The sequence below is a fragment of the Harpia harpyja genome, chromosome 12 (genome assembly GCF_026419915.1).
Source record: "Harpia harpyja isolate bHarHar1 chromosome 12, bHarHar1 primary haplotype, whole genome shotgun sequence".
In the NCBI taxonomy this organism is placed as follows: domain Eukaryota; kingdom Metazoa; phylum Chordata; class Aves; order Accipitriformes; family Accipitridae; genus Harpia; species Harpia harpyja.
The window spans coordinates 438,784-509,927 of record NC_068951.1 but is presented as its reverse complement, the minus strand read 5'-3'; the positions used below and the strand labels follow the sequence as shown (position 1 = coordinate 509,927).

Here is a 71,144-nt window from a genome sequence, read left to right as displayed (position 1 = left end):
ACAGAAAATCCTTGCCAACAAATTCTTGGACAAATCACCAATAATGAATAACTGAAACGTCCTGGAAACTCTGGTGACTCAGTTCTGTAGTCCACACAATGAAACTGCTGTGGTTAAAGGCAAGGAAGAACATCTCCTGACATGAAATTCTGGTGCACAGGCTCCTGTCCTCATCAAAGCTGCTTAAAAAGATTTAAAAAAAAAAAAAAAGGCAAGATGTTTTTTCTATGACAATTTCAATAGGATTTTTCATCAGCTTTATTTGCAACTGATTTAAATGTAATGACCAGACTTCTTTGTAAGAGGCTAAATCAGGATTCAAGAGGTCTGGGACTAATTGCTATGTGATTTTTGAGGCAACACATGCAATTCGTCTACATAGAGGCCAACAGAGCAAGGGCAGCTCTCCTGCTCCAATCACCTCTAATGGCTGTAAATAAAACAGAGACTCTCTCCCCAAGTGTCACATGCTCCTTTTTATGAAAAAAATTGTTTCTGCAATGATTATGTATTGAGATACAGGGTGCTATCTTGAATGTTCTTGCCAGGTTAATAAAGTTTGAGAGGAGAAAGGAAATTTTTGATAGCACAGATGGAGGTATTAACTGCAAACTTTGCAAATTAAGTGTTTGAAAGGCACGTAGGGTGAAAAATGCAATAAATCTATCATTACTAGTTCTTCGCTATTATCAGATTACTCTGCCTGCAAAGAGCTAGTGAAGACTAAATAATGCTGATTTGCACTGATGTGTGCCTCAAGCTCTCCAAAGTGAATTCTAACTTATAACTCAATTAGCCAGTTAGAACTAACATGATTACAGATACACAATGCTGTCCTATTTTCCTGTTGCAACCTCCCTTTCTTCTGATTTAAGTTGGTTTAACAGCATCCTAATGTTTTATAATGTTCCAGCAAAAAATGTTTTTCCTGGATTCTCTAATCTAATCCTTTGTTGTCATTTTTTTCTGTGAGTTGTAATAAGCAACTGCACCCCGCTTGCTACAAGCCATCCCTGCCCTCTTATTACATATATCAGGTGTGGAATACATGGATAACCTAAATGAACGGTGTTTTATTTATTGCTGAATCATCCAATGGATGAGAATTAGTATCCATAATTTTCTCCTTGCTGGAAATCTTGTAAAAATCTTTGTGCATTTCTAACAGCTCTCTCCAACAGTGAGTATCGTATCCTAATTGTGCTTTGTCCAGGGCACAGTTTTGAACCCTCTGCCCAGTAATTTCCTAGGTTGCCTCCATTTCTCACACTGTCTGTAGGGAAAGACCATTCCTCACTTGTGTTTCTCCACCCTGCGCCTGGCTTTACACACCTTCAGCCCTTTCTCCCCTGCTTCTCTCCCACCTGGAAGAGCTGCAGTCCCTTCTGCTGCCTTCTGGGCAGAAGCTGCTCCGGGGCCCTGGTGATCATCCCCACCATCTCTGGCTGCACGCTTCCTCGCTGTCCTTCACCCCTTCCAAGCTGGAGGGACCGCTGTGCAGCACTCAGCTAACGGTACATAAGGATAGCTAATTTAGAGCTATCCGTATGTACCTATAACTAGAGTGATTTCCTTCCCAGTGCATATACAGGCATTGAATTTCATTTGACATTTTCCTGGTCAGCCATTTACTGAATAGCTGTAGAAAATCTGTCTGTCTTTAATAGTGAGCCCAGTCATCCTCAGGGTACTCCACCCCATGAGCTGGAAGGTAAGGATGAAGAGCATAACATACCCCCCTTAATCCAGGAGGAATTAGTTAGGGACCTGCTACGCCATCTGGACACTCACAAATCTATGGGACCTGATGGGATCCATCCAAGAGTACTGAGGGAACTGGCAGAGGTCCTTGCCAAGCCACTCTCTATCATCTATCAGCGATCCTGGTCAACAGGGGAGGTCCCAGAGGACTGGAGGCTTGCCAATGTGACTCCCATTTATAAGAAGGGTCGGAGGGAGGATCCGGGGAACTACAGGCCTGTCAGCCTGACCTCGGTACCGGGAAAGATTATGGAACGGTTTGTCTTGAGAGCATTCACACGGCAGCTCCAGGATAAGAGGGGGATCAGGCCCAGTCAGCATGGGTTTACGAAAGGCAGGTCCTGCTTGACCAACCTGATCTCCTTCTATGACCAGGTGACCCGCCTAGTGGATGAGGGGAAGGCTGTGGATGTTACCTACCTTGACTTCAGCAAGGCCTTTGACACTGTCTCTCATGGCATACTCCTTGAGAAGCTGGCGTCTCGTGGCCTGGATAAGTGCACTATTCACTGGGTGAAAAACTGGCTGGATGGCCGAGCCCAGAGGGTTGTGGTGAATGGGGTGAAATCCAGTTGGCGGCGGGTCACGAGTGGTGTTCCCCAGGGCTCGGTGTTGGGCCCTGTTCTGTTTAATATCTTTATTGATGATTTGGATGAGGGGATTGAGTGCACCCTCAGCAAGTTTGCAGACGACACCAAGTTGGGAGGCAGGGTCGATCTGCTTGAGTGTAGGGAGGCTCTACAGAGAGATCTGGACAGGCTGGATCGATGGGCCGAGGCCAATTGTATGAAGTTCAACAAGGCCAAGTGCCGGGTCCTGCACTTTGGTCACGGCAACCCCATGCAGCGCTACAGGCTTGGGGAAGAGCGGATGGAAAGCGGCCCGGCAGAGAAAGACCTGGGGGTGCTGGTTGACAGCCGGCTGAATATGAGCCAGCAGTGTGCCCAGGTGGCCAAGAAGGCCAACGGCATCCTGGCCTGTATCAGGAACAGTGTGGCCAGCAGGAACAGGGAGGTGGTTGTTCCCCTGTACTCGGCACTGGCGAGGCCGCACCTCGAGTCCTGTGTTCAGTTTTGGGCCCCTCACTACAGGAAAGACATTGAGCTGCTAGAGCGTGTCCAGAGGAGAGCAACCAAGTTGGTGAGGGGCCTGGAGCACAAGTCTTATGAGGAGCGGCTGAGGGATCTGGGGCTGTTCAGTCTAGAAAAGAGGAGGCTGAGGGGAGACCTTATCGCTCTCTACAACTACCTGAAAGGGGGTTGTAGTGAGGTGGGTGCTGGTCTCTTCTGTCAGGTGGCTGGAGATAGGACAAGAGGAAATGGCCTCAAGTTGAGGCAAGGGAGATTTAGGCTAGATATTAGGAAAAATTTTTTTACTGAGAGGGTTGTCAAACATTGGAATGGGCTGCCCAGGGAAGTGGTTGATTCACCATCCCTGGAGGTATTCAAAAAGCGAGTGGACAGGGTACTCCAGGGCATGGTTTAGGGGGCATGGTTAATGGTTGGACTCGATGATCTTGAAGGTCTTTTCCAACGAAAATGATTCTATGATTCTATGATTCTATTTATAGCTGGAAGAATACATTCACCATTTTATTGGTCCCTTTTCCAGGGAAAGGGTGACCAGGTAAAGAAGCAGGTCCTTCACAGATCTATTTGGTCTCACTTACCATTGCCCCATTATGAAAATTACTAATGCCAGTCTTTTCCAGTTGTTTAACAGGACAGTAATCATCAGGAAGACCTCTCATTCTGTAATAGAATATGACAGAATGAAGAAAGGATTATATTTTTCTAATAACTTTATCTGATTGTAATGGTTATAGCCATAGCTATTGGAGTAGCCATCAGTGCTTTTCATAAGACCATAACAGGTATAAATGATATTTCAAGTCACAAAAGGCATTTTTAAAAGGCTACAGCCCACATCACAGACCTTTCATATTCACAGAGATGATAAATGATCCTGTCAATCTGCCAACGTCAGTCACATTTGGGTCCCTACCAAGCATCCCAGTTGCTTTATGATTAAAGCATGATCTGGAACAGCACAGAAGACTGGATCACGTGGGATCCCTGACCACCATCTCCAGTTGCACCACTTATTGCTGCGCTACTCATGGGGCTCCCAGTGCCCACATCCTTCAGTTATTAATTCTGTCAGGAAATACAAACTGCCTGCATGGACTGGAAATTAAGCATTTGTCTACTTCCTCCAATGTCTTTAGCCTATGACCTTTTTCGTTGTTTTCTGGATCCCTTTGGAAGACGCAGACAACACAGTAAGTAGAACCCTAATCAACACAGCAATTTCCTTTGAAAGCAAAATCGGAGGCATTTTGAGAAGGTCTGATTGTCTCTACAAAACTGCTGAGAGAATTGCTTTCTTTTTTCTCAAATGCATCATTTAAAAAAAAAAAAAAATCCAGTAGGGATATTTATACTGGGCCAAATTCCCCAGAGGTCATGTTGATTTAATTGAACCTGCAGTAGGAATCAGCAATGTCCTTTGTGTTTTCAGCTCTGTTTCTGGATTCAACCGGATGTTATTTAAGCACTTCAGTGAAAAACTAAACAATGAGCATTGGTATTTCTTGACCTATACGCAAATTATCTCCACTCTCTGCTCAAAAATGCCAGGTGTTTTTATCTCGTCTACAATTATCTGCTTTATGAAATGTCATAGCAAAGCTATAAGAAAAACTGGGCTTTTTAATGTTTTACTTATTTTTTTAAAAGTCTTATTGCATTGTCTCGGGAAAGAAAAGGAAGAATGCTAAAATACTGAAAGCCAGATCTTCACCTGAGGCTAGTGAATTAAGCCCCACTGAAATCAGTTTGCACCAGTTGCATAGGTGGCCAAAAGCTTTCAAAATGTAATTCCTTGGTTTTTGCACACCCCTACCTTCCATGCTTTCTTTCTGATCATAAATGATTGTTTTAGATTGGCATTATACCACACTGTGCCACAGCCGCACAAGCAAGGCTGGCTTTACCCAGCCTGGTTTCCAAGCATCATAGCGGTTCTGCTCCTCATGTGGGAGCAGCACGAGCAACCAGTTCATGATGTGACAGGAGCACAAGTCGGGATTGGGCTGTAAAGCTTTCCCAGGCAGGGCTCACCTGTAGCCAAGGAAGATGGCATTTTTGTAGTGAAACCCCAAGAACTGCTAGAGGTTAAGAACTTACTGCAACACTTCAGAAGTTGACTCCCGAACTCCCAAACTCCAGTTGACTCCTGACTCCCAAATCTCTGGAAGACAAAAGTTTTTGGTGTAGGTACCACCCGGCTGCAGCAGTACATTCACTAACCAAAAGGTGCTCAGGATTTCAGCTCCCACCATCAGTAACGTCTTGAAGGCATTATACAACGACATAAAACTGCAGGCTGTCAAGGGCTGGCATAAAAAGAATGGTGATGATCACTTATTCATGTGAAAAATTTAAATGATAAAAAAATCAGCAACATGCCTAGAACCTGTGCAAGGTTTACACACCAGCCTTGTTAATTTCTGTTTATCATCTGCCAAAAAAGGAGACTAGTTTAAGAAAATACAAGCATAAAGCCCCTCATAAATTATTCCTAGCTTGAACTAAGATCTTTGAGCAATTTCTTAACATATTCCACACAGAACAAAATGAATACATGGAGGAAAGAAAGATTTCACTGGGTTTATAACTCTGTCCTCAAACTGGGAATAGCAAAAAAGTTGAGAGGGATGTCCAAGTCTGTTCAACACCTAAAAGAGAGGGAATGAAACAATGGTATTTGTCAGTGCAAGAGCCCAGCGTAACAGCACTCTGCCCATACTGCACCTGCTGAAACCTAACAGCAGATATCGAGATGTGTCTCAAAGAAGGGGAAACTGTCTTGCAGGGTAGACCTTAGACTCCAAATGACAGAGATCTGATTTACAGAAAACACAGAGCCTGCATGTATTTCATGTATTTCCAGTCCTTTTTTTTTTTTTTTTTGGGGGGGGGGCGCAGTGGTAGTGCTTGTTTTCCAGCTAATTTGAAGATTACAGTTTGCAGCTCAGCAGGGAGCCGCTTGGCAGAAGAAAATGAAGCGCAGACTGAAAAACAGCCAGACAGAGCCTCAGTGGTTTTTCTTTCAAGCACCGTCTGGAATGCATACATGGGTCAGCATTCTCAGAACATATATGATTTTTCTTTCCTTGCTCTGCTCATACAGGCTCTAACTGTGGTGAGGCAGAGAGGTTTTCCTTAGGGCATGAGAGACAAGCTTCGGGCTTCCTGCTGCTGACAGCAGTGTAACTGAGAATTAAGAGCTGATTTTGTCATATTTACCTCAAGGTATGCTCCGTGAAACAATTTTTAATGCAAGCAGGTGAAATTAAGATCTGATTAAGTCCGATTAAAAACAGTTTCCCCCCACAACGGTCTATGTCTGGGGCAATAACTCTAAAGGCTCAAAAGGAAGGTAAGTACCAAATCCAATTACTTCTCAGAGGCACAGCTGTGCAATGGAGTGCAACTCATGCTTGTAAAATAGCCACTTTCTGTGTTAAAGATAAGCCTGAACTCAGAGAAATCTGTGGAAACATAAGAACATTTAGTAGTTCTGTTTTCCTTACTGCATGACGTGGTAAAACCTTGTATCTCACAATATGCTGTTCTTTTATATTTCTTTATATTTATACATCCCTAAGCTCTGAACAGTCTCAGTATCTCCATTTTGCAGCTGGGGAAGCTTGGGGAATGAGCAGGAAAATGCTTTGCCCAAAGTAACCCATCAGATAGTGATGGAGAACACATTAGAAATCCAAACCATAAACGTGATACAGTCTTCGCACAGATGGAGAGAGGGATTTCTTATGTTTTCAGTTTTTCTGAACAGGAGCTATGAAAGAATAAAAGCACCCAACACCAAGCCACTATAGAGTTTCTTCCTTCTTTCTCTATTGCACATCTGAAATAAAACTCTCCTTGCTAGCCAGTAATGAGCTTTTCTACACTTCTTCACTGGCAAAGTAGAGACACTAATTTTCATTCCAATGGAAGCCAAAATTGCAGCCTGAAATACCACTACATACTGAATACATGGGCTGAACGGCAACACAATAAGACAAAGTAGCATACACCTTCAGGTGACATTATTTTGCTATCCCAGCAGGGACTTTATCCAGGGTGAGCCTTCTCAGACTCCTTTGCAGGGGAAAGAAGTCCATCCTCTGCCTTTCTGGGCAGCCAGGGCTTCCTGGAGACATTTTGCTGGCATGCTCCAGAAAGCAGCACTACCCCTGAGCCAGGTTGGGCTCTGGAGGCTGGGGTCCAGAGCATCAGTCAGTAGAAATGGGTAAGTTCAACGGTGCTGAGAAAGTTCTAAAGGATTTTAGAATTGTGCCTGGAGAATGTACAGAACTGCTCCCAGAGGAGGGAGAGCTCCTCGTGCCTCCAAAGTGGTGCTGTCAACAGCCTTGAAGTAATAACCAGATGGCACTGAGTCCCAAATAGTTTGGACTAGGAGCTCAGCACAGGATCCCCTGGCCTCACTGTCTCCCCACGAGCATCTCTGCTCCTTGCACACATCTGCTCCTGCATCCATGTCCAGGTGGGAGCACGGGTCCCTGCAGGTATCTCCTTCCCTCCCATGGTGGGGACTGCTGCACGGGGCCAGCACCAGCATCACCAGTGCAGGCCATAGCAGCTGAGCCACCGCAAGGGAGAGCACAGAAGCCAAATAATGGCACGCAAGTGCCATGGTCTTTCTGTGTTTTCTCAGCTTTTGACAAGATTGGAGAGGTCTGGCTCCTTTTCATTGCTCTCTCAGCAGAGTAATCTTCTGTTTCTGCTTCACAGCCCTTCTTGGTATTACCTGGCTGCTATTCTCCTCTTCCTCATTGCCCACCTTTTCTATCTACTGCAGATAGAAAGGAAAACGGCAACTTTTGACTGTGTTTTCTACTACTCAAGGAAATATTTTCAAGCAGCTGCTGAATTTTATTCACTATTTCCTTCCAGTCATCTCCTGAAAGTTCCAATTTGCCTTTCAGTAACTTCCCTTTCTGTGGGCTGCCCTACAGAGGTCTGAAGGTCTGCTCAGGACTTACCCTGCCCACTCCAGCCTGGCCCGAGGGCTCTCGGCTCGGACAGACCACACCAACCACTGAGGTATCTCCATCTCTGGGGTGGCCATTGCCACCTGCGGGAGGACAATGTGTTGGCAGTCAGGGCACGTGCAGCCTGCGATGCAGCTGACCCAGACCCCAGTGGCAACAAGACCATATTCACATTTTATTGGACTTGGACAACAAAAGAGGTGAGGGCTTGAGCAGCAGCAGATAACACACAACAGGACTGACCAGATCCTTCCTGCTGAAAACATGTCACCGATCCGGCCCTCAGCGTGTTGTCCTTGCCCTAGGTCAGTCGAAATGGCACCATTTCATATCATCTGTAATGGGGACGAATGGGTAACGTTGGCCTTCAGAGGAACACATGCATAACAGCAGTATTTTCATTTTGAGGGGTAAGAAAGTATCAAAATGTATAAAACAGAGCTTCTATTTGGGAAAGAAAACACTATCGATAAATAGAGGGAGAGAATTCACAAAGTCATTTTCCTCCCTCTGTATTCCCCAGTAGGTCTAATATCAGTACGCCTCAGCCCTCCCAAATGATTCATTTAACCTTCACCATTTAATCATAACAATAATATTTGTCCTCTTCTCACAGCACCTGATGATTGCTGTATTTATTACACTAGAGCTGTACATCCTCTGAAAGGAAACACTCAGACGCTAGTCAACCACAAGGCATATATTTTCTCCCTGGGTGCTAGCCAAGTGTTTGGAAATAACCTTTGTAATATACAGTAACCACTAGACTGTAATAGCTTTTGTTCATCCGCCAAGGAAGGTTATAAAGTTTTGCAGGGATTCGTTCTGAGCAGACTCCCCCCCCAGTTTTAAAGGACATTTCCAAAGTCCTTTTCGCCCATTCTTCCCTCCCTGGCGATCCTCTGAGCACCACTGGGTGCTCAGGACTCAGCTGTGTGCGAGAACTGCAGCTGGCAGGGGTCCGTCCTCCTGCGGGTAGCTCCTCAGACACCGGTGACGGTGGTCCAGCTGCTCGTGAGGTGGACCAGACCCCCACCGTTCCCCAGCCCAGGCAGCATGTCACTTGGGTCCTGGTAGTCAAGAAACTGAAAGTCGCTTTGGGGCCATAACTCCACTGGATTAGGTTCAGCATCTAACCCTAGAGTGGGATCAGCTTCCCACCAGACCCCCATGCCTATACTGACCACACTGCCAGAGCCGGGCTGGATTGCTTCAGGCACAGCCTGCGGACATGATCCTGCCATCAGCCAAACCCCACCCCAGCAGTCCCAGAGCAGCTGCCGTGGTCCCCTGTCCCGCTCAGCCCCATCTTTCCACCACACCTCCTGCTCTGAAATTAACAGCCGTTAGGCAACACCATACTTTTGAAAAATCCATTTGGCAAGTCTCTGCATACTGAAAGCCTTCAAAATACTGTAAGACCTGACTGCAAGAAAAGTGTCTTATCGTAGACAAGAGCAAGAGCTGAAGCCAGACCCTGTACCTGTCCAGCATCTCCCCAGCAGATCCGCAGGCTCCCATGAGGAGCCCAGGCACTTTGTGCCACGCTGGATCAACACCCCACAGCAGCTACTCAGTCGTTCCCACCTGGGGGATGTGGAGGCTCCATTTTTCACTTTTACATTCACATTCAAAGCCCTCCCAAAACAGCGCAAACAACCTGCGAGGCCGCTCACACCATTTGGCCTCGGCAAGACCTCTTCTCTAAGGGGCAGCAATAGGTGACGGGAGATGGCAACCAGCTGAAGCTGATGTCTGACACACCGCCCTCTGCAATTTCTGTGAATTGTAACCTCTCCAAAGATGACACGTTCCTAATAAAAATGTGGGCAAGGGGGTGACTCAGAGGACCAGACCATGAAGGTGCAAGCAGCTGTACCAGCAGAGGCCATGCACTTGCTAACGATGCTCAGGGCCTTGCTCCCTGTGACCGCCCTGGCCTGGGGGGGCTGCACTGGAGACCCCAGGTCCTCAGGCTGCCACCGTGCCAGGCAACACATGGCCATGGCAGATGCCCCACCAACACGGTGCAGCCGCAGTGCAGCTCGAGCACCAGAACGGGGACAGGGCAGTGTCAGCATCGGCCCCGCTCTGGGGGCTGCGGTGGTCCCCAGCTGCTTCTCTGCACAGGGGCCCCTGAAACACCCTGTTCAGTGTCCGCCACCCGCCCTGTTGTGACCCTGCACGAAATACGGATGTCCAGGCAACATACGGACACACACACACATGCCTGAAAATAGTCCAGATAGTGCTGCTGCAGCTCCTGGAAACCAGAGAATGAGTTAGCAGTACAAACCCAGGTAAATTCTCTTTTTCTGTGTGGCTTTGATGTACACCACAGAATCGAGCCCTAATACACAGCAGAAAATATCATAAATAGGCACCTATGTACAAAGCATCATTCGTATGATGAACAAAATTACAAGCTCTCAAATTCAACTGACATCAGCATCGATTTCAGGACATTTGCACCCTTGAAATCCTACCTTTACAATCATACCCATCTAGCTACTGCGCTCCCAGCAGCCAGCCTGTAGTTATAGAAGCTTCCAGTGAATCCCCACGCTGTCTGTGCCTGACACACGATTTGTGCCGATTCCTTCCTAAAGTTAAGATGCAGCACACCTTGTCATTACTGCCATTTACAAATTACCTGTTTCGAAACATCACCCTTCCATGAAAGCCAGGGCAGGATTTTTATTACACACTTTTTATTGCAAATTATGCCCTCATTAAAATTCATAAAGGATAAATTTAAAGGAGAAAGGCTCTACTTCTTCATTCATCTAAGTCACAGATTACAGCCTATTTGTCAGATTCTTCCTTTCTTAGCTCCCCAGTAGGTTGTAATTGCACAGAAATCCATGAAGGAGGATTTAAAGGCTTGTGACAGGATAGCATGTAGTGGACACTAACTCCTCCTGGTATGTTACAAAATAAGATCACATTTTCAGTTCAGGAAGATGAATTGTACATATTACATGCTGAATTTAGAAAAAAGTGTTCCCACACCAGCGCAGGTCATGGACAACTAGTACCCATTCTGCTAATGTAATCGCCCCCAATAATACAAATACTGAGCCAAATACTTGCCCCATGAAAGTCGATGGAACTTTATTGACTTGCTCTCAACAACACCCATTTGTATTAGTTCATGATCCAAACTATCAATATTAATTTTCTTCTACCCTGCAGACAGCTATGTGCCTCACAGACTGAGCTGGCTGCACAGCTTAGCAGGCTGTAATCATCAGCTGCTCAGTACCACCCGGAGAGGAACCTATCCTCATTGACACTTTAGCATGGTCCTGCTCAAAGTCTCTGTCCTGAGAGACCCCAAACCTCACAGCAAGATGCAGTACCCGAGCACGCAACCATTCCTTGTCCATATTAATGCCAGCAAGCATCGCCCCTCATTACCAGTGCTGTACTTCCACTGTGCTCCCACCACCAGGTACCACGTCCCAGGCTGTGGAGGCACTCATCTCCAGCTGAGGTCGCAACAGTCTTATATAGCTAGAGAGAAAAAAGAAAAAGAAAAACAAACCGGCGCCTGTAACACAGACATAGCCCCTTGTCCCCAGGGACATCAATACAACGGGATCTCTCTCCGCACAGTCCAGATGACTGAAATCTCTGCAACAATATTTGGCCAGAGAAGGAAAGCTTGGTGTGGTATTAGCAAGGTTATAGTTGGATGCTTTAACTATGGTATTAAACATACAATAGACTAAAATGAGTCAAGCTTAAAAATCCGTGTGTCTCCAAATTTCTTTTTCTGTTACCCATCTGCAATGCCCTATATGTTGCACCTTGGCAGACTTGAAAAGAATCATCTAATACCTTCCATACAGGAGAAGAGTTTATCTACAAAGTTTTTGCTTCAAGTAATTTCAGAGGAGAACCTCTTAAAAGTTGTTTTCATTTTCTCCTAACTGTATTCAAACAGTACCATCTGTTTATCTAATGCAGTCTTTTGAATGCATGCTCCAGTAAAGTGATAGATGTAATAGATTCATTAGGTCATTAATCATTGATGAATTGCTTTAAAAATAAATATTAATCTTTGTTTGGGAATTTTATTTTTCTGTTCTGATAGCGGTTTAAAAATCTGCCTAGATATTAATGTTCCAAATAATGTACGGTTTGCTTAAGTGAAAAAATAATCCATTAGATTCAAAAAGACAGTCTGATAAAATGTTTTCATTGTAAGATGTATATGTAATGTTTTAAACATTTAATTAAATATTTCTGTGCCAGTCCAAGAGATATCTTCCTTCTAGATACTTAGGACAGTTTAATGGCTAAAAACTGGAGTTTATTCAGCTATAACTGAGAAAATTAGTACCATTTCCTTGTAAGACCAACTCCCATCCAGTTACACTGACCTTTGTGTCTCTTCTGCTGCCATCCCAACTTAGTGGAAACCAGCAGCTTCACTGACTTCAGCAAGGCCTTACCACGGCTGAACATCTGCACCCCAGATAAACACAAGCATCAAAGCTGGGAGCCCACAGGACAGAGTGTCTTTTGTATGGGCACTTGCGTTTAAAACAAGACAAATAAAATCCTTCTTCATCAACTGGACTGCAACTTACTGCACATTGCCAGGTCAGGAAAGCAGGAGCTCTGAATCGCGAGACCTTGGCTGAGTGGTCGGATGCATGCAGCTGCACACAGAAGCCTTTAGAATTTTTTTATCTTTTTATATCATTTGCAATGGATTTTGTTAAGTTTTGTATCTCCCCAGTAAGCTTGGCACTGAAGGCAATTCCCACATAAATAGGCTGACAGGCAGTTTATGAGCTGTCTATAATACACTGCACTTTCCTTGTGTACACAAATAAATATAAGTTCACTCTTTAAAAAGACTTCTTTTTCTTCAACAAAACCCAATTACAATATTAAGCCATAAATCTAGGTCTTGTCTCATTGTTTATTTATGGTAATTTTCGTAAACAAATGGTTCCTGTCTTCTCTAAATTGATAGCATAAAATGAGCAAGTTTATCAAAGTCACCCCAAACTATGTATAAAATAATCATGGTTTTGTAAATCCAACTCGGGTATGTAATTATCGCAAATAATATTTCCTGCATTACTCACTTGAGCAGAATGGCATTTCAGTGAAATTTTGGCTAGTAATTGACTGTTTTGAAAAACCATCATTGCAATTCACAAGGATATATGCAAGTTTATATGTTTTATTTATATACACACACTTCTACCTGCCCCTTCACGTATGTGCCTACCACAGTGCATCACTGTCAAACCTGGAAATTTAAACCCCATGGCTCTCTATTCTGTCCCAAAGAAATCCTGTAGGTTGAAAGGGTTAACTTCTTACAACTTTTTTTGCTTTTGTTTTGCTAATTCAGTAATAAACTGTGATTCTTATAAATATTAAGATAACTGTTTTTGAACATATGTATCAGCAGATTTCAGCATCAGCTGAAAATCCATTTTCCATTCACCATTCCTCTTGAGGAAAACCTTGCACTTGTGCACACTCTGTGACCAAGTCTTGGGAAGATATGTTAGCAAGGGAAAATGTATTGGTTAATTCTTCATTCTGTGGAAATGGTCTTTCATTCTAGGGCTCTAGTAAATACTCTTAAGTACCTTGGTACACTATTCTACTGTCATCATTATTATTCTCCTCCTAATACAACTCTCTCTGAAGTCAATGAGACGCCACAATAGCAGCCCTGGTGGTTGAAGTTCTTTGTTATGCAGAGAAACTTTTGCACAAGTGCAAAGACTGTAAGCTTCTCATAAGCATCCTGCTACATTTCTTCATCCCTAGCACAAAGCACCTGCCCTCAGAAGATGAGAAGACAGCAAATATTCCTTCTTTCTCTGACAATGATATGCTGCAGCTCCATTGCATGCTGCATTTTAAAACACGGGACTCTCTCCATTGTCAAAAAACTCTTAAGACTGATAGCACATTTAAGACTATTAAGATTGGTTGCAATGAAATTGGTAAACTGTAAAGGAGCAACTCAAGCATTATTGCAGGATAATGATGAAAGACCCACCCAAATCGGATCACACTGTACAAGCCATAAGACACAGTTATCAGCTCAAAGAGCTACCAGCCAGCACAGGCCTTGGTGAGGAAGGAAACAGAACCTCCAAGACCTACATGAAAAAATGCATCAGGTGGAGAAGTGCAGCCAGAAATAGCCATTGTCTTCTCTGAGACAGAGCCCAATACACAAGCCACCAGCCCATACTGCCTTATCCTTCCTGCTTTTTACATTCCTCCGAGCTCTTCAGCCCCATCTGCTTTTGTAGTGATGACTTCAGATTTGAAAACCAGTTTATCATCAAAGTAAATTGCTCATGCATTTTCACAGAGCGTGTTTTCAATACAATGATAACATGTACTGGTGAGTTACAGGCAGTTTTAGAAGGGAAAGGTTCCCTTAATTGTGAGTAGAATAGATTTGTATATTGCAATGAGGAAGCACAACATTTTATTATTGGCATCTAATAGCATAACAGATTATTTCCCTAGACATACATCTGATCTGTACTTATTAATGCCAATCTGTTATGGTGCATAATGTAGTTATTAATACAGACCAAGCTCTGTTCATTCTCACAGCTATCAGTTTCAAATTCATGATATGCTTTTCTGTTTATAACATTACTCCGACGCTACAATCACCAAATATTAATCAGCCAGCCTCTTCCAGACCTCCATATCCCTTCTCCCCAGAAAGCCTGCTTTTTGCAAGTGGTTAGACAGCTTTAAGTGACAACCCTTTGGAGCTAACAAACAATGAATTAGGGTCTTTGTGCATCACTAACACTTCAGAAATAAAATAACTCTTACTTATTTATTTGGCCCCACCAGTGTTTTGAAGGTCAGAGTATTCCTTCTCAAGCTGCTAGGTATTTCACACTTCGATGGAAATAAAACTAGTCTGCAAGCACCTTAACAACAGTATGCAAATTCCCTCCCCCTTCCTGTTAAATAAATGGGAGTGACCCATCATTCCTACTGAAAGGTAGATGGAGATTGGAGAATTCAAGACTTTTGCATCCTGTCTAGGAAATCTCAGTTCTGTCAAATCAACTGAAAAAATATGTAGGAGCCCACCGAGAATTGCTCCTCAACACCCATTTTCAGCAACTTGGAGTTCAGGGATTTCAACTGCTCTTACCCTTCCAGGTAAGAGAAAGAGCAAGCACATCCCTGACATACCCAGGCACGGCAACATAAAGGTTTCTCTGTAAATCAAGGGCAGCTTCTTGAAGACACACACCTCCTGCATTGACAGGGCAGGGGACGTAACTCCGCGGCACATCCTCCCCCAGGCAAGCCGCCCTCCCCACACATGCAGCAGGAGTGGCAATGCCTGTGCAATGCCTCAGCTCCCACCAGAGCAGGCTTCGTCACAGAAAACACTGTAGTCATCATAGCTTCAACATGGTAAATATTTGATCAATTTGCAGATTTTCATTAGCATATGTGACTCACTATTGATTTCTTTGTTATTTTTAGACAGCTGCAGCACACTTGATATGCCGTTTCCAAGACCTCCTGTCTTCCACACACAGCAACAGCTTGTCTTTGCAGCATTTGCAAGATGGTGAAAGACAACAGGTGTGCTAGCCAGAAGGAGGGAGGTCATAGCATCTCTCATCCATTTCACCTGAAATGGTGGGGCTAAATTCCTGGCTTGGCTTGTTGCTGGAGGTTCTCCTCTCTGCTGGAAGGTGACTTCAGACAGGCTCTGCATTCTTCCTCTGCAGCACCTCCAGCCCATTCCCAGCTCCCTGCATCTAGATGCTTTGTGGGGCAATGATTTTTCCTCCCACCCATCTTCCAAACCTTACCTGGATTCCCAATGTGCTCTGAGCACTTCAAGCTCTTTGTCATCCTCCCCCTCACAAGCCAGGAAAGTGGCTCACTCCCACCTTTCCTCCCCTCTTTTTCTGAAGCTGTTGCAGAACCGCAAAGCACTGGGTGAAACCCACCCGCCCCATACCCCCTCCCAGCCACCCAACAGATGAGGAAGCGGCTGGCAGAGCTCAGCACCCAGGCGGGTCCTCCAGGGAGCCCCAGCCAGGGTCCAGCAGCAACCAGCTGCTTCTTCACGGCGGCCTCAGGCAACGCCTTGCTGCTTCCAGCTGGGATAACCGCACCTCTCAAGGTGGCATCGCTCTCCCGGGGGGAAAAGGATGGCTCCTGGAACACGGCGGCAGCTCTGGGGCTGAGGGTGTTCGCATCTGGGAGACACTCGGGAGATGCTTAATTGCCGGGCGCAGCTTCCCCGCTGGCCTAACACGCTACTTCCCTGCTGGGACTCTAAGCTGCAACGGTACCTCAAGCCTTCTGTACACTGCGTCCCTGCAGCGCTGATTGGCTCCCAAGTCTGTCTTTACATACAGTGATCAAGCCATAAAGCTTTATAATTACACCCTGGTATTTTGCAAGTTGTGCACCTCAAGAGAGAAACTAAAATGCAATGAATGACAACTAAAATACACTGTTTGCATCATATTAACTCCCATGGTGGGAAGAAATTTGCTTGGGGGGGTCTTAAATGCATGTTGACAGAATATTTTTTCTCAATGTGTTTCCACACCAAGTACTGATTTCCTCTTTGGTAATAACTTAGTGCTTTGTAATAAAATGGCGTGGCTCCAGAGATGGTTGCAGTGTCACTTAAACTCATCTGTCCTACTAGAGGCAGGTCCCACACTGTCTAAATTAAGTTTGCTAATCCTTAAAACAAAGTTGCCTTCAGAGTTTTTTAAAATGTCCTGGACTAACTGTCCCAGAGACCTTCATTTACAGCTAGTCTAAACCAACACAGATTTTTTGCCATCAGTGGAGCCAAGTCGAGTGATGCCAACGGCTCTGTCCTGCAGTCTCTCATCCAGCTACAGAGCTGTATGCAGCCTCCTGGTTTGCTTAGTGAGAACAAACATGTGCCTGCACCCTGGGAGAGGAGGGTGATTTCTCATGCGTTGTGTTGTTGAGGTTATGTCATACACTGGTGCCCTCTCTCACAAGAGCTAACCAGAATTAGCTTCAGCAGGTGCGATACAGACAGCTGTCCCTCAGGACCTGCCCTGAGAACCTCAGCTTGCAGAAGGCACCAATGTGTCATTAACTTGTAGGAGGATTCACATGGGTGGAAACAAGACTCAGATCTAGGAAGCTGAGGTCCTTTGCTACTGATGAGCCTCTAGACCACCGAGTCCCCTAAGCACAGGGCCAGCCAGGAAGCCAGACACAAATCATTAAAAAACATGAAACTGATGCACAAGATCCTTGTTTGAAGGTCCTCATTCAGAAATGGCCATAAATTGCCATACCTTAACCCTCCACAGCAGCTGAAAGCTAATTTGTCTTTGAGTGAAAACATCTGCAGGAGAGCTCTTGTGTTTTAAAGTACACATAGCGACCTCACATTTTTAGTTGGATATGCCTCAACTTTTCTGAGAGCTGATGTAGAAGAGATCAGCTGCAATGCAGGGGTCAGGTCTGCAACACGAGCCACTCGAACCTTCGGTGCAGAGCTGTGGTGCAGGGGATGGAGATGGGCTGTCAGGGACAGCCTCACCACCGAGGCCAAGACTTCGCTGAGCTGAGATCCTCCTTGTAGCCAAAAACATCTCTGCCTCCTACACTCTTTCATTCAGTTATCCAAAGATATTATTTACCTACCGGCTTATTTCTGCAGAATTTGAGACAGAAACTGGTCTCAAATAGGGCCCATGAGCTGTCTGCTTGTGCTGCAGCCCACGACATCTGGCCCTCATGGTGGCTCTCCTGCAGAGATGGAGTAAATCCCCGCATGCCTCCCTGAGTCATGGCTTCACTTGTAGCGGATGCTAAATCTCTAATCCCTGCTTCCTGCTAGGCCAGGGAAAGAGGAAAAAAAACAAACACCACAAAAACCTTCACATAGAAACAGTACTTTCCCCAGCAGAATCAGCTAATAAGGACCATAAAGGCACATTGAGGTTTTAGTGGGTTATGCTTCAATCTTTATTACAAAGTTTATCAATTATTGAATAATATTTATTTGAATAATTCAGCAGCCTTCTTTTATTTAAACAGGCATTTGGTAGCAGGGAAACTGGAACAAACCATTTCAATCCACAGCTCTATAATCTAAATAGATAGGCTTAGCAGAAATAAAAGTCTCATTTCACAGTTAAAATTCATTTGCTGGACTCATTTCATCTTCTAAATTTGTTGCCACTCCTCAGGAATGGCATGGAACAGAATCAAAAAGCACCCTTCAGTGCTTGGTGCTTTTGGGGGGTGCAACACCATCCCCAGCACGCTGCAGCCCCCACGAAGGCTTAGCAGACAGCGATGGCAGAAGCAGCCGGTGGGCACCCAGGCACCCTGCCAGTGCTGCGGGGGGAGGCAACGACTTCTGCCTGGCTCGGTAAGGTCCGGACTCACCCCTGCCGTTTGGAAGTCAGAGGCTTGAGGAGGAGGTGCTCATTCATTGGAGCCAGAGTCTGAACCTGCAAACCACGGTTCCGTTCTCACTTAGAAAGAGGTGTAGTGCTATCGAATTGAATCGGCACGTACAGTTGTGCTTTTCAGCTTGAAAGGCAAACATTTCGGTGGCTGCATCTTTGATCTTGCAGACTCTTGATCCTCTGCGTTAAGCACAGAACTCAGCCCACTCACACATGTAGGATGACTCACACACTCAAATATAAAAACTGAGGATAAACCATTGTAGGATTGTGACCAAAGGCATTCTGTCTTCCCAGTCAATATTTAAACTTCAGCAAACTAGTTTCATCAGGAAACTTGCTAACAGAACTCCCCTTTGAAAAGCCAGTGCGTGTCTGTCTGTCACAACTTGCTCAAAGCACTGCAGCGGGTGTGGGGTTTCTCAGGTTGCTGGGCCATACTGTGCAGTGGGTTTTTTGAGTGTCATCCTCAGGACAACACTGCAACGTGTGTGTGTGTGTGTGTGTGTATAAGTCTCACCTTACTCGCAAAGCAATCAAACCATTTTAATTACCTCAATACTGTTCATGCACAGCAATAAAACAGACCTGTTAAAGCTGAATCATTAATCATTTGACCTAAATCAATAGCTAATTATATGTGCCATACCACTGTGCTCATAAACAGAACCTTCCAGACCTAGATGTACTGGAAATAAACGATAACCACACATACACGTGCAAGAAAGAGGGAAAACAGCTGTTCCTCAGAAAACCCACATTTTTTCCTAAGTGCTTAATAGTGTGATTTGCAAAGTTCCTGAGCTGTAAACTGATCATTTATTCTTAAAACCACTATAGGCTTTTGAAAATTTTATGACATCAATAGCAGATTCATAATTACCTCATCTGGTATTATCTCTGCACCATAATTTTAAACACTGATCAGACATACACAAGGGCATGCAAACATTAGCAAAGTGATCGCTATACACCGAATGGTAGTGACGTGGGTCTTGACCTGTTCAGGAGTTTTATGTAACAACTTTCCTGCAATAATCTAAAAGTTGTGAGAGAAGGAGGAACAAAATGTAAACATCCAGTCTAATCCATTTTAATACCCGTGACATCTTGGAGAAATGCCTATTTAATTATCTCTTAATTAAGAGTCCTCCCCACTCCCTCCTCACCTCTCGGCTCTATTCCTCCTGTTCAGAGGAGGTCACAAGACAGCCCTTTCTAGGTTATGTGATGAGCTATACAAGCAGTAACAAAGCCCACAAGCCATTTTTCTTTTCTGCTCGTGCAAGAGCATCACCAGACACGAGTCCATGGGCATCACTGCCCAAATCCGTGCCGAGGGCAGCAGCCAGGACTGGCCCTTCCTGAATAACACTGTCAAGGAGCTTTTCCATCTCTGCCTCAAGCCGGCCACAGTCTCCAGCCGCTCGCACCTTTCCAAGTGAGGGCACCGTCAGCAAGGCAGATGGCCACAGGGTCGGCGCGGTGCCAGCGGCAGCCCCGAGCGTACTCAGGCAGAGGAAGAAGCATGGTGGAGACCGTGAGGGCTGGTAATGGGAAGGACCTGCCGGTGCTGCACACCTCCCTGGCTGGTTTGGTCTTCCAGCAGAGAGGTAAATTGCAGCTAAATGCAATGTGCCACACAGCTTCCACATAGAGGCTTAGATGGGGTAATATACCCCACATGATGGGCAGGGAGCCAATGATCAGAATACTTTTATTCTGCCATGCATTTTCATGGGTACTAATACACTATTTGAAGACAAAGAGAAAAATGTGGAATAATGACTTGGACACCTGGTTATTACTGCTGTCTCTGAGGCTTTCTGAAAAAGGTCGGGGGTAGTCTCTGATCCTGTAAAAGACTGAGCATGTCTGATTGCTGGGAACTATTTAACAAGATATTATTTCAATAATTATGGAGATTTATTTCAACTGGGGATATAGTATATGTTGTAAATTCAGCAGGGTGGGGGCACTTGTGCTGACTTGCAGGGCAAAGGCTCACCAATGCCCAGGAACAGGACATCACCTCTGCAACTGCATGCAAGGGCCAAGCTGAAGCCAGCCATTTCGGCAGCGATGCAGCACCACGAGTTCACTCATCCTCTGTGGGGTGAGAGCAGGCACTAAGGCCAGGGGACCGGCCAGTGAAAGCGGAGAGCCTGTCACACACCAAAGCGAGCTTTGGGGCTCTGACCACAGAGTCTGAGGCTTGCTAAGCTATCCTATGGACCACGCAGTCTCACCTTCCCTGTTTTCATCATGCATAGGTTCTCGCAGCTTTTTGAAAACAAATAGCTGTTTTAGACCACAGGAGGGGTTAGCATGCCTCTGCTCCAGCTTCAGAGGCATGGGCTGGTGGGCATAAGTCAGGGTTCATCAGACATCTCTCGGGGGTTTCCCAGAAATGTTTCTGACACTCATGCCCGGCTTCCCACCATCCTTCAGCCTCCTAACCCTCATGGGCTCAGAGGAAGATGAGGAGCTCCAGGCCCTCTGTCAGCTTGCCCACTGTATAAAACAAGGCTCACTCCACACAAGAGCAGAGGAGGGTGCCCAGCTACACTCTGAGGAGACCACTCAGTGCCTGTTGTGGCCAGGGCAGGTTACGGCTCAGCGGCGCAGGCACTGCCGGCACATCCTTCAGGGATGCGGTCCTACCCCACCAGCTGGTGCAAGCTGAGGGGTCTCAGATGCCTTCTGGAGGAGAGCTCAAGCCGCCTGATGTTCACAAGAGTAAGCATCGCTCTGCTGAGGTCTGCACTCAAACTGAGCCCAGGCTTTTTCAGAGCAGAGCATGCAGCTGGGTCCCTGAAAAAGGGCCAAATGCTGACAGCCTGAGCACATTAGATGCACGCTGCTTATCAAGTGCTTTCAGAGGCTGCAGGATAGTGTCAAATTATACCATGAGTTACATCCATGCAGGATCTATCCCCAGAGTAGATTAAAAAGCAGAAGCTGTGAGGAAGCAATAGGTTTGCATTCTTTTTCATTTTCATCCATTGTTGAAGGCTGAAAATTTGTGGGTTTGAGATTTCCTTTAAACTATGAAGACTTGAAACAGCATTAGGAAAAGGAGTTATGAAAGTCTTAGATAACTCTGGGAGCTGGAACTTCAAGAAGAAACACCAAGTATTACAAGATTTTTAATAAAAATTACAAGACATGGCAGCGCTGCTGCCTTACTGTCTTCCTGTTCTCAGAATTGAGCCGTAAGTACATCCTTCACCATGGTGCTTACCCTGAGACAGGGAGTCAAAACCGGGCACCAACATCCCAGCTCTTATAACTCACCTCTGCATTTTACCTGTTTCAGTCTCTTTGGAGACAGAAGTCTTCCTTTTGAGAACCTTGCTCTATTTTCAGCATATATTTCCAGGACTGGAACTCTTCACAGGATTAAAAAAAAAAAGAAAAAGAAAAGAAAAGAAATAATGCTCCTCTAATAAAACCTACATAAGATAATACAATTTTTATAGTGCATGAAAATAACAATAAAGATTCAAGCTTTAGGAGATTCATTGATTTCTACAATTTCAAAAGCTTCTGTGCAAACAATATTTCCTTGAACTAATACAATACATTGAACTGAAAATTTTAACTCTAATATAATTGCATCAATAGAGCAGTCACAGTCTTCCAAACAGCTACTCTGAAGATGAGATTTTAAAGCATGGTTCATAAATATAGGAACAGAGAACAAAATAGCTTCTTTTTTGATAATTAAACAGTTAGCAGCTAAATTGCATTGTAATTGATTGGAAAATTGCTTTTTTAATGAGATTTAGTCACTAGGAAATGGCTTTTTTCTTCAATATGCCCAATGTGCATTGGGTCATTTAAACAGCAAATTGCCTTACTGGCCTCCTATTTAGACAGTGTAGATTCAACTTTCTGTGAGAAAGGACGCACCACCCAACAGACGAGTCTCAGCCTTTCCAGGGCTCGGAGCAGACATCAGCCCCTGTGACTGCTGTGCCTGGGCATGAGACCTGAAGAGGGCAGGCACAGGTCTGTGTACAAAGGAAGAGCAGATACTAGAGCTTAGCCACACAGAAAATAAAATTTACACCTTGCAAGCTCTGGTCTCTGCTCTGGCCCATTGCTGCGGACAGGCTCAGGAGGCGATGCTCCATCCCCCAGCCACTGCTGCAGCAGAGATGCGGAGCCCTGCAGCCGTGTGCCTCCTGCCCTCCGCCTCTGCAGAAGTCCAACTGAACAATCCTCTCCCAGCTGAAATCAACAGCAACAAGACCCTCAGCTTCAGGAACATAGGATTTCACACTGTTTTGGTACAATATTAGCTAAACTCCCTTCCAAATGGCAGTGCTGACATCCCCAAAACGAACTCTGAGGCGGTGCCATACTGATGGGTGAGCGCGGGCAGATGGCATAACCAGCTTCCCATCGCTAATCCCCTCAGGGACACGGGACAGACTCATGTGCCCACTTTATCTGTCCTCTATTGTTCTCAACTTCTTCAAAGCTCAGCAGGCGATGTTCAAAATCAGAAATTGATATTACAGTTTATTAATGTTGTAGCTCAAAGAAGTGCCTTTATACAAGCCTTTACACAAAATAAAGACAATCCTTCCTCAAAAAGCCTGTATAATCTAAACAGACAAGACAGACAAAGCATGGGAGAAAGTACTGAATTATCTTTTCAAAGATGTATTATTTTAGACCTGAGATATTACTATGATTAGTACAAGGTTAAAAAAAAAAAAGAAGAGTAGCCTTTCTTCAAAACTAGAAAGGCTATTAAAATAACTGTTTTCAAGGATATATTCAGGAAACCGTGCAAAAGAAATATTGTCCAGCTGTGTGAAGATCACTGGGTAAGTATGTATTGAAAATAAATTATCATTTGACAACCCTTTAGTTAAAGGAATTTTCCAAATGCTTCAGGAACAAAAGATTTCGATGAATCCTGATTATTGTGAACAACCTATTATGGACAACAACAAATGCAGTGTACGGTTAAGCCAGATTTTTATTGTTTAGTTTCCAAGATCTCTATTGATGTGACTTGGATTGCAATATAAACAGCAGTGATTGCAATCATTTGTTGCTACCATAGCAACAGACAAAATTAAAAGGGCAACTACAAAGCTGAAGTAGCATAGTAGTTGTAGCTTCTAATTGCATGACAGTAAAATGGCACGTACAGGGTGGCAGCAGTACTTGCAGGTATCCATGAAGCAGGTTTGGGTGCAGAGATCAAAGTCATTTAAATCAGGTTCTGAAATCAAGGACCAGCATCAGCTCTTGTGTTTCTACCAGTTTTCTCTCTGTGTGTGTCTCTGTGTCTCTACAGTTTTAAATATCTGGGGAATGGAGGTAGACTTAAAAACAAGACTTAAAGTAATCTTATGAAGATTTAGGCCAATTCTCCATCCTCCAGGTTTCAAATTTGGAACTCAGTCATGACGATTATTCACCAGTTCCATTCTGGATTTTAGAAAGTGACAGAGAACAGATTTCCCCCAAAAAACAAAAATGGAAAAATCATGCTGTCATGGCCTAATTTTGCAGCATAAGATGCAAATACACTCAAATAAAACCCACTGCCAGAGTTTTCATCAAAAAGCACAAGAACCTAGTTCCTGTAAAATGCTCTGAGTAAGGTCATATTTTAAGTATGTTTTTATCCTGTTTTCTGGCTTTGGCATAAAAGAGATGAGCTGAAAGCCTGGATCTGCCGGGTTCTCCAGCTGACCTCAGAAAATGCATGCGAGATTGGCGTCTCTCAGCTCCAGGTCTCAACAAGAGGTAGAAAAAAAAAAATTTCCCTCTTCCCACCTTTTCTCTGCTTTATGTATTTGGATAACCTCTTCAGAGCATCGCTTTCCTCCTATGTTTACACACTCCTGAACATGATGGGACCATCAGCACAGCTGGGGGGAAGGCATAATACCCAGACAAATAATAAAAAGAAACAAAAATTCACCATCTTCAATCAGGCTTCCAGTAGAACAGAGACATGTGCTTCAAGGAGCCAGTTACACCATTTATGCACACAGAGATAACATTGGTAAGAAGTAAAAGGGGGGAAGCAGGTAGTGCATTGAGAATATTTCACTGAAGTGTTCAATAAGCTAACTCAGGAGCATCTTTGAAAATTGGGTCTTGGAAACACAGGCTAAAGGTGGAGCTTAGATCTTCAGGCATGCCTGTAATCAGGCATCAAAACCATTTAACATTTCCAGTACTAGATAGAGCAGAAAATGTGTATTAGCAGTACATACAAAGATATTTAATGCTACATTATTGACCTCTGGTGGGTGTCAAGCTACGGAAATTCAAAGACATTCTCTGTGCTATAAAAGGCAACTATAAAGTGAACTTTTAAACTTCAGTTAATCTAATGGCAATTTCCCTTATCAGCTGTCTGCTGGAGAAGAAATGAGGGCCAAAGGCTGAGGTGGCTCTTCGAATGGATCATCTGTTTTTTGCAGAAGGACAAGGCACTTGACCATGTTAAGTGCCAGAAAGCTGAATTTGAATCCATAATTAATTGTCACACTTGTCCAGCTCTCAAGAACCAGCCAGGGGACCTTCAGATTTGTGACTTCATCACCTTAAAGAAAACCTGACCTGTCAACACACTTTAGTAAAACTTAGTAGGTAAATTCTCAGCTGATATGGGTAGATACACCTTTATCTCAAAGATAAATGGAAGTGCTCTCAAACACTTAAAAAGCAATTTTAAGTGGTCACAAAAAAGTTCTGATTTTCCTGCACACCAAAATGGTGTGTTGCTTTAATCCAGGGGACAGAAAGTGTCAAAGCAGTGTCAGCAGCCCCATGGCCAGTGTGGCTGCACTCCTACCAGTGACAGGGACTGACCCACAGAGTGCAGACCCTTCCTCCCCAAAAGCATGGCACAGGTGGACATCGGGGCTTTTGCCTGCTAATGCAGCTGTACCATTTCAGGAGACAGTGGAGCAGGTTCCACTGTGGTCAGCCTCCAATTCTGATCTGAATGAGCAAATAATGTTTTCTGAAATAAAACTACAGCACCTCTAACTTCAGCCCTTTTCTTTTCATTAGCCCTTCGTTACAATGACAATGGGAGGAAAATAATACTGCCTAAACGTACCCCAGCCATGAGTGACAGCAGACACAGTAATGTGCATAATTACAATATTCATAAGTAAATTTTCATTATAATTAACAAAGACAACTGTCTTCTTTTGTTCTGATTACCTAAAGATATCTTAAAAGTGGGTTTGCATAATTAATTACCAAATGTAAGGTTCCTTACAAATCCTTGGGGGTTATTTCAGGGAGCTTGTTCAAGGAAGTCATCTCCATAATAACCATTATCTGTCACTTCTGAGCTTATAAATTAATTATGGTGACGTAAAGAGAAACATAGCTTGAGCATCAAGCGGAAGATAAAGCCCAGGAATTACTAGCAATGAAAAAGCAAACTTACAGAAAGGCGAGAAGCCTCTTTGCCAATTTAGAAGACTTCTGCAAGGCCACATGGCGGTCGGCCCCAGGAGCCGGAGGCAGCTTGGGCAGCATTTGGCCACACTGCAGAAGGAGCACGTTTGGACCAAAGCCTTTTTGCACAGTCCTTGGTGCAAGCTAAACAGCACGTGTACCCAACCTGACCCCCCTGCACTCAGGTGTCCATCACCTGTGTCCAAGTGATGGGCAGCCCATTGCTGCCCACGGAACCGCACGCTGACCGGTCCAGACTGTCTCTGGTCAGATCCAGTGCCACACAGGAATAGCTCTTCCAAAATACATCCTCAGATCTTGGTCACCTCTCACTCAAACTGAGCCCCATAGCAGTCCCACCACCCCCTGAGAGCCGAGCAGCACCTCAGTGCCTTTGCTCAGACTGTCCAAATAACACGAACATAAGTGTCCCATCCATTGGCTGGAGCCAGTGGAAAAGTAGGCAGATAGAATACCCACCTCCTCTGAAGGAGGTTTGACTGAAAAGACCTGCAGAAACATCTTTGCTGAAAGAGACACAGCCTGCAGCCCAGGAGAACCAGGCTGTTTTCAACTCTGTCACTGAGCAACTGACTTTTTTCGCAAGGCTTTATTTCTCCTCCTGATCTCCCTCTGCCTTTCTTTGTTAGTTTTGGGTATCATTTATTTTTATAAGTGAATAAAACAAATAAAAAGCATATCTAGAAAGACTTTTTTAAAAGAATAAAAATATTAAATATAAACCAGACCAGCTGACCTTTATGGACAAATGTGCAAAGTTTACAAAATAAAATTCATTAATAACACTAGAATAAAATCTGTCATTTCTAGGAACTTACACGAAGGGTTTTTGTTAAATCTAATCTGCACATAGCTCTATATGAATACAACACGTCATCTGTCCTTTCTTTCCTGGGGAAATCATAATTCTGCAACAAATGATTACTTTGAACTTCTGGACAAAGCTCTGGGACTTTTTCCATCTCTCCAGACTCTCAGATGTTTTATAAATGTTGATGCCTCAATAGCTTCCTCTATGACAAGGCTTCCATAGTGTCTCCAAGGTTAGGACTCATTTACTTCTCCCTGACTGGGATACTCATAATCCACAGCCCAAGTTGAGCAAACACTGCTCTCCACATCACCACAGCATGTTAAGAAATTATGTGCAATCCAGTGATGTGAAGCTAATTTTAAATCAAATAGATTATTTCACAGAGAGACACAGTGACAAGATTCATCCAAGGCAAAATAGAAATCGGTGTGAAGTTTCTTTTCACAAATTAACTAATTAGGAAGTGCTAGCATTTTATACCTCTATTACAACTAGACACAGGGAGAGCTGTGAACTAATCCCCACCAACAGTGTGAGAGGACAAAGTAGTTATCCTTACATTTTAAAGAGAATTAATGGAAGAGAAGCAGAAGAGATGGCCTCTTCCATCTACCTTATTCCTGCATAGGCTCCTTCACAAAACAGAGGAGGAGATTTTTTCTTTTCCCCCCACACCGAGTCAAAATGTAGACTACAAACGTAAATAAACTCATTGGAACTAATTGCAACTGCAATATTAAAAGCTAATAAACCAGCAAGCTATTCCATCCATCTCACTTCCAGCTAGGGCAGCTTGATACTGAAAGATGATAAATAGGTGCTCTAAAAAGTGGCCACAGCGCAGCAAGAACAACTCATCAGACAAAAGGAAGTAAATATCCATCCACACGTTCACTGTTCATCCCTGTGTTTGGGGTGACTCCCTGCGTCCTCCTCCATCCATTTTAAAACACCGGAGCACTGCTGGCATACAGCTGTGTTCCCTTCCCAAGTGGGGTCCCTGCCAGCGGCAAGGAGGAGCAAGCCGACGGGGGTCACTGCCCTGCAGAGGCAGCTCGGTGGCCACACAGACACCACGGTGGCTTCTAAAAATTCAAGCAGCAACAGGACAAGAGTCCCATTTTTTATCTGGAAGTAGTCTATAATAAACACTTTACACTCCTACTGTAGAGAATCATCCTTTGGTAAAGTTTATTTAATACAGGGTTCTACTTATCACAGTTTACACTATTTCTTTGACTTTTTAAATAAAACTTTAAAGAAAAATATATCAAGAGGATCCAATTACACATCTTACAATAAAATAGGCATGCATAAAGGTATGTCAGAAAAGCAACATAAAGCAGATTTATTCCAACATTTTAAAAGTTCAAGCTCTCAGTAGGGAAATATAGTGAAAGCTCAGGCTTTTGAAGAATTAAATCTATTTCCAGTGTTTCCACCAGCCATGTTATATGTGCTTTAATAATGTCCACAATACTGAAGCACAAAATCTCCATGAAAGATGAGCAACTTTATATTGTTCATTTTATTTTAATGTCTCTATGAAATTATTTGCATACTTCCATATATTTTTCTATTTGTTAATGCCATAAAAATAAATGCTTAAATAAAAATATATTTGCCATTCATCAATTTTTAGTGCAGTTTATTGCTTCTCCAACTAAATATTCAATATGGGATTCATTTTTATGCGTTATGATGTGTGTTTACATTTATCTGCTTGGTATTGTGAGAAAAAAAATGTGTAGGCAACTCAGTTTAAAATCCTATTTTGTCACTGTTGTGGTTTAACCCCAGCCAGCACCTAAGCCCCACACAGCCGCTCGCTCACTCTCCCCCTGGTGGGATGGGGGAGAGAATCAGAAGAGTAAAAGTGAGAAAACTCGTGGGTTAAGATAGAGACAGGTTAATAGGTAAAGCAAAAGCTGCGTGTGCAAGCAAACCAAGGAATTCATTCACCGCTTCCCACCGGCAGGCAGGTGTTCAGCCATCTCCAGGAAAGCAGGGCTCTGTCAGCGTAACGGTGACGTGGGAAGACAAACACTATCACTCTGAAACATCCCCTCCTTTCCTTCTTCTTCCCCCAGCTTTACATGCTGAGCATGACTTATTTATGGTCTGGAATATCCCTTGGGTCAGTTGGGGTCAGCTGTCCTAGCTGTGTCCCCTCCCAACTCCTTGTGCCCCCCCAGCCTGCTCGCTGGTGGGGTGAGAGGCAGAAAAGGCCTTGGCTCTGTGTAAGCACTGCTCAGCAGTAACGAAAGCATCCCTGTGTTATCAACACCGTTTCCAGCACAAAATCCAAAACACAGCCCCATACTAGCTACTGTGAAGAAAACAAACACTACACCACCCAAAACCAGCACAGTCACATTTCATTGCCCTCTCCAGACTGGAAATACATGCCCACAGTTTTTGATATCTCAGAAAATATGCTTATATATTTTTGCTGTGCATCCATGACTGAGCAAGTCATTAAAAGGTCTAATTGGTATTTAAAATAAAGTGTCTTCTGCAACAGATTTTGGAAAAATATTCTACACACCCTTCCTCAATGAAGTTTGGGAAAATACTTCTGCTTAAAGGGAATGATTTTTGCCCTTTGATTTACAGCTACCCTGTCTGAAAAACTTGAGATTAAACAATCCTCTCAGTGTTATGTTGTTGCTGTCTTAGTGAACCAGTTTGAACAACTTGCTTGCTTTGATGCATAAAGTAGCACAGAAAGTAGTATATAAAAACCCCTTCTGAGGATTCCAGCTAAGAACAGACCCAGCATCATCCACAGACACGTGCTCTCAGCCAGCAGCACTCCTCCTCACATGGAACAGCTGAACATTTCACCAAAACATGGAAGAGCAGATAGATCCACACCAGCTTTTGCCAGCGTGGGTGCCAGAGGAGGAATGGCTCCCACTGCCCATCCTTGCCAGCCTCATGGTCTCGGGCTCCACCAGCGTGAAACCAGCTCCCTGCTCTCATGCCTCACACAAAGCGAGGCAGTTCAGCCTGAACTCCTGGAACTCGGCAGGCACTAAAATATGGATGTCACTGGTATCATCAGCAAACCCACCCCATTTCTGCCCTGCAGGGGATACAACCTGTGGAAATGAAGTCCATCACCATCATTCAGAAAGTCTCGCTGTAAACAGCATCTCTCCTAGTCACAGAAAGCTTTTAACGCTCCCTAGAAATAAAACATTTTGGCCTCTGAAAAACACTGCCATCACTCGCCAGAGCTTGGACTTTCACACTGGTATCTGAGGATGGCACACCAATGCAGACACCATTCATCTGGTTACTGCTTGTGCTGTGAGACACATTAAAACCATCTCTTCACTGAGTCTTGAGGATTTCAAAGAACTGGAGGGCAAAGCTGGAAAAAACTTTCACAGCTTTTGAAGTGACCATTTAAAGTCTAGTCCTCCACCTGCAGGGTTTCTGTACAACAGATAAACTTAATGTTTTCTTCCTCGGGACTAGAGATCAGTGTTTTACAGAGCACTACCAAGTCTTCCCCACTGATTTTCTTTAATTTTCATTACCCACCCCCTCCACCCACAACAAGGCTTCCTGCACAAAACCAAGGCACATCATAAGAATGTGGTAATGTCATGAGTAATTTCAGGGATAAGCATTTATTATGATTCCTCCTGGCCCACATTTTAGGGCTTTTTTTTTTTTTAATCATTCTGTGATGTTTTTCTAAGTAGCACTGGGAAAAACATGGCCTACCCTTTACTTAAAAAACAGCTTTTCAACCAAATTAGGTCACAAAAAGGCATAATAGGCTCTCCATTCAAAAATGACAGCAGAGAAAAACCTATGCAGCACACAGTTTGAATTCATGCAAATGTTGAAAACCTTTTCTGTAACAGCTTTTATGAGCAAATCCCACTCAAGTCTACATGTATTTTTCTTCATGCCTCCAAAACAGCACAGCTCAGTGTTATAAACCAAAGGATACTTTACAAGCACAGAAAACGCATGTTCTCAGTGCCTGGTGTCAGCACCCAATGACAGAAGCTACCTTCCCAAATTAGAAAAATGTACTTGCAAGTTCGCCCAGCTGGAAAACTGAATTTTCACCTAAATAGACATTGTGCACAGAGACCTGTTTTTCATGGCAATTTTCTATTACTCACTAAAGTAATTCTCAAACTGGCAAAACCAGCTTTATTGTCAACTAAGAAAACCTCCCAATCTTTTTTTTATGTGTTGGCTGGAAAGTCAAGCTTTTTGCACAAAAATACAACTTTCAACTGAGCTTTAGCCTGTAATCTGAGTAAGGGGGTTTCCTTCTAAGCTCACCTTGAAGAGCCTAGTAATTAGAGGGAAAGAAAAAGACCTCTAAGATTCTCCAAGCTAATGATAGTTATTAAATATAACAAGTTTGCTTGCATCAGAGGAGAAACGCAATGGGTGTTTATGCAGTCCGTGCAGTTCGTACTGCCAAGGAGCAGCACCGGTTGATCTGGGCGCTGTGCACGCTCACCGCTCCCCCTGCGCCCCGCGCACGCTGGCACGCTCAGCACCAACCGCTGCCGCCATCACAAGCCGCAGCCAGCTCCGAAACCCGGCTTGCTGCCTCTCCCCCAGCGCCCTTGAGGCCGGGCCGAAGTCAGCCCCCAGAAGCCACGCGGCAGGGTGGTGGGCAGGGACACACCACCCATAGGGGACCATCCGCCTGGTCTCGGTACTCGGGGCACTCTGCTCCGGTGGCCCCACCGGAGAGCAAGGCCATCCCGGGTGATTAATAAACAGGCGCTGCATTATCCAGAGACCCTGTTTTGTAAAGCTTTTTAAAAAAGAAGGAACAAAAGAAAGAAGAGAGTTTATTTCGGTGTTGCTTCGAGACAATCTCTATGCAGCTGCAACTACCTCTGCAGAACAGCCCAAGAGGAGAACTAGCTCAGGACTGATCTGTGAACCAGCCACTCTTACTAACCATTGCAAATTACTTTCAGAAGAGCAATTTTCACTCCTCACCTTCACCTCTACTCAATGTTTCCTCTAACACCCACACCAGCTCTTCACATTTGCAAGTCATTATAAAAAGTATATTCCCTATTTCTGAAAAGCGTCTTTAATATGTTGATAGTGCTGGCACTGGGCTCCAAGCTCTGCACAACTGGCAAGTTACTTCTGTGGAAAATTCCCTACAGGGTAGTGTAATCTGACCTATTGTAATGACAACTTTCAAGAAGTTCAAGCCTTAGGGATAAGTAACTTCTAGCTGTTAAAGGCAGAACAAACTCTAAGAATCAAGAAGAGATATGAAATTTTTATCACATTTCATAGAAAAAGTTATTTTTGGCACAGCAAATGGACTACTAGAAATAAGTCCATTCACCACCTTTCTCCTCTGAGGAGATGTGTAGAGGTACTAGAGGGAACTGTGCCCCAGTCAAAATTTGATACAGCAGTTTATGATGTTATAAGCCGAACCTCCCCCTCTGTGATCTCTGAATATAACACAAAACATAAAATCTCATTTCCTCGCACTGCCTCCAGTCATGGGAAACCAGTTTTTGATATCTTGTGTAGGCCTGTGGGAGTAGCAGCATCCCTTTCACAGAAAGAAAAAGTGGTGACACTTTTCTGTTGAAAGATAGAGAAGAGGAGGAAGATCCCCACACAGTACCTGCTGGTGCAAATCTTGCCATTGCTTGCGTGTCATGCCATCGCCTCAGACACGTGGTTCATTGGGATTTTACGCAGTTGCAGGATACTGATTTCCACAGCCCATGGATTAATTTCCTTCCACTCTGCTGACTCCGAAAGGTTTGCCATGGCTGCAGGGAGATCCCTACCTACCTTAGTCCGCTCATTTTTATGGCACAGGCCCGAAAGCAGCGCAAGATGAATCAAGTTGCTCATGCTAACTGCAGCACCCAGCCTCGTCTCTCAGCAGCCTCTATTTCCTCCTGCCCTCCCCCATCATGACTTGCTAGTGGGCTTGATTGAATTGATGCAAATTGCAGTACTTTACTGCCGTTGTTATAACCCCATTTCAACTCATTTCCTCATGCATTTCCTCCTGTCACCACACCACTGTTCTGGACGAACAGCATAGAGATGCCCAGAATTGCACCGAGGTTAAAAGGAGGTACAACCGCAGTCTCCAGCAGTCAAACCATCTGCTGCTGCCTCCGGCTTCAGGGATCCTTCAACAACCTGAATCTATGACTTTTCAGCTCACACACCCATGGTAATAAATCTCTGATAGCACAGATCATAGAAAGAGAAGCTGAGACAGAGAGATAGTAGAGGTCATCTGGTCCCTACGACTGCTTTTCATTTTCCTGTACCACTTTAGTCTGAAAGCTTCCAGCCTGCTCTCCGCTAGCAACACCAGCACCCCTCTCCTGAACATAGGTCATACCTGCTCAGCAAGCACCTCCTCTCTCCAGCAATGCCGAAGGAGCACATGCTGCCCTCTCATCCCTTTTATACATCCCCCATCTCTGCAGGGAACGCCCTGGCCAGAGCCCAGCCCAGCCAGGACCAGCCTCCCCAGCACACCTGCAAACACCTGCGAAACTGGTTTAACCCTATGCCTGCCAGCAAGCAGCATTGGGCTGGCACCTCTTACACTACTTCCCTGACATTGGAGTTTGTGAAATTCCACAACGAGGATGCTGCCATTTGTTTAACAGCACACAGTTAAACCTCCACTGTCTCTGTATTTCAGGTTGGTCTTTATTAGTATATTAAAGCTTTCCTAATCATGTGGATTCCATTTTTCAAAAATACTAGTACTAAAACACTAAGCAGCAGAATCTCTCCATGCTGCGTGGTCACCATCAGGTGCTGTCCCATGTTGCATGAAAATCCCAGTCACAAAAATCACACCTGCACCAGCAGTCCCCAGAAACCAAGTATGTGAGATATATAAAACCTGGTCCCCTAGGCTCCTATGGCACTGTCAGCCCCAGGGCAAAGTGGATATCAGAAGTAAAAGAGATACCTATGTTTCTAAATATTGTGGTAATGACATTATTAACAATGAGAAAAATATAGGTAACATGAAGAGAGCTCAGAAATTGAGACAGGTGCTTGAAAGAGGCTCTTGTCTTAAATCCTATCTCAGGTAAAGGAAAACTGAAGATTGGTAAAAATAATCTTTTATATTCATTTGTGCACCTATATTTATATATTTTACACATGGGTGAGAGGATGTGGATATGTGTTTTCAAGCATCTGTAAATATTACACACATGTAGACACACTCAGCCTACCTGTGGAGAACTTGCACAGTTTAAGGAGACAAGCATTTGAAAATGAGGCATGTCTTAACTGCTGTTGCCCTTGCCTCCTGAACTCAGGTCTCTTGTGCATGCTTGCTATGGCATGTCTTTAATGACCTCCTGGTCTGTACACTGCAGCCATCTCCTCCATAGGCATCTGCAGCTCCGGGAGATTAATCTCACCATGGTCTACTGATTTGCAAATACTGATGAGTTTCTTTCCCCATTTTTCTCTAGATCACATGTGCACTACAGCAGAATCAAACATACTGAAAAGCCTTTTAGGAGCTAGTCACACCCTCTGATTCAGACAGGATAGCCTGATTTTCTCTTTCTTTCCCCACAGATGGGAACACTTACACAGCGGGTACCACCATGGCACTGCTCGCACTCAGTTGCAGGATGGAGTCCCCAGACCCACTCGCTGGAGTAATCCAGCCAGCAATTACTGTCTTTGCAGGACCCAGGCACTATCATGATCGACCCAAGCTGCGTTGAGGCTTGGTCTCAGGGTAACTCTGAGAAGGGCTAAGCATATCTTTAGTCCGATCAGCCACTGAAGAATTCACCGCAGACCTCTGGCTGCCTCTCTCACACTGGTGGGTACAAGTGCAACTTCCCAACAGCCAGTTTGAACATTTTTTCCAATAACTATCTCCATGGGCTTGCCCTGCCTTCTCAATCATCAGTCACAATGGTTATCATTACAATTCATGGTGTAGAAATGAAATGCCGCCTTTTTACAAAGCCAAAAAAATGTTAGTGAATTTTTCTTTTGAAACCAAGCTGGTGGCCTGACCGACTGACATATTTATCAACCTGCTCCCTACCCGCACTTTGTAAGGGGCCTGCATCAAACAGTTTGCATTAAATCCAAGGAGGAATCTGCCAGCAACGTTTCAAGAACGAAATGGGGTGAAATGTAAGGATGCACAGCTATATATAAGGCTGCTATCCTTTTAACATGTTCTTCTGTCTTCCAGGGAACAAGATTGTTCTTGACAGCTCTTAATAAGAACTGATTTAAGTAGCTGCACCACTTCTGCACACATCCAGGCAAAGACAGCATCTAGGCCTGCGGACTATGGGAAATGTGCCTTTCTGAAATCAAAGAAATACACAGCTCTGAAGTTACTGGCAGTCACCCAATTCATTTACTTTTAACACTCAACCTCCCCTACTGTTTACTTGCATTTTTACTGCGTTTCTTTCTGAATTGCTGGGAAAAATGTTCATATACCATAGGAGATGACCAGTCCCAGTCATCTATCTAATAGTTTGTTTAGTTTTTGTGGGTTTTTCTAAATAATCAAAAAAGTAGTTGGGCTCAAGTTTCTGCCAAGTTTTACCCCAACATGACTCAATTCAAGCAACACAGAAAGCCCTTCAACAGCAAATAAAGAGCTGTCGGTCATGAGGTACTATGCAAGTTACATAGTTGGGTATGGTTTGTAAAAAATATGCTACTTATTTTTTCTTCAAACGTGCTGATGGTATGGTGGCCTTGTGTTCACTCTTAACAGATGTCTTTTGCCCTTTGGATTATTGAAAATTCACATCCCATAGAAGACAGCAGTAAGTACTGAGATCCCACATTGTCCTTTGCAACAGAACCACTGAGAAGCAGCAGTGGGCAAAACCAAAAATAGGTCGTTCAGCTTCTCCCCATCAGCTCACTGCAGGGTATATTGTCAGTTTAATTTCTTCATTTAGTTCCTTCTGCTTCCCATAACACTGCTTTCGAATCACAACACTATATAGGAGTAGGATATGCCAGCTGGCTTTGCAATTTTTTGTACACACAAAAGTCCTGCCTTCAAGCAAGATTAACCTTCAAGCAAAACTAAGGTACACAGAGCACACAGCGCAGTGGAGGAGAAGCCACCAGCATACAGCACCTAGGAAATGGACAAATACAAGGTGTGCTTCACTCTGGTATCTCATAGATTTGTATTGAAGTTTTCACTATGACAAAAGATTGTTTAAAAAAAAATATATGTATGGAGAGGCATGTAGATAAGCTTTTACTAGGGAAGGAGAGTCATACAGAAATGGATTGCCTCCTGTCACTGCTAAAGAATAAAAATGTGTCTTAAGCTTCAGAGTAAACCACTGAAATCCCAGTGTATTTGAAACACCAGCAGTGTTTCAGGAGTATGATGCCATATTCGCTGAGTACCTGTCCTGGTGAGGCTGAGTTTCCTTTTCTTAGTCAGAATTATACTTTTAATCTGATAATCATTTTCTGCTTGCTAAATACAACCTATCTATTTTTTTTTAAGAAAAAGACAATAACAAAACAAATCCTCATTACCAAGCAGAATGATTGCACACTTATTTTCATGGTTCCTCTAGTATCTTCCAGTTCTTTCTCCCAGGGCAAAATCTAGGCCAAGCTCTTACAAACTTTCCCTGTTGAACAGGGAAGAGCACATTGATTCTTTATTGCCATCTAGTGTCCAAAGCTATTTCCACTTTCACACCCAACTGGATTACAAATCTGGGGAATTTTGAAACCAACGAGAGCAAAAGAGAAAGGAAGCTTGCTTCTCACCCTTAACTTTGTGCTGCCCTATCCATATCCCTTATGGCCCCTCAGATTTGCAGTAAGTGTAGGCCACTGCTGCTTTCATACAGTCCTTTGTCTCTGCAAATGAACAGATCCTTTACCCTCCCTCCAGAGGTCAGCAATTTAGAAAGAGGTCATTCTGCAAAAATGAATAGCCTTATTTTGTCCCCAAGGAGCTCACAGAGCTTGGGAACAGGGGTCACCTTGCTGGACGGGGCAAGCACAGCACCTCCAGGACCAGGGTAACATCTGATGTAGCTGTTAATGGCCATTGCCTCACCCTGGGCGAAGAAAGGAGTCCGATTGTTTTCAGGTGTTTTCCAGACCCTGCAGAGAGATATTTTCATTTGGCTCATATTTTCTAGGGGCTCACAAGTGGCCGCTTCTTGCCAAGACAAACTCCTAGCAGCTAGCTCTCCCGTCTGCACACAGGGCACCAAAGCATGCCACAGGAAGACTTTAGGAGCGCTCCGGCCCTTGGACGCTCGGCGCGCTGGTCTCTTTATCCAGATACTGTTGTCTTTAACCTAGCTGGGAGCCTGAAGTTATTAATTACTGAATGGTGGCAGTGCCAAAGTCTGCGTAGCCTCGGAGCGACAGAGTAGCCACGAAGTGCTGCTGCGCAGCCTGGGCGCAGCAGGGACCGGCCGGGGAGCAGCGCCCGGCTCTCCTGCTCCCCCCGGAGCGCAGGTCTCCGGCCAGGGCATGGTTTAGCTCATGCCAGTACCACCAACAGCCACACGATGACACTGCAGCATAGATTGCCGAAGTAAGCCCCGCTGTGCTTTTTGTGGGAGAGGAAATCCGACTTCTTTAATAAGCTAGGCCGCCTCCCCACCGCCACCGCCCCCCCAAAGGAAAAAAAAAAGGAAGGATTGTAAGGCTAAAGCTGGCCTTGTGCTCTAAAGTAAGTTTTGTGACACTTTTCAGACACAGCTGCTTTGGTTCCTGTCCCGCAGTACAAGCTGTGAGCCCACGCTGTCAGGCTAACCCATGACAGAGCGTGGCCTTGGGCTGCAGCTGCCTTGTGATAACAGGCTGGTGCAAGCACCATCCCCTCACCTGCCTGTTCCTGCCCATTTGTTGTCCTGTCTGGTAAATTGGGCTGTTTGTAGGTGCAAGGCATCTTCCTTTGCATTTGCGCAGCAAACCTTTCAAAGTTCCTTTTCAAAAGGGATGAAAATGTTTTTCTGTCTTTGTATAAATATTTAGATTGTGGAGCATGAGCTGCCTGCCCAGTTTGGCTCCAAACTTGTTTTACTCATTTACTGTGGAGTCTCTTCAGACCATGTTATGTTTACCAGCTCCCTTCAAAGAGATTTGGAAGAAAGAGTTCCTGGGAGGACTGACAAGTCCTGCTTTGCTGGAACCTGTACAGACCCCAAAATACACAACAGAGTGAGAGAGCTTATGCTTGTGTGGAAATCCATCAAGTCCCTTGCTGTGATGTGTATCAAAGAATAATAAGAATATTGAACAATGTGAAAGTCTAATGAGTGCAGCATAACAGAGGATAAATTTATGCATAGAGTGACATGGCTTTAACAGACATGCTTTCACAGCCCTTTCCTCTGCCCCCAAATACAGAAAATGCTCTTTCATAGCACCATGTTCAATGTTGGACCTGCTTACCACAAGTTTAGAACAATTTTTTAAAAGCTTAAAATAAACCGCAGCGAGAGCACTGTGTTTGAAAATCCCTTCTTAAATGTGGTCAGAATACTCCTGCAAGCTTTCAAATGCAATTCACTAGCAAAACATCTGGGACAGACGGGGAGTGAAGTTATGCACTCTTGGCCTTTGAGTAGCAGAGGTTCAGATTCAGATTAATGAGGTCTGAAAGCATGTAGGAAAAGCTGTTGATTGTTACAAAACAGCCTATGCTGCAAAGGTTAAGGGAGCCTCAGAAGTCACTAACACTTGTCAGGCCACATGACCAGCTGCTGTCCCACTCACAGTGCTAGCCCAGTGGTTACAAGGCTGGAAGTATCTCCTCTTGGAATGTCCATCAGTGCACTTCAGCTCAGTCCTGCCCAGAGAGATATGCCTAAGATATGCATAAATGAGCCTGGGCCCCTGCTGAATCACTGAGAGAATTTATGAACTCAGCCTGAATTTGCATCCCATGTGTGCTTGTGCATAAGTGATGCAGATATCAACAAGTCTGGATCTGAGAAGTAAGAAGTTACTCAAATTATGGGTCAGCATATGTACATTATTTCCAGCCATCAGCTTGTAAGATTGAACACTGCTAAAGGTGGATGAGAGGAAAATGGCATCTTGTAGTAAAACTGTTCTGTTTGTTAACATCTTTTAGTGTTTATTGATGTAAGATGCCAAGCAGCAAAGGCTGCTTCACAAATGTTTACAGATATTAGCATAAAGCATCCACTCACTCTTCATGTTTAACTTTTCTGCCATTGGGCTCTATTTGTTTCCATCTGTATATCAGAAGTTGAACACCTTCAGTTATCCATGGATGTGTCTGCAATCTCTCGAGACTAAGCTGTTTGTGCTAGCCCTAAGTTCAGTGGCTCAGTGAAGTGAAGTGAAGGAGAGCAGGATTTAATGCTTTTTAATTTCACTGGGCCATGCCCTGAAAAACACTAAGGTCTCAGCTCTCAGTGAGGGCAATGGGAATTGGTAACACTCAACATCACAAGGAATTCTGAATTATTTCCTTCTCTCCTCCACAACAAACATTTTTAAATAAGCTGCTGTCCCTGCTGAAGCAGGTGGAAAAAGTACATTCCTAAGGCAAGCTTACACAGAAATATTTTAAATCACAACAGCTGTTGACCCACCACCACTTTTACAGTTTTCTGGTGAAACTTTTTAAATGCCTCTCTTGATAAGGAATAAAAATGAGTCACTCTTTGTTCTTGATCCAGAGTAGCAAGTCACTTTTATTTGTTAATAAAGCTATTGCACTTTCAGTGCCTTTTGCTAAAGCTGAGCTGAAGCTTCAATGTGAAGATGTGCCTCTATTTCCAGATTTAATCATGAATGCTGTAGAAAGCGTCTTCTGTAAAACAAACAAAGCCCAGTCATGAGTGTTTTTAAAGTTTTGGTTTTACAGCCTTCTTATGTCATCACTCAGTTGAACAATATAAAAAAACCCACAATGCAAGTCAAATAATCCATGTAATTACCATGTACTTACTTTTATTTCAAGACTAGAGTCCTGTAATTCAAAACTAGACAAACCCCATATTTCTCACTTTGGTGCTTTCTCTCTTTAATTTACCCGGAGAGGAAGGTTTTACGGGGAGAAGTAATAACCTCATTTACTGAACCAAGTAGAAAAAGGACAGATTGAGAACAACTGCTTTCAGTTTCACTTAATTAATTGGACTGAAAGGAAATTATACTATTTAGGAACTGAAAAACAGAGGGGGATGTTAGCAAAGAAAGAAGTGTTAAGATTCACAGTCTGTCTGCGACAGGGTGAGGAAAGAGACTTACTGCCTATGGATCAGTGCAAGATCAACTGGAGGTATTGTCTGGCATGATTATATCAATGCTTCTACTGAATATGCAATTTTTACTATAGAGAAAAAATAATTTTACTTCTTGTCTTCTGAAACTATACTTTAAGTCTCCATTCAGTGTTGGAGCAGACAGACCTGGGACAGAACATCCGTTCTGTGAAATCTTTTGTGCTGATCTCTGCTTACAGTAGGGAAGGTACTGCGCTGTTCATAGTAGCATTATTTGAGAAGCACAATACATGTTAGTCAGAGTCAAGAGAGTGAAAACATACTGGCTCTGAAACAATGCTTGCTTAATACAACCTCATGGGAACCCGCTGTGTCTTGGAATCTAAAGAGCTTTGTGATATTCTGAGTATTAGCTTTTCTAGGTACACCTCCTCTGCAAAATATCCTATTGTTCCTATCAATCCAATATAGAATAATCTTGAATTATGAATTCTATTCTAAATTTCTGAAATTCTGCAGTACCTTTTTCTCCATGGCTTGATTTTTGTTTCATCCTAGCATTTTTCAAAGATGTAAAACGTAGACATTTGATCTAGAAAAATAAGTAACAGTCATATCAGAGGAGAATTTAACATTATATTCAACATGCAATCATATTCAGTAGGGAGGCAACTGGGCCCCTTTGTTGGGGTGGAAAATTATCTAAAGCTCCACTTCTGATGCAGCTGAGATATAATCATACTATTTGCTTAGCAGGAACAATATCAGCCTTCAGCAAATAAGGACAATTGCTGAAGACTTTCCAGGATTTCAGCTTAAAATTAATGGCTTGAGTCATGGTTATTATTTTCCTAAAACTCAAGCAGACTATAGGCAATGGATCTTGTTTGTGTAGATGTGAGCATAAATAGTCAATGGAATTAACAAATTCCATGCTTTACAGAGAGAGTGTACCTATGGCCAGCATTTCAAGAAGCTATGGAATCCAGAAGTGGGCACCAGGACCCCAGGCAGCATTGAGATAAGTAGTGACTCTGTAGGTATGGCCCTTTGCATGTAGGAGGCCAAGTCCGGTGTGTCACTTCTCACCTCATGTTTCTGAAGGGTTGGAAGCGGCAGAAGAATGTTGCAATGGGCACAGGTCACCATCACATCAAAAGACTGGGTGTCTTTAAGAGCTTGAGGTGATGTGGAAAGTCCACCTCTTGTGGGAGAGGGAAAGCCAATCTTTTTGTTCTTTGGGGGTTTAAGCAAGGTTTTGGAAGTCAATGGCTGGCCCCTTTCTTTCCCTTTGGGACGGACATCTTTCCATGCCATTGCATTCTTGGAGCAGGAAGAGGGAGCCAGGGAAGAAGACAACTGTTGTGGATCACTGCTGAGTTTTGAAGTTGACTGGCCAGCAAGATCTTTTGTCATCTCATGGGCTGCACTGCATTTATTCTGTTAAAAGAGAGCATGCATAATGAGGTGAAGATTGGCATTACACCCAACTGTGTAGAACATTGTGATTTGTGACAGACATGAGTCATGGGGAGGGACAGTGGACACCACCTCACAGTGATGCTTCAGCTGAATACTTCGTGTCATGAAACTATAGTTTGAAGAGCCAAGACACACTGCCCTTTCTTACCTAATATATAGCTTTTCAGAGAAATAACCTGGCTGGAAATTAAGCACAGACCATTCTCTTGTTCAGTTTCAGATGTGCTTACCAGATGTTGGGAGTACTGGTCATCTGGGAATGACTTATTGCACTTCCGACAAAGATTGCCACCAGTACCTTCAGAAGGAAAAAAAATGGAGAGAAACACAGTACTGACACTAGTCATCTAGACAAGCTGCTCAGATCCACTTATGGTCACTGGTTCTAGAGAAACACAGAATGCTGATTCCACTGGCCAAGAAGGAATTAGAGCTGTGACTACATTTTGCTTTTGGCACCACTCAAAACCAATCCACCATCCCTTCTCACAAACCTCCGGATATTTGAATTTTACTCCAGCCCCATGTTTTGTGGCACAAGATGCTTCACTCCGACCCTGGCCTAGCTAATTCTGTTGCTAGGGGCTTTTGCTCTCTATAGTTCATTTTGCCAACCACTGCACCTAGTGATGCCGGTTCTTTCCTGGAATCATTGACAGGATTCATGAATTTTTTTGTCTTGACATACTCTGTCCAATACCTTAGGCCTAATAAGGCTCCTCTCAACTTCAAGAAATCAAGGTATGCATCACTGGCTTTATATATGAAGTAGGAGGAAATTTTAAATCATATTTTCTCCTGTGCAATGAATAGAAAGAAGAAGAAGTTCACTTATTTTCTGACAGAAGGAATTTCACTTCTAGGATATAAGGGGGGCATAAAAGAATATGGCCACTGAGCTACCAGTCAGTGGAACCACTCTGGCTTTACAATAACCAGCATAATAGAAAGCAACACTTGGCCCTTTCACTGTGATTGGTTAAACAACAATCCCCTCCAGCCTGGATTACTAAGAATTGTAGAGAAGACAGGAGAATTTTCATTGAGATTTAACAGAGTTGACCCAGTCCATGACAACGAGGAATTTTGCTTACCAGTGGGAGAAATAAATGGTGCATTAGTGGATGCTTCACTGGTTTGAATTTTCACATCCTTATGATAGAACAGACCACCGTTCTGACAAATATCTTTGTGTTCATCCTGGTCTCTGTACATGATATATTTGTTACACTCCCAACACCACTCTGTTCGGCTGGCACAGGTATTCAAGTGTTCCTGCAGCTTGTTGAAGGGCATTTCAAGCTCACAGATCTTGCATTTCATTGCTCGTTTGTGGCATTCCTTGGTCTGCACGTGAATAGAGGAAATTATTGCAAATTTTCTATCAATAGTAAAAGAGGGCACTGGGTGAGAGCAATGAGTGACTGTTTAAGAATGCCCTCCTTAAGGGGTATCTACACACCCAAATACAGGCTTAGGTATATTAGGAGTTCGCCTATCATCTAGGCTATCTTTAATTTAGGATGATTTAGGCAATATAAGGCAAAATGGGAATCAGTAGTAGTGAAGATGTTCTGTGTCAGTACAGGTTAGCAACAGAGCACAAGCCCACCCAGAAAATTCCAATACTTCAGCTACCACCACCAGGGGAAGCCTGCTGTCTTCACTGCTTTGGTTCCTTGAAATGGTTAGACTACAGGTAGCATGGACAGGCTGCTCTCACTTCCCAGCCTCTGCCAATTCTTTTGTGTATCTCCTCCTTAGCTGTTTCATTGACTCTCACTTTGTATAAGCACTCCTTTGGAAATCAGGTAATATGAGTGTGGGGGCAGGATGGAAATGTCTTTGAGAAGCCCTCAAAGAACATCAGCTTGAGGTGCCAAGGATGAGAAAGTAATAGATTGTCTCCTGGAACAGACTGTCCCATAACAACTGGATGGGCAACCACCATGGGGTATACTTACAAGGGGGAAAAGGTATGTCAAAACACTGCAACTGTTGAGAGGTTTAAGTTGTTTCATGGTCCAGGACAGGAGTCAGGGATTTACATGTTTTTGCTGTTGAACCCGTTAGTGTGACTCTTGGTGGCTGGTCAAAGGGGTTAGCCTAGAAGGTAAAAAGTACTGCACTCCAGACTTACTTCATGATGCTCCAACTGGTACTGCTGCATGCTTTGGTGACAAAGATTACATCTGACCTGCAAGCAAAACATACGGCAGTTCATTGGGAGCATAGGAGGATGGTTAGTGCTTTCATATGTCAATACAACTTCAAGCTGCTGAGATGATCTTCCTGTCATTTTCATGCCAATCGTCAACAAGCTGTTGGTGCATTTTTGTTTCTCTGTCAGGCCTGAGCTGTCTTAATTAGTTTTTGAGGAAAACAGCTATCTGATGATTCTGCAGGAAGCTGTCATTTTGTGTGAGGATCCAGCTCTCAAAGATGCCCATGTGAAATGCAGTGTGACGTGAAATAAAGACTGTGTATTCAAAATTTTGACTGAGGTTTAACTTAAAAGTATAGGTCTGATATTCAGCTAGTCTAAATTACCATAGCCCCTCTGAAAACATAGGTATGCTAGTTTTCTATAGGTTTGCCATGAGAGCTACTCATGTGTTAAGTAACTGAAGTCAATGGAATTGCTAAAACAATAAAATTAGTAAGACAGAATAAAAAGTCATGCCTGTGTATTCATGCTTCAACATAGTACCTCTAGCTACAGGGTTCTTAATGCTATACTAAAAATGCTATTGCCTCACTATATGAAGAGCTGATAAATTTACTCTGCCATTTCAGTTTTGTTAAAAAAGTGCATTGATGTCATAGCTTTGTACAAGCAAGGTTTATGTCAGCTGAGGTACTCTCTGTCTTCCTCTAATCAAATCATTTAACTCGCATGCTCTGGCTAATTCACAAGCACTACAAGCATGTATCCATACCTGATCTGTAATTTGTATTGCTGAGGAAACTGAGATACCACAGTGGAGGCTTTATTCTCTTAAGCTGAGTGTGCAATAAGATCAAAAGGTACTACTGTAACCAGGCCTGAAGGGTCATATCAGACCCTTACAGATTTTCTGGTCAAACAATTACAGAAGTTCAAATCTAGTTAATATAGAGCACAGTACCATGAACACACTACTTCAGGGCTGGCAGAACTTTTTGCCACTTGCAAGAAAACCCTGAAGAACATGTAGCATTCCTCACCTGCTTGTGTGCTTCTGTTTGATGGTCTTTCATATCCTTTTGGGCAACTGGTTCATCACATTCTGGACAGAGAATGAGAAACCGCAAGCAGTGGGCCTCATGGAGAGAGAAATTGGCAGCCGACACATCTCGTTTACTACCGAGCACATAAATGGGAGAGAGGGAAGAGTAAATGAGCTGGTGTGGTAGGTTGACCCTGGCCAGCAGCCAAGTACCCACACAGCTGCTCACTCACCACCACCCCACCACACACACAGTGGGACAGCGGGCGAAAACAGGAAGAATGGAAGTGAAAAAATTTGTAGGTTGAGATAAAGACAGTTTAATACTTGAAGGAAAGAGGTGGGGGAAAAACCAAGTGAAGCAAATTACAACACTCACCACCTCCCACAGGCATACCTATGCCCAACCAGCATTTGAACAATAGCCACCTTGGAAGCAAAAAAACCCCAACACCCCAACCCTGTTCTTCTTCTTCTAATGCAGTTTTTATTCCTAAGCATGAGGTTACACAGTATAGAGTATCTCTTTGGTCAGTTTGGGTCAGCTGTCCAGGCTGTGTCTCCTCCCAAACTCTTGCTCACCCACAGCTTACTCACTGCAGGGGGCAGAGTGGGGAAAAAGAGAAAACCTTAACAATCTGCAAGCACTGTTCAGCACTGGATAAGCAATGGAATGGATTTCCTGTAGGAATGTGTCATCTCTGTCACCAGAGTTTTTAAGAAATGTTTGGAGGCATCTATCAGAAGTTTTAGGCAAAGTTGGTCTGCCAAGGAGTCTGATCAGTGTGCAGCAACTGCTTTATTCAAAGCATCCCCACCAACCTTTTAGAACATAATGCACAGGCTCTCTTTGTGCAAGGCTAAGCATTGGTTTTCCTTGGTGACCACATAAAATTGAGGCTAAGCTCATGTTTAACCTTTCTAAGTTTGACTTTTTTTTTAATTGCAGTGCCTTACAGTCTTCGTTCATATAATTTGCCCAATGGCCTAGCTAGTTGAGACACACCAAACTACGCTATCCTCATGGCCCCTTTCAGTATTCTATTCTATGAGACATGGCCAATTACCCTGAAAAAAAAATGAATATTTTATCACTTAACTGCAAATATAGCAACAGAAAGAAACATCAGCCATGGGGGAAAACTGAGGCAGCTGCTGGGTTTGGCATGGTCCATGCACTGACTCCTCTGCCAGATACTGCAAAATTACCCACAGTGATATTATGTAAAAAGAGAACATGCAGCATGGGAGAGGGCTATGGAAGAAAGCGCTCCACAGCAAAGTAGCAAGAAAGCAGCAACCTGGAAATGTGATAATGCATACAAAATATTTTTGTTTACTACTCAATGGCTAGTGTACACCCCTCCTGCTGTGTGGTTCTTCCTCTTCTCCCCGTTACAGGACACCTAGATAATGTTAAGGAAAATCCTAGAAAACTCTTGAAATCCCCATACTTTGTAGGGGTGGAGAGGAGGAAAGATCTCTTACCAATTTTTGCAGAACCTGCTCTCTTCTGTCATTATTTTTCTTTTTATTCTGCTGGATATCCTTTCTTCTAAGAGCAGAGAGGAAAAAAAAATGAAACTGAAAGCCTCTGTTGTAATAACTCCACCCCAAACAGCTGCTTAGCCAAAAATTCTTTAAAGGAGAAACAGCAGCATTGCCAGGCAAGTATTAGTTTTTAGTGCGAGTTCCACCTACAGGTTAGTTCGCTAGTTCTTAGAGGAATGTCCTGGTTTCAGCTGCGTTAGAGTTAATTTTCTTCCTAGTAGCTGGTATAGTGTTACGCTTTGGATTTTGTATGAGGATAATGTTGATAACACACTGATGTTTTCAGTTGTTGCTAAGTAGCGCTTATCTTAAGTCAAGGATTTTTCAGTTTCCCATGCTCTGCCAGCCAGGAGGTGCACAAGAAGCTGGGAGGGAGCATAGCCAGGACAGCTGACCTGAACTAGCCAAAGGGATATTCCATACCACAGACCATCATGCTCAGTATATAAACTGGGGGGAGATGGCCAGGAGGGGTGGATCACTGCTCGGGCATTGGTCAGCAGGTGGTGAGCAATTGCTTAGTGCATCACTTGTCTTTCTTGGGCTTTATTTCTCTCTCTTTTTGTTATCTTCCTTTTCATTACCATTGTTATTATTATATTTTATTTCAATTATTAAACTGTTCTTAACCTACAAGTTAGTTTTACTTTTGTTTCCCCAATTCTCCTCCCCATCCCACGGGGTGGGGGAGGAGTGAGCGAGTGGCTGCGTGGTGCGTAGTTGCCAGCTAGGGTTAAACCACAACAAGGAACTACAGGGTGTCACGTTCCTTCTTTCCCAAATAAGTTTAATTTACAGTAGCTGGTTTACACAGCAGGCAAGGTTGCTGCCTGGAGCTGCCCGAAGCAGTTGGGGACAGAGGTGTTCCTGCACCTGCACCTCTGGAGGGGTGGTCACAGTGGTATCCAGCCTCAAAACCCACCTTGGCCTCCCTGGGGCAATGCTGTTCCACTCAGACAAAAACAGCCAGCTAGCGGAGAGGAAATATTTGTCCACCATCACCATGGGGGAGAAACCCAGCAGTGGTCCTCCAGCCTCACCTCACCCAGCCCCACAGCGTGGCCGCTCAGCCTTGCCCCAGCAGACTCCCAGACCCCACTGTTTCCCCAGGGACCCTCGGACAGCTTCAGGGTACCTCTGTATGTGCAAGGTGAAATCTCCAGCCTGCATTAATCAGCTTTGCCTTTTCTCCCCAGCGATATTCTGTCATGGTTGGGACTGACCAACAGCACTAGAGGCCCCAGGTGCAGCAGGTCCTGCCTGTCGCTGCACCTCAGCCGGGGATCATACATCTCTACATTTTTACATAGGGAACTTCAGAAGAGAGGTAAGTTAGAGAGAAAAAGGAACAGAACTTCACGTTTTCATTTCAATGTCAATACCAGTATGTCCAGGATTTTCTGACGGAAGACCTAGCATTCCTTGTACCTGCTACTACAACTGATCCCTTACAGCAGTATGATGCAAGCGGCTCTTCTCTGATGTTGGTGTGGAACAACGAGATACAGCAGATGCAGAAAGTATGAACTGACCTTCTTAGTCAGTAAAACGGGGACAATAATAGTAATTCTTCTACTTTGCAGAGGTATTAGGAAGAATCATTCACTAGTATTTGCATAATGTATTGTAATGACATACACAACAGATGTCCCAGATGTTACTCAGAAGTTGGTGTGGTTCATTTCCCATCCAAACAAGACCCTTCTGCCCCCATTTTTCTCTGGGAAAAATAAAAGAAAAAGAAGAAAAAGGAAGCCCAGTAAGCCATTATTTAGACCTGGGAATAATGAGTGTTTATCTGGATTTTGTAACACAAATTATGTAATGAACCAGAGAAAAGGCTTTTGAACAAATATGTTAATGAGATGGCAGCTAAGGGAGAGGTTACAGAGTTGCCAATTCCAAATCAAATTTTTTAATGTGATTTTCTTTTGTTCTTTTTTTCTTTTGTAGTCATTAGCCTGCACAGCATTTGAATGTGCTTTGGGGCTTCATGCAAACTATATGGGAAATACCAATTCTAGGTCAAGAAATCCTGATCAGCAGCACACACTGACTGAGAAAACCCCACTGACTCAAAATTCATAATGAGGGCTTTTATGTAGAAAGTTGTTGGGCACAGAGATTGTACTGAAAGGACTGTTCGTTCAGAGTCTCAAAAGCTTTTCTTGGAAAAATATCAGATGCTCCACTGGGAACTTAGTTGAAAGATACTCCTAAAGCAACACAGTGGACTGGCAGTGGCTGGAAAGTACTGATTGGAGGGAAAACGGAAAGTAATGAAACAGTGATTTTCTCTGAATGCCTGTTAATAACTCTTTCAATTTAAATTCTGTGTAAACCTTCCAGTGCATAACATTATTGTACAAGACCTCTTCTAGGCATCTTTTAAGTCAAGCATCACATAGAGGTAAGTTCTCAGCTGGTTGTTTTTTAAATGTGATTTTCAAAAGCCTGGGTAGAAGACACTTCTTTTTCTGCTAAGTCCTAGAATGTCTCAGGGTCAGTTGTTTTCATTTCTGTTTCTCAGTGTCAAGTATAATACGTCTTACAGTCCTTGTTTAATATAATTTTGTTAAAACTTCTGTACCTCTGGGTGTTGCATGGAGCTCGCAACATGAAAGAACTTTAAAAAGAATGTGAGGAGAGTTTTTTGTCTTGAGAGGGAATGGCACTTATCTAGGTCAAATGGACTGCTTTAAAACAGGCAAACTGTACTTGTGTGCTTGGACAGCATTTGAATTAGAGGCAGAATATATGTATATCTGTAATTAAATGAATCAACTGCTACCTGTAAAGCCTCCTTGCCGCAGACCATTACTATCCAGCAATAACAGGAGTAACTGGGATGATTGGCTTGTAGTGAATAAGATATATCAGAAAAGCATCTTCTTGGGAATGACCTAAACTATACTAAAATCTTTATTTTTCCAATTTTTCCACCTGGACTGATGACTCTGGAATTCCTACCTTCCAAAAGGACTTGATTTCTAGTCCCTTTCTACTAACACAAACAATGCAGGTCAGCCTTTGTTAACCAGTCTTCAGCAGTGTTCCACTTCAGTTCAGAGTGGAACTCTTTACAGTGGCTCACATCATTGAATCTGTTAGCTGAAGTGCAAAAGGGAAGATTGCAAGACTCTGTGTGTGGCTTGACAATGCTGTCAAGCTCATCTATGAATTTACTGTCTCGAAAGGTGCAGCTGTTCCTGTCCCAGCTGTTACTGTTCCCAGCCATAAGTGTCCCAGTCTATTGAGCTGGCTCTAGTGCTCACTGAACACTTCATTGAACCTATTCAGCTCACTAACTCAGCAGAAAAATGTTCTGCTTTCTTTGTCAAGTTAAACTCCAATGAGCCCCAGAGCCACCAGCTGAGAAACAGCAAGAAAGCCAGGGCAGGTCAGTGGCCGTGAGCCATGAGGTGGGCTTGCCTGGCTCTGTTACTGCATCATACCCTTGGTTCTTGATATGCTTTAAAATACCTGTGTTTATTAGGGTAGCACAGCAGCAAATGGGAGCAGTGGTGTCTAGTAACCAGGGAAAGGGATTCAGGTACAAGAGACCCGATTCAGCTCCTGGTTCCACTTCATGTCACCAGCCATGCCTAAGTCTCTTTGTAACACAAAGATTTGAGTTCCTTTGTAAGCTGATTTGAAACTTACTACCAAGAAGAACAAGTGCAGCATATTATTCAATGTTAGGGTATCAAAATTTAGTCCAAAGGCTGCTTCAATCCCCACTTCTAAATGGTGTCTGCAACAAAAAGCTAATTTTACCTACTGTCTTTAAAGCAGTAGTTAAAGACCATGAAACCACACATCTCACATACATATTTGTAAATACTGCTCTGGTCTCTGTCATGTTCGGAGCAGTACTGAGTGGAGGAAAGGATTCTTTTTTCCTGAAGGCCTGCAGTTAGCGCTCAATTAGCATGAGCTGAATTTCAGGCTGTGGGAGGTTTTTGTCTGAATGCTCTCTTTGAACCATCTAAAACTCCTCCTGCTGGAGGTTTTGCAAGCACGACAGGCTCTCTGCAGCTTCCTTTTGCCCGTCTGTCAGACTAGGTCTGTAAGGCAGCCAAAGCTTTGTCTGCCACCTTCTTGGCACAGTGAAGAGGAAGCTCATGGGCAAATTATGTGAAAGACCTGCCATTCCTGTAGCACCCTCGTATCCAGCCAGTGCCAAATGTATCTGAGTTGTAAGCATAGATTGAGGGAGACCGGGAACAGCTGGAAGACTTGCGAAATCGAACATGCTCCTCTGTGCTTCTCTCTGTTGGTGGATGCTGATCCCTTAGAGAGCAGTGCCTAGCCTTGGCCTGCAGTGTAAACTGCTCTGTCTTCCCCCATTTCATCCAATCATGCTCTCCTCTTCCTGCATCCTGACTCTGCATTGTACAGCTTTTCCACCTCCTTGTCTGAATGTAGGCGTCTTCTCTCTTGTCCTCACTCAGTATTCTTCTTCCTGCCCATGTTGCTGCTGTTTGTGATGATATGTGAATATGTGGTTCTAACATCTGGATTCAGTCAACTTCTTGGCCTCCTGGTTCTTGCAGTAGAGCATGAATAGGCACATGTAAACCTCCAATGGTTTATAAAATAGTGATAGAGGTATCTTAAATATGAAGTGTGCAGTGGCAGGATGGCTGGAGCAAGGGAGTAATAAGGTCAGAATTTACCTTTCAAGATTACAGGTTCAGTTCAGTGCAGGACTTTGTCCTTGCTGCTCTACAACAGCCAGCTGCTTTGCTTGGTTTTAGCTGTATTCCTAGCAGACTTCCACAGGAACTGTAGTTGGCACTAATTCGATTTCTTCTCAGCAGAGTCAGCACAGACATTTTTCATGAACAAATATTTCACACGCACTCCAACAAACCAACCTGCTCTCCTCCTGAAGCAAACATCTAGAAAAGGAGCCTACTTTTGCAAAAAAAAAAAAAGTAAAGAAATGAAAGTTGCTCATTTCCATGGTCCCAGCTTTTGCTTTAGTCAAAGTGCTGGGAATGCCTTTAAATTTAGGTTTCTAAACTCAGTTTATCAGTGGTGGTCTTGATTCATGAAAAGATTACAGTTGCTTAGTTTGGGACCTGGGTCCCAGATAAACACATGCTCAGATAAAGGAGATTCAGACACGCTTTCTTTCAAATCTGGACTCAATGTTATTCCTAGAGCTCCCTCTCTCATTCAACCGGTATTGACTAGGCAGCTCCGCCAGAAGTGGGAAGTGGGTATTTATCTCCACGTGAGGGACTTGCTGGTTTCGATTGACACCTTCCTGTTTTCCTCCTTTGCTCCTTCCTTTCTGATCTATAATCTTGTGGGAGGCCTGCACCGTCTTGTGCCTGTCCCAAGTCAGCTGTTCCTAAGAGCCCTAGGGAACATTGTGTTTCTCACATCCCTCCCCTTCTCCTCCCAAGGGTACACCCTTCTGCTTGACAGTTGCTGTATGAATAGCAAAAGTGGGTACTCCACTGTCTTTCGATCTGATTTCCTATTATTCAGGTGCTTGTTCTTTTCTGTGAATCCTTTTTTTGTTTTGTTCTGTATCATAGAATGTACTTTGCACGGCACACTGAAGGCAAGTTTCCAATAATTCTGCACAATAAGGAAATATTGATTCCCTTCGCTGTATTTGACAAAAAAGGATGCTGAGGCATGGACTGTGTAATTGAATTGCCCACAGCAGTCCCTGATCTCATTCCCAGGTACAGCAAGCAGGTCTCCTTTCACGGGATTAGTCCATCTAAAGGTATCAACACATGTTCATGGCCTTTCTCTTTATTTTCTCTTTTCTGCACTGCATCTCATTTAAACAAGAAGACAGCAAATCGTATTTGCACTGGTCTATCAAAGTGAACCTTAGTACAACTCCTTTAGAGTTAACTCTTTGCATTTTCTTATTTAAGTGCTTGTCGTCCTTTTTCTTTGTTGACTAGGGACCATTTTTTCATTGGAGACTGGCCACGAGAATGCAAGTTTTGGCCAATTCCCCACTTTCTGCTAGGCTTTGCACTGCTGTGAAGTTTCCTTTGTGTTGGTAAGTTACCCAGAGGGACTGCTGCTAAAGGTTTGAAGATTTGGAATCTGTCCAGATCCGGTTGGCTACTATTTTCCTTAGTGGACATTCACTGCTTTTACAAACAGAACAGTAACATTGGAGTGTCTTGTTTTGAACTTCTGTCACTCAAGTTCCTCTGGTCAGCAGAGGACAAATAGTGCAAGCTGTAGTCAGAGCCACCTCATTACTTGCTGTGAAATCTGAAATTCATTATTTCTGTGAGTAACTGCTTGGTAAGACTGTACTAAGAGGCTGTAGGATCAAAGTATCAAGATATGATTTATGCTGCCTTCAATTTCAGGTGGCTGTTGACATCCCACAAGCGGAACCTAAAATATCAACAAATTATTTGTCTTTGGTCTAGTTTCCAGTCCCTCCAGTTGTTCCTTTCTGCCATCCTGATAGCGGTTGCCGCCCTTTCAGTAGTGCCATCACTTCTGATTCTGATTCTGTGGCTACATTGTAGACCAAATCACTGATATGAAGGACATTAAAAAAAAACCTTTCAAGTTAACCTTTCTGGGTTATTTTTAACCCAGATCGAAGACACACAATCCCTCAAAATAACAGGCAGTGAAAGACAGCCATGCATGCCTGCACAGACCTTTGTTTCGGGGAGACCCGCACCGTGGTTTTAACTCTCCATTTCCCTAACGGAGCTCAGTCCTTCCTCACCACCGTGTAAATGAGTGAAAGATGACCCTCTCTTGGCATCATCAGCAGGTCCTGAAGCTCCAGCACCTGAGAGAAGCCGGGTGTCAGCACTTTGGTCACTGCATATAATATGCATTATGAGAATCTGTGCTTACCGGCAACTTTCTGTAGGCACTATCAGTGGGGAGATTTTTCTTAAAACGTTCTCACAACCGGTGTGATGGCTTGATATGCAGCCGTTAAGCAGCTTTCCTTGTTCATAGTAGGTCTGCAGAAGCATGAGCACAGAGGTGGACGTAAGGAGCGGGGAAATGCCCCATGTTGTGTCCCGGCGCCCACATGACGGAGGGGCCGGCGGATCCTGACTTGGTCCGGATCAGGCTGAGGAGATCTCCCGGGCGTCGGAGAAGGGGCTTGCGGACACGGCGTCCTCCTGGGCTGCTGCCGGCCGCCCGTGGGGAGGGAGGGACGTCGCACGGCGGGGCAGGGGCGCTGGGCTGGCGGCAGGCCGGCGGCTCTGCTGCGGCTCGCCCGCTCCTGATCCGTGTCCGCACCGCTACCCGGCCGCCCGGCCCCCGGCCAGGGCGGGAGCGAGCCCGGTGTCCCGCCAGGGCGGGAGCGGCCGGCCTCCCTCCGGGCGCGGGCGGGCCCGGTGTCCCGTCAAGGGCGCGGGCGGGTCGTGTCGCCCCCCGCCATGTCCCTCCCGCCGCGGCCCCGCCGCCCCGTACTTAAGGCGGCAGCGGCGGGCGCGGCTCCTGCTCGCGCCCTGACCGTGTATCCCCACAGAAGATGGCCCCGACGTGCTTGCGGCCCCTGCTGAGGTACCGGTCCTTCGCCATCCTCTTCCTCACGCCGCTGCTGCTGCTGCCGCTGCCGGTCGCCGTGCCGACGCCGGTAAGTGCCTGCGGGGCCCACGCGGGGAACAGAGCCCCCCGGATCCGGCCCCTGCTACCCCACGGGAGACCACCCCTCTGCCCCCCCCCCCGCCCCCCGGGTCCGGCCTCTGCTGCCCGAAAGCAGCCCGCCCCCCTCACCCCCAGTGTGGGCCCTGCTGCCCCAGAGCCCCGGTCCCCGCCAGCCGCACAGGGCCCTCTCCAGCCTCGCTGGGCACCCAGCCTGCTTGCCCGCCTCGCGCGGGGCCATGCCGCAGACACCCTGTGCGGCGCTGGCCGGCCGGGCCGCCCTCGCCGCAGCATCTCCTTTGCCACCCGAGCGGGCAGCGCCCGACCCCTGTCAAGGCGGTTCCGCTGCCCCGCAGTGGACTGAAGCAGATCCTTCCTGCCGCCCCGTCCCTCAGGCATTTCTGTGCAGCTCAGCTAGCCACCCAGTCCCAGATCCCAGGAACGCGTGTTGCGGGTTTCACTCCCCAGTGGTCTTCAGGCACTGGCGCTAGGCAGCTGAACTTGCAGGAGGGGCTCTGTGCCAATCAATCTCCGTTCATCCTAGGGGTTGTGCCGCTGCCAGGACCTGGGGCTCCCACAGACCCAACCCATCTTGCAAATTAGATGCAATTCTTTTGGGGCCAAAGATAAATAGGCGCTTAACTGGCCCGCACATTTAGAATTGTGTCTTGCATTACCTAGTAACGATGGCAGTGGAGTGAGTGACGGGACTTCTGTGTTCTCCAGCTCACTCCGCTGCTGGGGCTCTGAGGTACTCTAAGGAGTGTTGCTGAGTGGCATTCTTCACCGGTGGTGCAGTCGGAAGCCGTGCATTGTCTGTTACGCAGCGATCGTAACAGGTTTTCAAATGCAATATCCGCCAATTCACATCCATCTTACTCCAGTGATGGTGATGGCACAACTCTTTTGCTTTCAGTGGAGTTATACCAGCATAAAATTGGAATAACCCAGTGAAGCGTTTGGTCTTCAATGTCTTGTAGTCTTCCTGGCATAATGTGAAAGCTCAGTTTGCAGTCTTTTAGCCTACTAGAGCTTTAGAGGCTATTCTAATGCTAAAACCAGTCTTTCTTCTGAGTGCCCTGTATTGCTCAGCGTATTTTCAAGTACAGGAAAATGTCATGCACATTTACGAACAAAATTGCCAGCCATTCTGGTTTACCTGTCTAAGTAATGTCAGCCCTGCCTTTCAGTTGAATGCTGGTGCTTTATAGGAAGAGGAATTCCCGACTGTTAGGCACTACTTTGATCAGTTCTAGGAAAGATAATTTGCCTAAGAAAATAAGTATGTCTTCAGTTTTCCAGTATTTGTAGGAATATTGTGTCATCAGTCTAATCTGGGAAATTACAGTATTTCACAATGGGAGAGTAACACTTGCATCATGACTGCTTTTCCAGCTCTCAGTGAGAAGGCAGGTCACTGTGTTTCTTGACAACTGTACAGAGACACCAAAGAAACATTCTGTGACTGTTCCCATAAATCACAGGTAGATACAGGTATAGATACAGATATATATTTAATTCCAGATCTTTGGTTGTTTGAATTGGCTGAGGCTGTTGGAGTTAATTTATAAACATGGTTGTATTTTTGAACTTCACATAAATTATTTACTCTCCACTCTACAAAATCAGTGTTTCTTCTGTATTGTGAATTTTACTCACTTAGGGTTGTTTATCTGTCTTTCGTACTGGCAACAGATTAACCACAGTCAGTTCTAGCACTTAGTTACTGTGGCACAGCATAAATTGTATCATGAGCTCACATCATATTTAATAAGGGAAGAGACTTAAAGAGGATCTGTCTGATATCTTTTAGTCTCAGAAGAAATATCTTTTTCAAAACTTGTGCTGTAATTAATCTCCTGGAAACCTGAAGAAAAAAAAAAATCAAATAACTTACAAAGGCTGTTTTCTGGCTCTTAAGCTTCTCAACAAAATGAAGGAAATCACCCCCCTATTTATAAATATCACCTTACGGCAATTTTTAAATGTCACTGTAACACCATTTATTTTTGCAATAAAGTCTCATTTGTTGTATTAGAATAAAATCCTATAAACACATACTCTAAATATGAGCAAATTCTGAACTACAGAGCACTGACTTAAGCTTTAAAACACTGTTTACTGTTTGCTAATGAATGCTTGCTTCTCCTAACAGTTTTGAAAGTACAAACCAAGGAAGGCTGGGTTACAGAAATGCCTGCTCAACAGTATAAAAAGACATGTTACAACATTTCTAATCTAGGGAATCCCCTTAGTAGGTAAGCACAGTATGATTTGGGAAAGTACTTCATATCTGTATCGTGCTTAGTCACCAAAAAAAAAAAAAGGTAAAAGAGTTTTACTTTAAGAGTTACTTTAAAAAGTTAGAACTTTTAAATTATTCAGTGATATAGTTTCTGGGCTCAGGTGTGTTACTGGACACACCTCAAAGACTTGTGGATTTCAGACAAGCTAATCATCCCCACTGGGAAGTTTGGCCATCCATTTAAAAATAATTAACTCAAAATAGAAATGCTCCAATCTGCAAACACTATTAAAAATTCTTGCCTCCTAGATGTGAAACCTGCTTACCTCAACTGCCAAGAAGTAATTGCACACTGCAAACTGTGTACTTACCTAGTTGTGGAAGGTTTGTTTTTCTCACACCCTACATTTTGTGTGGGTGCATTAGAACAAACACTGTGGTAAAAAAGATCTTTTTATGCAAGTGACTTCAGAACAAGGTTTAAAAGTACAAGTTTAAATTCTCATGTCTCTGCTACCTATTTGAGAATAACTTGCTAAGCTACAGACAATGGAATGTTTGGGCCCGTTATGAGAGCTACCAATCTGTTTCTTATCTTTAAGAATAGTTTTCTGTGCTTAAATGTGTCTTCCATTATGTTGCAGGAGGCCAAATGTGCATATATCATCATCATCATGGCTGTGTACTGGTGTACTGAAGTGATCCCACTGGCTGTTACCTCCCTCATGCCTGTGGTATTTTTCCCTCTGCTTGGAGTTCAGAGCTCTAAATCAGTAAGGAACTTGCTCAATCCGGATCTGATACAGGGATATCTGTTGCTCTGATCCCCCATCAGTATTTAGCAAACAAGTCTGATAGGAAAGTGCGCCAGTTCTGTGGTGCTGTTTTTGAACATGTTGAGCAGTGTTCAGGGCTCCTGTATGGGAAGATGCTGAACTAAATACACATTTGCCCAAAATGTTAAGGGTGTGGGGCTTGAGGTGGTAGAGGGGAACGTCCGTTTCTGGGCCTGAATCCTGCTGGAGAGCATCCCACTAGTGCCAGCAGCTTGTGTGTTCATAACCTGTCCCATAAGAGAGCAGTGCTGACATATCCTCTGGGAGGTTTCAAAATGCATGGGACGAACTTCTTCTGACAGGATAGACAAGCATGATGCCAGCAAGTACACTGTGTCCCCTCTAAAGCTTATTCTGGCTGTTTGTGCTAGGGCTTTTGTCCAAGGGAGAGAGGCTGTACCTAGGTACTGTAGACCAGGTTCACTACTGGCCAAGAAGCTGGTAAGGGCGGGTGTGGTTACTAAAGGTGCTGAGAAATCCGTTTTGGAGCTCAGAATTTCTAGTACCTACACAGTGCTTTGAGCCCCTAACAATGTTTCATTTTGTACTTTATTAACTCCTGATGATCCAAAAAGAAGGTTCATGATGTACAAAGAGCCCCTGCACTAGACAGTTCAGCACTTAAACAGGGGATCAAGGGTTCAGGAAACTGGAGACAGCTCTGAGGCTACAACTGCCCCTTCTGCCGATGTTGGGATGGGGCCTGGTGCAGCAAACAGCTTTGAGAGGATGGAAGGCAAAATGTACTAGTGAAGCCGGCAAGAAGCAACGTTGGGGCCCCTGACCTACCTTCTCTGTCTTTCAGGTGTGCTTGCAGTACCTAAATGACACAAACATGCTCTTCGTTGGAGGGCTGATTGTTGCAATTTCTGTTGAACAATGGAATCTTCACAAAAGGATTGCGCTGCGGGTCCTGCTGATTCTTGGGGTGAAACCTGCACTGTAAGAGTATTACATTACTTCTTCCTTGCCTCTGTCAATTTAGCAGAGGCCTAGGGATGGTGTTTAACAGTCAGCAGAGAAGGGAACCTTCAAGAACCTTTTTAGCTGCACTTGTACAGAGTTTCCAGAGGTGAAGTCTGGCAGCAGTAACAGTTTATTTGTCCTTTAGCCAAAACCAGCATCTGGCTAAATTCTAGATGCTTGCCATTGGGGACAAAATGATGACAGACTTAATCATGCACAGACTAAGGAGGTAAATGGCTTTCTGGGATTCCTTCAGTGAAGGTGGCAGAGCTGTCCTAGAAGGGAATCTGGCCCTGCTTTGTATTACTGGATACTACACACACCTCTGCTCTCTAAATTACAGTGACTACAAAGCCTTCTCCTCTGCCTGTTCCTCTCTTTTCAGCCTCATGCTGGGATTTATGATAGTCACTGCCTTCCTCTCCATGTGGATAAGTAACACAGCCACCACTGCTATGATGGTTCCCATTGTCCAGGCTGTCCTGGATCAAATGGACAACACAGAGTATGATGTGACCATGATGGAACAGGCAACCGGGCAAACAAATACAGTGATTGAGCTGGAAGAAAAGAATGCATCAGATCCCACTTCAGTGCATGGTAAGGGCCTACTCAGCAGTGAGTTGATTCTAATGAACTTGCTACGCTCAGAGCTCCCTCACCTAGAAGGAGTTCTCTGTACCTTTTCCAAGGAAAGAGGATGGTAACCTGACTGAAAATCCCTAAATGCATGACATTTAGGTTTTACAAAATGGCTTCCAATTTTAGTGGCTGCCATTTTGTTATGCTTAATGCTAGATCCCATGCAGATTGTTATGTTCTTTCCTTCAAGGTGGGGTCATCCTCCCATAGTTTCCCTAGATTTAACTGCCTGCTCAGAGAAGTGAAAAGCTTATCCTGTGGGAAATATCATCCAACCCTGCAGCGTCCCACTTTCTAAATCTTGTGATTATCAGTGGGGTTCCACTTCTAAGCCATGTAGGAATGTTTGAAAAATTTTGTGCAAATTCAACCTGTTTTGGTTCTGGGGTTATAAATACCTCTTTATTGCCCAGATTGTATGTGGAGGTGGGGAGAAGAAAGAGGAATACTTTAAAAGCTACATCGAAAAGAGAAGCTGGTGTGACTCACAGTAGACAAACTATTCTTTTGAACACTTTAAAGTGTGATCTTACCCTGATGCGTGACTCCACAAGGTCCTTCTCTCAATGCTGTGGTTCTGCAGTAGCTTTCACCCAATTTGAACCATGCGCACAAACTCAGTCCCTCTGATTTCACTGCTCTGCTGTGCTGTTACAGAGGGCTGTATTATTAAATACCATTAAAGATCAGATCTGTGGTGCCTTTCTTTTTCAGAGGAGGAAAGATTGTCTTGGGGATTTTCATAGAGATGTGATTTCACTGAATTAGCAAGTTGATCTGCCATGATTCTCTGTGTGACTGAGTGCAAATGTCAGTAGCGCATACAGTGTCCCACATTTCAAGCCTTCTGCCTGGGACACACCATGCACATTTTCTGGCTTACATGTCCACGGAAGACACAGTGTAGAAGAAGGGTGTTTATGTGTGCCAGACACTGCTCTGTTATGAGATTGATTCATAACTGCTGTATTTCTTTGGACCTTGGAGGTATAGTTTAGATACAACCGTGATCTCTGCTTTTTGGTTGCTTCATTTCTTACCTCATTTGTGAAGGGAGAATGCACTATGATTGTGCAAAGCTCAGACACCATGTTTATTTAAGATGTGCAAGCCCTCAAGGATGCCAGTTGGCCACAGAGTGCTCTGTAAAGTTGCTCATTTCTAGCTTCCAAACAATTGTACTAAAGGTACGTTTTCATATTTGCAAATGCTCTTTTTAATGCTGATTCTTGACTCCCCAAATCAGACTTCTGCTCTAAGACCAGTAATAATTTGATGGCTTTCTGTCCACTTAGAAGGATCTGCTTGGCTTTGCTGACTAATTTATTTTAATGTGTTGTGAGGGTAAAAAATGTGTGCAGAAAATACCCTTTGCTATTGTTGAGTTGGTTGCAATTGCCGTAAATTCATTGTCCTGCTCCATTAGTCCAGTCAGACTTCAAGATTAGACTCTGAACCTCAGAGAACAAAGGACATAGCAGCAAAATTTCACGGCTGATGTAAACTGACATAACATATTGATCTTAACAGTTATGCCAGGCAAGATTTTGGTTTTGGGTGGGTTTTTTTCTGCCCATATTCACAGCTGTTAAAGCTAGTTGGGTTCTTACTGTGGTATTGGAATGGTTCCAGTGACTACAATATCTGGCTGGTGGTAAGCCTCCCTGTGAAACAGGGAATTACTGCTGAGAGACTGTGGCACTGATATGGACAACAGCATCCTTGGATCATGTAGACCCAGACTGTCAACCTCTCTCTTCAGCTCCTCATGAACATGAGTCCAAAGTATTTAGGGACATATCTGTGTTTTTTTGAATTAAAATAAATGGCATACACAAACTGGAAGCACTGAGCCTGCAGACTCTGTCATGAACTCTCTGCCTCCCTAACTTGACCTGAGGCAAGCTGTGTTCTTTGTGTCTAGTCATAAGCAATGGACAAGTCCCTGATGACCCCAGATCTTCTGAGGAAAAGAAAATGAGGAAGCGTATATGTAAGGGAATGACACTTTGTGTATGCTATGCTGCCAGCATTGGAGGGACTGCAACACTCACTGGAACAGGACCAAACATGGTATTGAAAGGCCAGATGAATCAGTGAGTCATTCTTGCTTTTTCTTTTACTTATACTATCTTACTGCTTCTGTGACCAACCAACTAGTCTTAGGTCACAGTTTCAGTTGCAAACTGTAAGCAATAACCAATCAATGAATTGAGGGTGAGGAATGTGTACAAAGTGATGGGCCTCATTTTTCTGCTTCAGCCTTTTTTTAGGCAGCTATGTGCTGGTATTATAGGTCTCCTGAGAAACTCGGAAGTACTTGCTGGTAATCAGCAGACAGCTGGTTGATCATGAGATACTGGTTCTTCTGCCTCCTCTTTTTCAGCTGAAATGCAGCATATCAGCAGAGGAACTGCAGTGAAGAGCGTTGGAAGACTGTATGATTAACTCTTCTCATAAGCACACCAAAGAGCACGAAAAATAGCTTAGCCTCTCCTATAATATTATTCTTCCATGCTGTATCTGTGGAAACTGTGCAGATACTGTTGTAAAGGAAAGGACTTATCCACAAAATACTCTCTTTGCTAAACTGAGTTTGGGAATTGATTTAAATGCAACCTGATCGAGACTGAAAATATTGCAGACTCCACAACAGTCTCTCAAGATTGCTTCCTTCTGTTGGGAGTACTTCAGCCTCAGCTGCCACATTACCTGTTGGTTTTAATACCCAGCTGGAAATTTGCTATTGTTATTTTTCCTCCAGTCATTATTGGTGGATGCAGGGAAGAACAAAAATTGCTGCTCTTAAAAGACTGCCTTCATTCTTTTAAGCCAACTAGCAACTTTGTCTTCGATTGAAGTGAGCAGAAGTGCAGCTATTAATTTCAGGAAAGACAGTTCTTGCTCTCTTATTAGAATGAATGGGGAGAAAGAAAGAACATCCCATCTTGGGATAAATGAGTAGGCATGTTGGAAGTGAAAGGTACCTAGAATGTGTGGGAGATCTTTCAGCAGCGCTTGCCTTACTGAGACCTAAAATATCAACATGATCTCCTATATGAGCTCTTATATGCCTTAAAATAACATACAGGAAAAACTGAAGATCATTTAAGTTCTGCTCTGAAATCCAGGCTGCCTTCCTATTGACTTCAGTTAGGCTATGGATGTTTGCCTATGAATACTTGTAATGGTTGTCCTAGATTTACATGTATAATTGTCACTATTAGCACATATTAAAGGCAGAGTAGGTTACTAAATGTTTTGACATTCATACAGAAAGCTTTTTTCTTTTCTTTTCAGGTTATACCCCAACAATAATGATATTGTGAATTTTGCTTCCTGGTTTGGGTTTGCTTTCCCAAACATGATTCTGATGTTGGTACTAGCTTGGCTTTGGTTACAGTGCTCCTTCATGGGACTCAAGTGAGTATTTAACTACATGATGTTGTGTAAACCCCTCAGCTAATGCAGATCAGCTTACTGAGAAATCTGGATAAAACAAATGCACTGACAAGTTATTAATTTTGTAGCAGAGAGCAGTTCCCTTTCACAGCAGCTTTTGAGGTCTGGAAACCTTTTGTGTTCATGGGAGTTGCACTAAGGCAAAAGCTTTATACATTCTTAATGTTCAGACAGAATTGCCTTTTTATTTTTCAATTTCACATCTGTGAATTTCAACGCTAGGAGAGCCAGCATACCTGTTTTGCTACCCTTGATTCAAAACTGAGTTTTTCATCTCAGGTTGCTCCAAATTGGACAGAGACTTACAACCATTCATAGACCCCATTCTTCTGTGAGAGCTGGCACGTCCCCATGAAATACTTTGACACTGTTGTAATTTCTTTGTTCCTGGCCTCTGCTGTAGTCTGTGTCTGTCCCCAGGAGTGACAGTTTCAGAGTAGCAAGCATGTTAAATCCCTCTGGTATGTTAATACTTACAGCACGTTCTTCTCCCTTTTTCTTAAAGCTTTAAAAAAAGCTGGGGCTGTGGGACAGAAAGAACTGCTAAAGAAAAAGCTGCATACAACGTGCTGAAGGCAGAAATGAAGAAATTGGGCCCCATCTCTTATGCTGAATTCAATGTCCTCTTAATGTTTGTTTTGCTGGTTCTCTTGTGGTTTTCCAGACACCCAGGCTTTGTAAAAGGCTGGGCCACCAGGCTCTTCCCAGAAGGAGAAAAGTAAGTTTTTAGGGTATTTTTCATCCTGTACCCTCTTGGTTGTGAATCAGATTCCCTTGCTCTTTCATTCCCTTTTGAGTGCAGGGTCATTCATTCCACCCTTAACTGAATTCATGTTTGCTGGGCTTGATCCTATCGCTTGTGTGTAAAAGATCACCAGTGGATCTATTGTTTGACAGTTTGTACTGCAATGAAGTCTGGAGACTGGGACATGGAGCAAGCTGAACCTCCTGAAGAAAGAGAAAATTCTGTAATGCTGGTCTCAGTCACACTGATGTACACATTAGTATTTTGTTTGTGTGAACGCCAATCCATTGCGGTGTCATTTGAATATTTGGTAATATCACCTCTAAACAATAGCTTAGAACTCACTGGGAAGTTGATCTGGTGCTTTGAATGGCTTCTTTGCACAATGTCTGTGGCATATTAAGAACATAAAATGCAAGATGGGACTACCCTTCAGGCTATTTCTTTACACATCTTTCTTTGAGATACAACTGTTGAATCTTGGCTTCACCACGGAGAAGGAACCCTGCTTCCAGGAGCTGTTGTCATCTGTGACTCTGGTTATTAATGTGTATTGTAGCTCGTTTCTTTTATTACTGCATTTGTGTTGTGGCAGGTCTGAGAGACCTCAGTCATGAACTAATGACCCATTTTGCTAATGTACAAGCCCCAAACAGGATGACAAAGAGCAATGACTGCAATGCTGGAAGGCAGCCATCTTCTAGGAGAAAGATGTTTGTTTTCTAAGCTATATTCTCTTTTCTTCTTTAGGTATATCACTGATTCTGCTCCTGCTGTGTTTATTGCCCTGCTACTGTTTATCCTTCCTGCTAATAAACCCAAATTCATAGGCTGGAATCCAAGCATGTCTGACCCTGAACAGACTGAAGAAGGTATTTAAAAGAGGCATTGTAACATTGTGAAACAGTTAGCCACCTCCAGCTAACATGGCAGAAACATATACTGGATTTGCATGCAGTTCTTCAGGGTAGCTCACCCCCCTCACTTCTTGGGCAGGGCTGGGGCACAGTACCTGCTCATGTGTTTTACCCTTAGCCTGTGCAGCCTGTTAGGTCTTTCCCTAATATCTTCTAGAAAAGGAGACAAAATGTCTTCATTCTCCTAAAACATGTTCTGCTTTTCATTTCTCACTTCAGATATAAAAAAGCCATTTTTATCAGCCCCGCTGCTAGACTGGAATGTGGTTCAGAGGAAGATGCCCTGGAGCATTGTGCTGCTGCTGGGAGGAGGTTTTGCTTTGGCTGATGCAAGCGCAGTATGTCCTGACATCTGTTTTTCTCTGTCTCAAAGGCGAACTTCCCTGGTTTGTTATCTAGTCCTGTATTACTGGGCATGCACCCAAAGCCAAACCCAGTAGAGATGTTCAGATCTGGTGGCAGATCCAAATTAGCAAAAACTGGGAGGAGAGGTGAATGTTTGTGCCTCTTTTTCAGGAATTTATATGCTCTGACCAAATTTCTTCAATTTATCTTACCTCTTGGAGGCTGCTGAGTAGCTTGGGATCTTCACTGGCTGGACAGACCAGAAAAGCAGCCTTTCTTATTTCTGTTATCTTCCCGATCCCAGCCCTGGCTAGAAAAATAGAAGTATAGATAACACTTGTAAGATTTTCAGAACCATTTGAGGTTTGTTTAAAGGATATATATCTTCAGATTTAAACCAAGCCACTACTGAAGTGGTCAGGAAGAAAATCATTGTGGTTAGATATCTTCCAAAATTGTGTACAGTAGGGTTTCTTGAACTTCTTGTCAGTGGCTGTTGCCACACACTGTACTGCATTCCATAAGCCCATGGTTTGATCCTATGTTCATAAATTCGCAGAAAAGGCAGCTAAATTCCCAAAACAGAAAAGAATCTGGAGGTGAACCATATTGCTTCCTTCATCACTGCTAAGATGCATCTAAATCAAAGCAAGCCTTAGCTACAACAGTGCCATGCTTTGGGGAAGTTCATATTCAGATCTAAGTTTTGCGGCTAGGTAGTTTTAAACCATGGGGCAAATTAAAGCTCTAGGGCTTTACATTCATCTACATACATCACACATACATTATTAAAGCTCCAGAGCATTAGAAGCCATCAAGTCAAAGTTTGTAAGCTGTTTGAGTCAATCACTGCCTATGTTCCTATGATAGAGCATCAGCATCTTCGGAAACCTTTGAAAAACATGCCAGGAAACTTCTGAGTGATACATTAAGCATTTGCAATCATTTCAGCAATAATTGTTTCTGTTTAGCAAAACCCCATAATTTTGTAACCAAAGTGTGAGCAAGTATTTGGGTTCCAGAAAAATCAGGAAAGTGGGACTCAGTATTATGTCTAGTTGGCAAGGAATTTCTTTTAGTGTTTGTGACAGATCATTGTACTTTCCCGGATGGTGTTTATATAATTCAGGAGTCATTTAGCATTATTCGGTAGAAATGTTACACATGACAAGTTCCCTGTTCATGAGCTAGGGGTTCTAAGCCTCACTAAACCCCACCTTTTTTTCTTGTCAGAACTCTGGGCTCTCAGCTTGGCTGGGTCACCAAATGACTCCACTAGGATCTATCCCACCGTGGGCCATTGCAACAGTACTTTCACTTATTATAGCTGTCTTCACCGAATGCACCAGTAATGTCGCCACAGCCACCCTCTTCCTACCTGTCTTTTCATCCATGGTAAGATTACTTCCATCCTGTTATCCTATCAACTGTGATATCAGAGTTAAACTGACAGTCTCTAGTGGCAAAGCAATATCGTAGTTATTGCCTTGAAAGTTGCTCTGCTGTTAATCTGAAAGCCGGTATGAAACAGTCCATCTGACAGTATACCATAATGGCTAGTGATTTTAGCTGGTGTTCACTGCTATGTTTGCAGCATCGTATGTAGATAGAAAGAGGGAATGCAAACTTTCTCCAATCTACCCTACCTGTATGCCTGAAGCCTGAGAACCAGCTTCTTGGGGGAAGAAGCTAATTCAGGATGCCTATCCCATGGCACCCTCACTGGAAAGGAAGCCAGTTCAAGCCTTCTGTAAGGTGTGTCACTTGGCCCTGGAGAAAGTGAAGTGAGAGTCACTTTTTTAACACAGATCAACAAACATCAGTTACTTCTGGTCGTTTTGTATTTGAACCATCAACTCAGAACTGGAAAAACACACACACAGAAAATCCAAACCAAAAGAAAATGCAGCACTTCGTATTCATCCCTTGAATGGTTCCTTCATCTTCATGGTTTTATGCTAGAATACAGAAGGTAGTAGGCCTGACTCTTAGAAATGTGTCATTTTCCATAGGAAGCCAGAACAATTTTAAAACTTATGGAGGAAAACCTGGTAAGTTTTGCTGCCTTTTCTGAGCAGAATTGAATTTGTAGCGTAAAGGAAAAAATAGGTTACTTTGTTCTTTAATTTGGAAAGTACAACTGCTTTATTCTACACCATTTCATCAAAGTAAAATTATCCCAGTCAAGGTGCTGAGCTATTAGTGACTTAAATTGGCACTTGAGTTCTGAGTCCCACAGAGTTTATGTAACATCTAAGAGTGTACTACATGTGCCCAGTAATTATAGTCCCATCCCTGTGTTACCCTGGCAAGAGTGTGGTCTGAGGTCAAAGAAAAGATTGTTGGATAAATTTGACCAGAACTCCAAATTATACCATAGAGCAAAACAAACAACAAGAAAGAATCAAGCATTGTTTTTAAGTATTGTGGGACAGGAAACAAGAGAAAGTTATCTTTAACCACGTGTGGATTTCAGAATAAAATGCTTGTAAATTACTCTGGCGATATAATACCGGGAAACAAAATGAGCCTGTGTGTGTCAGTGGTCTGGGAAATGTTCTTTATGCTTTTCTTTTGGAACACTTCCAGTGTAATATTCTCTCCATTTCATTGCAGGCTGCATCTGTCAAGATCCATCCTTTGTATGTTATGCTGCCTGGTACTCTCAGTGCTTCCTTTGCCTTCATGCTACCTGTTGCAACACCACCAAATGCGATAGTGTTTTCCTATGGCCACATCCATGTTTTGGATATGGTAAGATGATTGCGTGGTCTCTTATCTGAAGCTCTCCATTTTCTTTATCCTGAAATATGGTGAGAGTTTAATTTTCTTAGCCGAGTATTTCCAAAGTACCAGGAAGCTCTTATGGGCTGTAACTACGACCCTATGTCCCTTTCTTATGCAGTGTTAATATTGCAATAAAGATTTGCATCTCTGAAGTAACAGTACCTTTCTCACAGGCTTTGGCAGACATGCAGCCCAGCCCAATTGAAATTAAAAACTGACAAGTCGTAAGTCTCTTAAACACTGAAAGGTTAAAATGCAGTCAGTGCTTTCCAGTCTTCTGGGGCTTTGGCGAGTGTAGCTGAAGCCTTGTTTCCACTGGAGCTGAAAGCAGAAGGTAACAATCAGTTGCCCTAGGCTCTGGTCCTCTGATTGCCTGCCAGACCACACAGTGCCAGGTTCTGTGCCGAACACCCAAACTTTATCAGTTTTCTAACTGGAGATTTGAAGGGAGCAGAAGCTATTCTTTAACTAATAAGAGGAACTTGTACATGCCTTAAAGCTCCTAGACTAGTTATATAGCAAAATGTTCAAAGGCTTTGCACAGTGTGTTCCGTGGTATTTCCACCTAAGCAAGAACATAGGGCAGTGGGTACAATGGCTATTTCTGTGATTTATTTGACTGTCTTTCTTGTTTGTGTACAGATAGGCCTTGCTGCAATTTGCTGTGCTGGTGTTTGGTTATTGTTGTTGGTTTGGACTTTTGTCCTCACAGGTTAGATCTGGCATAGTAATGAACATCATTGGAGTCTTCTGTGTCACGCTGGCCATCAACACATGGGGAAGACCTATGTTTGAGCTGGACACATTCCCAACCTGGGCAAACAGCACAACTAACCAGTGAGCAGTGAAGAATTCACATGTTAAACAAGGAAAGGACCCTTAATACTACTCCCTGTTGCCCAAAGCCCTATATAGAGTCTCATCACCACTTCAGATCCAATGTCAGGTGTTTGCTGCCTTCCGGGAGTCACACATCAGTTCAGGCATGAACCAACTCAAATTTATTCTGGTCGTGCTGGAGCCAAAAGTGCTGTTTAATTACATAACCCTAAGGATCATGTGTCTGGATCATGAGTATGATCAAGTGATCCGTTGTACCTCCAATCAAGGTCAAGATTTAGAATTTATTGAACTTTAAATAAAGAGAGGGCAGGCTGTTGTATCAAATGGTTTGAACTATAGTATCACTGGTATGTACTTGTAAATTATTAGCATTGAACACTGCACTCAGGCAGGGGCTGAAAATTCATTAACTGTTACTTATATCCACAAGTCAGCAGCTGTACAGAGAAATCCCTGTTGTCACTTGTCTAGTGAAAGAAGGGGTATGTTATGTTATGTTATGTTATGCTATGCTATGCTATGTTACATTATGTTACGTTACGTTACGTTATGTTATGTTATGTTATGTTATGTTATGTTATGTTATGTTATGTTTTAGTCAGGCCTCAACCATGTGGTGGAATCCTTCCAAGACAACATCCAACCCATTTTCCATAGCCTTGTTTTCACTCCCAAATCTCACTGCGTTTAGACACCCTTATTGAGAGTTGAGATAACATAATTCCATGCTGGTCATGATTCAGCTGATGTCTTGGGCAATGATGAGTTAAGGCTGGCTTTGTGTTTCTTGCACTGTGGCGCTGGCAGAGCCAGGAGCCTTTCCCTCTCTCAGCCACAGGATGTGGTTTCACATGCCAACCAGTGTTTTGTTAGCGCCAGCCTGGAAATGACCAGTGGCCTATAGGACTTCACACCTATTGTGAAAGTTCCTGGATTAGACCCTGATGTGCCTTATTAATTAACTGGAATTTTGGAGTGGAGAGAAGGCATGAGAAAGGCTCTAATTAAAGGCCTTGTAAAAATTTAGGGGCTCAGGTGTTAGGGTTTGTGCTGGCTGACAGCAATGGGAGTTGTCTTGTGTATTTTGGAATTCAGGTCCTGTGAGAAAAGTGTTTTGTAGCACTTATGTAATTTCTGAAGCAGAAGTGGTCTACAGAAAGATTGGTGTTGGACTAGGTGTATTTTGTCAGTGGTATGTGGATGCTTTTCATTCAGCCCTGGAGATGAAATTGGGTGGGAGGTAAGGCAGTGTGTTACAGTGGAGACGTCTGTGGGCATGACATGAGTTCTGCTCCCAGACTTGCTGTGCAGCCTCATGCAAGTCAGTTCACCTCTTTTTGCCTCAGTTTCCCCTCCTGAAGAAGATGTCATGGTACCTATCTACCTCACAAGGGTGTTGTGAGGACATGAGGGTCAAATTCTGCACCCATGATGGTTTCCCACTTCAGGATAAGGGGTGCAAGGTAGAAGTTATAGAATCACAGAATCATAGAATTCTGGCCAGAGAATTCTCACCAGAAGACCTGGCCTCTAGCATAGTAGTGTGTGTAGGATATTTAATAGTTTTGTTATTAACGTGAATGTTCTTTATAGAACTGGAAAAATACTCACATTTTTGTCTTTAAAAGTGAGGAAAGTATTTATCCACAAAATGACAAGGTGCTTTTCTGAGCAGAAAACTACTTCAAGAATGATTTGATTTTTGTGCCTTTATCTTCTTTGCTCTTTCAAGGTGCCGGGCACCATAAACTTTCTGCTGACTGTTGTTCCCAGGTGCTTCCAGTGGCACCCTGTCTACCCAGCTGGCTGCATGTGGTGCAGGCTCATACCTCTTCCATGGAATGGTGGAGCATGAGGATAAACACTGTTCCACTTTCAGAATCTATCTAAGGAAGAGGCCTGTTCTAGTGCCAAGAAGTGGCTTGGTCACAGGCATTTGTCACCACCTGAAGCTTATCACAGTATTTGTTTGAAGAAATTGAAACCAGGAACAGTTAAGCACCTTCTGTGCTTTGGTAGTCACCACTTAATGCTGATTTGCATCTGTAGGTATCTAAATGCATTTGAGAAAGGGACTTTTTCTGCCTTCTGATGGGCTTCACAGTATGAGCACATTTCACCGCTGCCAGGTAATTCACGGTGCTTTCTCTTCACTATTGCAAATAACATACAGTGGATCTTGCATGGGTGGGTAACACTGAGGTTGCCTGTCTCAGTTCATGCAGATGAAAACTCCCCTAAAACCACTTTCAGCTAAAAGCCTTAAGACAGACACTTCCCTCTCCCATTTGCAGAAAGGAATGTTCTGAAAATTTCTTGAAGGGGAGAAAGTGCCCTCATCTCAGCTAGGCAGAGCTTCCTCTGTTGCTGTGCAAGTAGAAAACAAATGTTTTTTTCATCAATGGTCACACAGGGTGATTTATTGACAGGAGCGCCAGGGCAGGGGGAATATACACATGGGGTAATAAAGAATGCTGGTTTTATTATAACTGTGGTCTATTTGACGTGTCACCTCTCTGTCCTGTTAATAGCAAACGTTTCTTTCTGAGACACTTTTATGACATCCTGTGATTGATTTGTATTTAATTTAAATGGGAGAGTTGCAGAATTAGAGCCTGCCAAATAAAAAAATTACTAGAACTGTCTCCTCTCTGGCATGGATTGTTTCCTTTGCAACACAGTGGACCGCTTGTTTCTACATTAGCTTCCACTGTAGCATGGTATTGCTCCATTAAGATCCAGGATGGTACACACCATAGAGAATCAGTACAAAGCAGAGATTTGCCTACTGCTTTAAGTACCTTCAGACCTGTATATCAATGGTTCCTTCTCTTTCCTCAGCTAAGTGATAACTCAAGTTTCCATCTTTGAAAATGCTCAGGTGGGACCAAATCAGGTGGCATACCCTACAAGCTGTCTCATTCATTTCAGAGTAAAAGATTTTAAGAATCTAAGAAACACAACTAGTTTTTAAGAATTTATCTTATCTTGTACAAACTCTCCAGTATAAAATGCACAAACAGGCTTTTCTTCAGCGTCAAGGGTGCATGTCGTCCTGTTCCAGTGCCGTAAGTAAACATATGTGTTATTTACAATGGGTAACGCAAGGACAATTGCTTTGTTACTGGACCTCGGTTACAACCCCTTCCAGCATTGCAGGATAAGTATCGTGATAGACTCTTGTCTTGCATGGCATTTATTTTGCTTCTCATCAAAGGGTTTTTGCTTTAGGTGTAAAAGTTGTGATGGTCCTAAGGTAGTGGCATAAAGGAATCCCTGTGTCCCCCACTTCAAAACATGCACCACCAGTGCCAACAGAGAACATGGGAGGATCTTCAGTGTGGACTTTGTCAGGACAGGTTACTCAGCCTCACTGAACTAGCAAACAGTTCCTGTTTTATCATATGTGGGCAGAGTGTGATTCCTAGTGGTTAATGGCTATGTCAGCTGTCCAGCTGGCATAACAGCAGGCAGTGCTGCCTATAAGGAGCTAAATTAATGCTTTCCTATTTTCTGTTCACTCGCTATAGAATGACCTTGACTTTTCCTTTCTTCTCTCAGAATACGAAGTTGCTAACACTGTTTCTGCAAATGTTGAATGTCTCAAACCTGCAGAATCATGATATGGGCTGCTATTATACA

At 43.7% G+C, this 71,144-nt stretch overlaps 2 protein-coding genes across 7 annotated transcripts; one reads left to right on the top strand and one right to left on the bottom strand.

Moving 5' to 3' along the window:
* Positions 1-39,293: 39,293 nt before the first annotated feature.
* On the bottom strand, positions 39,294-46,265 carry XAF1 (XIAP associated factor 1). 2 transcript variants are annotated; one of them, XM_052803587.1, is made up of 8 exons: positions 46,038-46,265; positions 44,548-44,683; positions 43,481-43,537; positions 42,435-42,687; positions 41,571-41,638; positions 40,948-41,298; positions 40,381-40,450; positions 39,294-39,443 (listed from the first exon to the last, which is right to left on the bottom strand). In XM_052803587.1, the coding sequence occupies exons 1-8, from the start codon at positions 46,067-46,069 to the stop codon at positions 39,415-39,417; spliced, it is 996 nt and encodes a 331-aa protein (XP_052659547.1). In that variant the 5' UTR covers positions 46,070-46,265; the 3' UTR covers positions 39,294-39,414. The 2 variants fall into 2 exon arrangements, with proteins under 2 accessions (XP_052659547.1, XP_052659546.1); XM_052803586.1 differs by lacking the exon at positions 46,038-46,265 and adding an exon at positions 44,929-45,026.
* A 1,139-nt stretch (positions 46,266-47,404) lies between these two features.
* On the top strand, positions 47,405-70,147 carry LOC128148989 (Na(+)/citrate cotransporter-like). Of its 5 annotated transcripts, XM_052803582.1 has the most exons (14): positions 48,294-48,510; positions 52,037-52,137; positions 53,599-53,706; positions 56,604-56,732; positions 57,601-57,737; positions 58,147-58,361; positions 60,328-60,499; positions 61,704-61,826; positions 62,371-62,583; positions 63,361-63,482; positions 63,747-63,865; positions 65,106-65,267; positions 66,489-66,626; positions 67,372-70,147. In XM_052803582.1, exons 3-14 carry the CDS (start codon positions 53,602-53,604, stop codon positions 67,498-67,500), a joined length of 1,764 nt encoding a protein of 587 aa, XP_052659542.1. In that variant the 5' UTR covers positions 48,294-48,510; positions 52,037-52,137; positions 53,599-53,601; the 3' UTR covers positions 67,501-70,147. The 5 variants fall into 5 exon arrangements, with proteins under 5 accessions (XP_052659545.1, XP_052659541.1, XP_052659542.1 ...); XM_052803581.1 differs by lacking the exon at positions 52,037-52,137 and having other exon boundaries at positions 48,258-48,510; XM_052803583.1 differs by lacking the exon at positions 52,037-52,137 and having other exon boundaries at positions 53,602-53,706.
* Positions 70,148-71,144: the final 997 nt, after the last annotated feature.

What these genes read in the sequence shown, in the direction of transcription:
- LOC128148989 (XM_052803581.1), top strand. Translation starts at nt 53,602, where the DNA reads ATGGCCCCGACGTGCTTGCGGCCCCTGCTGAGGTACCGGTCCTTCGCC. An exon ending in CTTGGGGTGAAACCTGCACT is followed by an intron (nt 57,738 to 58,146) that starts GTAAGAGTATTA and finishes CTCTCTTTTCAG; the next exon opens with CCTCATGCTGGGATTTATGA. An exon ending in TACCTGTCTTTTCATCCATG is followed by an intron (nt 65,268 to 66,488) that starts GTAAGATTACTT and finishes ATTTCATTGCAG; the next exon opens with GCTGCATCTGTCAAGATCCA.
- XAF1 (XM_052803586.1), bottom strand. Translation starts at nt 44,963, where the DNA reads ATGCTGGTTGGGCATAGGTATGCCTGTGGGAGGTG. An exon ending in AAACAGAAGCACACAAGCAG is followed by an intron (nt 43,538 to 44,547) that starts GTGAGGAATGCT and finishes TTTTGCTTGCAG; the next exon opens with GTCAGATGTAATCTTTGTCA. An exon ending in ACCAGTTGGAGCATCATGAA is followed by an intron (nt 42,688 to 43,480) that starts GTAAGTCTGGAG and finishes ATTCACGTGCAG; the next exon opens with ACCAAGGAATGCCACAAACG.